Below are 59,754 nucleotides of genomic sequence, written 5' to 3' on the forward strand. Positions count from 1 at the left end.
GGCCACCGTTTGTGCTACTTGACCCAACTTTTGGGAATACGTTTTTCTCTTGATCCAAAATAGTCTTAATTCAGACTGGTCTCTAATTGAATTGACCTAATTATGTTCTAGATAAATTATTATAAACAAGAATAAAAAGTTGTTTGGCATGTCATTGGTTTATCTGATGTTTCGTCCAACCCTTCGACGCATCGTCCTCTCCTTCAGTGTATTACCCAATCGGCATGTTGCATTCTCGCAATATCCTATCTCCTTTGCGTAATGTCTGATCTTCTTAGCCCGATGCTCAAACTCATGGCACGAAGCCCTCTGTCGACATGTCGACCATTCCTCAGGTCTGACGTCCAATCTTCTGATATGTTCAATTCTAGCCTAACTTCTTATTTTTCCTACTTTAATCAATTTGCCTCTCTTAATCGAAGCTAACCCCGCGTCACTTAAAACGTAAATTAGATCATAACATTATTAATTAGTTTCATCATCAAAATCCAAGATTCAACAATCTCTCCCTTTTTTATCATGGTAATCAATTGATGACGGAGTTTAAACTAACCCCTTTCAATATGTCATATTGATATAACTTTTGAATTCATAGAATTATAAGTATTTTACCATTGCATGCAACATAAATATTAAAGGAACCAATCATATTATTGCATGCAACATAAAATCATGTATAATCAAAAAATCTAAGTACATCATTCTATGCATGATTATCATCATAACTTATAAGCGATGGTACCGCCAATCACAAGCAATGGTATCGCTAGGACTCGGGAAACTCGGGATGAGATCTTTTTTGGCTTTAATTTTAAACCCATTTGGGGTCTATAAATACTCCAGCTATTCTTGCATGGCAAAGCAAGAATTTGAGCAAGAAGGGGTTGTTATACTGAGTTGAAAAAGTGCTAAGTGTCCTTCTCCTCTTTAAGTTTCGGGCTTAGTCTAAGAGAGGTGTAAGACTTGTAAGGGTTGTCTCCTAAACCCGTGAAAATGAGAAGGGGTTGTAGGAGGATAGTTGATCTTCACCCATTGAAGGAAGACCGATAGTGGAAGCTGATAGCCTTGAGTGAAGAGAAATCGGGAGTAGATTTAGGTCAAACGATCGAACCACTATAAAAATTTGGTTTGCATTTACTTTAAGCTTTTCACTTTAATTACAAAATGATTTCTTACTTTAATTATGCTTACAAATGTGTTTCAAGTTAACATCTTTCCGATATCGGTTTTCATCGAACTAATGAAGATTTTCAAAACTGACGTTTTTATCATAAGCACTAATTCACCCCCCACCCCTCTTAATGCCAACTTATCCTAACAAGTAACACTTAACAAAAGTCAATTATCTTCGTTAAAGGGTCTACATTATATGTCTCACCTCGAGAAATATAATTTTTATGAAAAATATGGTCATTTTGCCTACAAATGTCTATTTAAAAAATATAATCCACACAAATTAGTTTGGTTCCTAAAGGAACCATAAATCACTCAATGATAAGTAGATCTATTTATGAGGGACCCAAGATTAAATGGCTACATAAAAGAAAACCCTCTTTCTTGTAGATATGTCTATAATCACAAGCTCACTGGCCAAGATGAAGGATTTGTCACTTTCAGAGACAACAACAAAGGAAAAATTATTGGCAAAAGAAATATAGGTAACAAATTAAATCTTTTGAACGAAGATGTGTTATTAGTAGATCGTTTAAAACATAATCTACTAAGTATTAGTTAATTATGTGATAAATGATATATTATCAAATTTGAATCTAATGCTTGTATCATTGAAATACTACACAAAAATATATCTATGGTTGTCTTAAAAACTAATAATGTATATACTATTAATATTGATGATTTTTACGATGAAACGTGTTTTTCGGTTTTAGATAATGATGCATGGCTTTGTCATAGGAGATTAGGTCATGCTAGCATGAAACTAATTTATCAAATTTCAACTAAAGAACTTGTAAGAGGAATGCATAGCATCAAGTTGGTCAAAGACAAAGTTTGTGATGAATATCAATTAGAAAAATAAATAAAAAATAGTTTCAAATCAACAAATCAAATAGAAAAATAAATAAAAAATAGTTTCGAATTAACGAATCAAATAAGCACCTCTAGACCACTACAATTGATCTATATGGATTTATTTGGACCAATTGATACAACAAGCCTAGGAGGTAGTAAATATACATTTATAATTATTGATGCTTTTAGTAGATAAACTTTGACATACTTTTTGGCTCACAAAAGTGATTGTTTTAAATATTTCTCGAAATTTTGTAAACTTGTTCAAAACAAAAAGGGTTTTATGATTTCATCTATTCGTAGTGATCACGGTACTAAATTTTAAAACCATAATTTTTAAAATTTTTGTGAGTCAAATGGGTACAACCATAATTTTTCTACTCCAAGAAATATATAACAAAATGGAGTAGTTGAAAGAAAAAAATAGGAGCTTACAAGAAATGGTAAGAACCATGTTAAATGATCATAGCCTACCTAAATATTTTTGGGTCGAATCAGTTAACACGATATACTATGTCATGAACAAGGTTCTCGTAAGACCATTATTTTCCAAAACTCTCTTTGAATTATGGAATAATAAAAGACCTAATATTTCGTATTTTAAAGTTTTCGGTTATAAATATTTTGTTTTAAATAAAAAAGTTACCTTAGGAAAATTTAATGCTAAATCTGATGAAAGTATTTTTCTTGGTTATTTCTCTATTTCTAAAGTCATTTGTGTCTTTAATAAAAGAACTTTGGTTATAGAGGAATCCATTCATATTATTTTTAATGAGCTTCCCGAATTTAAGAAAAATAATTTTTATGATGATTTTAATTTTGATGCTTTAAATTTGAATGAACACTCTACTCCCCCAAGCAACTTAGATGCATCTTCTCCCGAAAAATTCTTACCTAAGGATTGGAAGTATGTAGATGCTTATCCTAAGGAGCTAATCATTGGAGACACATCAAAAGGTATTCAAACTCATTCTTCTTTGAAAAAAATTTATGCAAATGCAGCTTTTTTATCTCAAATTGAACCTAAATGCATTGGCGAAGTCCTAAAAGATGATTCATGGGGCTTTACAATATATTAAGAATTAAATCAATTTGAGAGAAATGAGGTATAGAAGATTGTTCCTAGACCTAGTGAACATTTGGTAATTGGTACTAAATGGGTCTTTAGAAACAAGAAAAATGAACTTGGTATCGTGGTTAGAAACAAGGCTATACTAGTAGCTAAAAGTTTCAACTAAGAAGAATGTATCGATTATGAAGAAATCTTCGCTCCTGTGGCTAGACTTGAAGTTATAAGGATTTTCCTTATCTATGATAGTTGTAATAATTTTAAATTATTTCAAATAAATATTAAAAGTAATTTTTTTAATGGTTTTATTTTCGAAGAAGTTTATGTTAAACAACCACCTAGATTTTAAAATATAATTTTTTTTGAATCATGTGTTTAAGTTGTCTAAGGCTCTCTATAGATTAAAACAAGCCCCTAGGGCTTGGTATGAGAGGCTTAGTTCTTTCTTTATTCAAAATAATTTTATAAAATGCAAGATTGATACTATATTATTTATTAAATATTTTGAAAATAATTTTTTCATTATCCAAATATATGTTGATGATATCATTTGCGGTTCTTCAAATGAATCTTTGTATGAATCGTTTGCCAAAAGTATTAGTCAAGAGTTTAAAATAAGCTTAATGGGTTAATTAATTTTTTTCTTAGGATTATAAATTAAATAATTAAGTGATGAAATTTTTTTTAGTCAAACTAAGTATAGTTTAGATTTATTAAAATGATTTAATATGGATAGTACTAAAGCTATTAATATACCAATGAGCATTTTTACAAAATTAGATATGGACATTAATGGAGAATGCTTTGATCAAAAGATTTATAGGTGTATAATAAGTAGTTTATTATACCTCACAGCAACTAAACCTGAGATTATGTTTAGTGTTGGACTGTGTGCTAAATTTTAATCTAATCCTAAGCAATATCACTTAAAAGTTGTTAAAAGAATTTTTAGATATCTAAAAGGAACTCCTAATCTATGATTATGGTATCCAAAATTCAAAAACTTTGAGTTACTTGCTTATGTCGATGTTGATTTTGCTAGTTATCAAATAAATAGAAAAAGTACATCTAGAACGTGTTAACTCTTAGATCATGCACTTATCTCTTGGTCTTCCAAGAAACAAAACTCGGTTGCATTATCTACAATCAAAGCTAAATATATAGTAGTAGGTGCATGTTGTACACAAGTGATATGGATGAAAAACACTTTAGAAGATTATAGGATTCACTTGAAAATTATACCTATAAAATATGATAATACTAGTACAATATGTTTAACAAAAAATCTCATTCAATACTCTAGAACTAAACATATTAATATTAGACATCATTTTATTAGAGATCATATTAATAATCATGATATATATTAAGAATTTATTAATACTAAACATCAATTAATAGTTATTTTTATAAAAGGAATACTTTGATTTTATTAGAAGAGAATTAGACATGTTAAATCTTCCAAATGCATGAATTCCTTAATATATTTTTTGGATTTCTCAACTTTTAAAAATTGAGCTATCTCTTTATTGAGATCATTTCGTGTCACTTTCTTGAAGTTTTATGGATTTTTGCTATACTTGATCTTTTATGTGATAATCATTTCCTATGAATCCTTCTTCCTTCTATTTACAAGAAAAGAGATTTGATTGATGAATTTATAGTATGTACATTTGTTAGGATCGAAGCAGCACTAAGAGGGGGGGAGGTGAATTAGTGCAACGGATTAAAACTCGTAAGTTTGAAATCGATTTTGTAAATGTGTAAAGATTTCGATTCGATGAAGGATGACTTAGCTAAAATAGCTCGAGTAAAGGAAGTCATGAGTGGAGAGAAAAAAACCGAACAATTTGCTGCTAAGAAGATAAGTGATTCAGAAAATTAAACACTCACACATTCAAGGAACACCACAATGTAAATCACTTGCGAAGCCTTCTTCGATAAGGCTCGCAACTTCCACTAGCAAATCACTTTGAAGGAGAAGGACCAAATACTCCTCTTACAACTTTTTTACAAATGGTTCACACTCTTACAGATTTTTTAAAGAGAAAGAGGGAGGTGAACACTTAAGCTATTGAAAACAAGACTTTGCTAAAGCTTTTTCTCAATCTCTAACTTCTCAAAAAGGTGTTGTCTCTGCTGAGAATTGAGGGGTATTTATAGGCCCCAAGAGGATTCAAATTTGGGCTCCAAATTTGAATTACTTTTTAGTTCCATATGCTAATGGTGCCACCGCCTGTCAGTGTCTGACACTGACAATGTACTGGCGGTGCCACCACCGGAACTCTCGGGTTCTGGGTGGTGCCACCGCCCAATCCGACCGGGTGCTGGGCGGTGCCACCGCCCAGTCCGACGATACCACTACCCGACCTTTCGGGTTCTAGGCGGTGCCACCGCCTGACCTTACGGGTCATTAGTCGAGCTCCTAATTTGGCCCAAACCAGTTTATATTAGGGCCCAATTGGCCCCTAACCAGGTTATAGGATTAATCCTTAATCCTAATCCTAATTATATGCAAACTACATAATTAAGACATAGTCCTAAGTAGGTTTTTAACTGGCAACGTCGAGTTTCCTTCCGGTGAGCTTTCCAGCGGACTTCCGATACACCCTCGGATTTCTTCCGACGGACTCCCGACAGGCTCCCGGTCTTGTGGCGAGTTCAGCAAATCTTTGGCAAGTAGCCGAACCTTCTCGGTGATCTCCGCGAACCTCCGATGATCTCTTCGATGGACTTTTGAAAACTTCGGCAAGTCCCTGATTCCTTCTCGGTTGGTTCCGGCAACACTTCCGATAATTCTTCGGACTTTCGACGGAGTCTCGAACACCCATCAAACTTGACTATGGTAGACTTGCTTTATGTCTTTAAGCTATCGTAGTTAATCTTACATACTTAACTCTATAATATGGATTAGATCAATTAACCCATCAATTGACTTCATCATCAAAATATAAGATTCAACAATCTTCCCCTTTTTGATAATGACAATCAATTGATGACGGAGTTAAACATAAATCCCCCTATCTATATGCCATATAATGAGAAGATAAAAACACTTGAATTCAATCTCTTTGAATTCAAGCCTAAACTGATAAGTTCTATCTGTTGAACTTATCGTTATTCTCTTTAAGCATGAGCATATATGAAACTTCATATTTCTCATAATTTCAAATGAAAATTATTTTCCAAGTCGAATGATAAAAGACAATTATCATTTCGACAAGAGATATGAAAGTTCAAAATGAATCTCATGATATAAATACAAGGCATGATTTCCTATGATTATGAGATCAAACGACAACCAATCTAAAAACTTTCATATTGCAATATTCTCAAAAAAATTTGCGATGCATATAAGACATTTTTCAATGCATTATACAACATATAGGCTTTTGCAATACATATAAGTCATGCTATCATATTTGCATAAGTCATCAGTCTTTTGCTCATTCTTCTCCCCCTTTGTCATCAACAAAAGAAGATGAGGTTTTAAGTATACAATTTGTGATCATAAAATCATCTCATAAAAAAAAAAATTCAGCATTAAGATCGATCATACAAAATTCAGCATTCATAAGATCATACAAAATTCATCTCATAAGAAAAATTCAGCATTCATACAAAAAGGAGATGATGAAATTGACAAAGATTCAACTTGGCATTAAGATTGAACAATTCATCCAAAATAACATGAAGGTGCCGTCAAAATATTGATAAAATTTTGGATAGAAACATCCAACATCGCATGTCAAGGTAGCATAATAAGAAAACACATTGATTATTCCTTAGGAGGAAATCTATAGTTCCTATACATGGCATCTATCTTTTGGTTCATTTGTCGTAGTTCCCTCAAAATTTCAACTTGCTGTAATTAAATTTGCACTTGCTGTGATTTGAGTTGCTCTTGTTGTGACTTGATCTAATTTAATTCTGCCATAATGGGATCTTCAAAAGATGAAGTAGGAGCTGATTTTGAAGGTGCTGCACCAAAGGGACTAGGAGGAGGAGATTCATTTCTCCTAAAAATGGGTGTTTCAGGGTGTTCTATTGGTGGGAGAACTAGATCAGTCCTTCTAGGTTGCCTAATCTATATATCATTGCTAAAAGTGCACCTAAGTCTTTTGAGTAGGTTTCTGTTGATAGTGTTAAATCGATCGACTTGGATTATTTCTTCATCGGGTGAGACACAAATATTATGGGCAAGTATTAATCGAGTGACTAACCCCACATATGGTAACATTGTGTCTTTAGTTATTATGTCCTGCATATGTTACCGGATTAAGTATCCAAAACAATTATGTTGGTCGGTCATAATCCAATACATAGTACTTAACTTTATTTGACTAATCTCATCATGATGAAATTGTTAGGAAGTATGATGCTTATCATGATGTGATAAAGAAATTTAGAGTTAAAGGGCAACAAGTGCTCGTAACTTTTGGGAATCATGCCTAGGTTCAGATTTGAAAAAATAATTTCTAAGGCTTCGGAGTAAGTTGCTCTGATTGCATTGATATCTCATTTATTTCTAAAATAACAACCCCTATCCTTTTCGGTAATTCCAATTAGCTCACATATAGTGCTATCAAAGATTTGAATTTGTGTTCCTAAGAGGTAGGTAGTTAAGTTATCATTATTCACACATAAGTTTGCATAAAATAACCTAACTAACCTAGGATAAATTGGTTCATTGATTTGTAGGAGAGATAACGTATCTAAATGTGCAAACCATCTAATGGGTTCTAGGTTTCCAAATTCATCTAGATCAACATGTTTACCCTTATGTATTGTTCTTGTTTCGAAATTAGGAAACCTAAGAGCTACTTTATTGGATCTAAAAAGGTTTTGGTCGTAGGAATCTCCTTCCACCCTCTTCTCTTTGGTTCTTGATGATCTCTTAGGAGTCATATCTAATCAAGATGATAAATCAAGAAAGAACTATAAAGAATAGGTCAAATAATGAGAGGAAGAAAGAAAAATTTCAGATCTTACCTTATGAAGATTTCCTTGGGAGGTAGAGAGCTTGATCCAAAAAGAATCCCTCTCTTAGGCTTATAGAGGTTAGAATGAGGGTGATAAATGTTTAGAAGGTTTTGTAGGAGTTCTAGGGAGGGTTCTCACGGGTTGGGGGCAGTTCCATCGTCGACCCTAACTCACCTATTTATATGGGGTTTCTCGGGCGGTGCCACCGCCAATCCGAGCAGTGCCACCGCCTAGGGACCGAGCGCCCAGGTGGTGCTACCGTCGGTTTTGACGGTGCCACCGTTGGCGTGCTAAGAATGATTTTTTCCTTCCTTTTTTTTTTGTTTTAAGAAGTGTTTAATTCAAGATAGGATAGTGTCTTGGATTGCTCTTTAAGATATCATTCAAAATAAAAAAAGGAAGAATTCAATCTTCAATGAAAGCACCAAAGTTAAATCCATGAAAACTGAAAAGAGGATAAAAAATTTTAAAAAATATATTCAATCAAGCTCATTCATAAGGACAATTCAACATGCCTAATTCCCTTCTAATAAAGTCAAATTAATCTTCATTTAAGGTTTTTGTAAAAATATTCACTAATTGATGCTTTGTATCAATAAATTCTAGAATGACATTATTATTAAAGACATGATCGTGTATAAAATGATGCCTAATGTCAATATGCTTAGTTCTAGAGTGTTGAATTAGATTTTTGGTAAGACAAATGACACTTGTATTATCACATTTTATGGGAATGTTCTTCAAGTAAATTTCATAGTCTTCCAATGTATTCTTCAGCCAAACAACTTGTGCACAGCATGCACTTGTAGCTATGTATTCGGCTTCTGCCATAGATAGTGCAACCGAATTTTATTTTTTGGAAGTCCAAGAAACAAGTGCATGTCCTAAAAATTGGCATGTTCTGGATGTGCTTTTTCTATCTATCTTGCATCTGCCAAAATCAGCATCTGCATAAGCTATTAAATCGAATTTATCAGATTTTGGATACCATAATCCTAAATTAGAAGTTCCTTTAAGATATCTAAAGATTCTTTTAATACTTTTAAGATGAGATAATTTAGGATTAGATTGAAACCTTGCGCAAAGTCCTACACTAAACATGATATCCGGTCTAGTTGTGGTGAGGTAAAGTAAACTACCTATCATTCCCCTATATATTTTTTGATCAAAATTTTCACCATTTTCATCCATATCTAACTTAGTGGAAGTACTCATAGGAGTGTTTATCGCTTTTGAACCATCCATGTTAAATCATTTTAACAATTCTAATTTATATTTAGATTGATTAAGAAATATACCATCACTAAGTTGTTTAATTTGTAATCCTAAAAAGAAGGTTAATTCTCCCATTAGTCTCATTTCAAATTCATGACTCATACACTTGGCAAATGATTCACATAGTGATTCATCCGAAGAACCAAAAATAATATCGTCAACATAATTTAAACAATAAGAAAATTATTTTTAAAATGTTTGATAAATAATGTAGTCTCAACCTTGTCTTTTGTAAAATTATTTAAAATAAGAAAGGAACTAAGCCTTTCATACCAAGCTCTAGGAGCTTGTTTTAAGCCATAGAGAGCCTTAGTTAATTTAAATACATGATTAGGAAGAAGAGAATTTTTAAATTCGGGAGGTTGTTCAACATACACTTTTTCGGAAATAAAATCATTCAAGAAAGCACTTTTGACGTCCATTTGAAATAGTTTAAAATTATTACTATTAGCATAGGCAAGGAGTATCCTAATGGCTTCTAATCTTGCCACAGGAGCGAAGGTCTCTTTGTAGTCGATACCTTCTTCTTGGTTGAAACCTTTGGCCACTAGTCTAGCCTTGTTTCTAACCACGATACCGCATTCATCTTGCTTGTTTTTAAGTCACTAGGTCTAAGAACAAGCTTCCATACCTCATTCTTCTTAAATTGATTCAATTCCTCTTACATTGCAAAAACCCATGAATCATCTTTCAAGGCTTTGTCAATGCATTTAGGTTCAATTTGAGAAAGGAATGTGGCGTTAGCACAAAAATTCTTGAAGGAAGAACGAGTTTGAACCCCTTTTGATTTATCTCCTATAATTAGCTCCTTTGGATGAGCATCTACATACTTCCATTCCTTGGGTAAGAAAATTTCGGAAGAAGATGCATCCAAGTTGCTGTTTTGAGGAGGCGGTTCATTTAAATTCAAATTATCAAAACCAAGATCATCATCAAAATCATTTTTCTTTAACTTGAAAATTTCATTAAAAACTACATGAATAGGCTCTTCTATAACTAAGGTTCTTTTGTTAAAAATACGAAAAGCCTTAGAAATGATAGAGTAACCAAGAAAGATGCCTTCATTGGATTTAACATCAAATTTTCCTAAGGCATCATTTTCATTCAAAATAAACCATTTACAACTGAAAACTTTAAAATAAGAAACATTTGATTTTTTGTTATTCCATAATTCATATGGAGTTTTTGATAGAGATGGTCTTATTAGAACCCTATTCATGACATAGCAAGCTGTATTAATAACTTCGACCCAAAAATACTTAGGTAGACTATGTTCATTTAACATGGTTCTTGCTATTTCTTGTAAATTTCTATTTTTTCTTTCAACTACCCCGTTTTGTTGAGGATTTCTCGGAGTGGAGAAGTTGTGATTATATCCATTGGATTCACAAAAACTTTGGAAGTCACGATTTTGAAATTCGCCACCGTGATCACTCCAAATTGATGAAATAATGAAGCCTTTTTTGTTTTGAGTAAGTTTACAAAATTTAGAGAAACATTTGAAACAATCACTTTTGTGAGCCAAGAAATAAGTCTAAGTATATCTACTATAGTCATCTACAATTACGAAAGCATATTTGCTTCCTCCTAGACTCATTGTGTCAATTGATCTGAATAAGTCCAAATGGATCAATTGCAATAGTCTAGTGGTGCTAATTTGATTTTTTTGGTTTGAAACTAGTTTTCATTTGTTTTCCTAATTGACAACCATCGCACACTTTGTCCTTAACAAACTTCATATTGGGAATCCCTCCTACTAACTCTCTAGATGAAATCTTAGATATTAATTTCATACTTGCATGGCCTAATCTCCTATGCCAAAGCCAAACATCATCATTTAAAGCGAAAAAGCATATTTCATTACTAAGTTCATCAAGGTTGATGGTGTAGACATTATTTTGTTTTAAGGCAATCATTGATATGTTATTGTTTGGTTTTTCAATAATGCACACATTAGATTCAAATCTAACAATGTAACCTTTATCGCATAATTGACTAATACTTAAGATATTATGTTTTAATCCATCAACTAGCAACACATCATCAATTGAAAAACTTGATTTGTTACATATGGTTCCTTTGCCAATGATTTTACCTTTGTTGTTGTCTCCGAATATGACATACTCTTCTTCTTTGCTAGTGAGCATAGAGAAATGAGATGGATCTCCGGTCATATGCCTTGAGCATCCACTATCAAGATACCATCTCTTGCTCCTAGCTTGTGAGTTTATCTATAAAAGAGGATGGTTTTTAGGTACCCATTTGATTTTGGGTGCCTCAAAAATTGATCTACTAATTTTGTCATTCATTATTGAATTATTTATAGTTCTTTTAGGAACCCATATCAACTTATGTGGACTAATTTTCTTAAATGGACATTTGTAAATAATATGTCCGGATTTACAACAAAAGTTGCATTTCAAATGAGGTGAAACATGTAATGTGGGTCCTTCAATGAAGGTGGTAGGATTTTGGTGAGATCCTCTCACAAAACCAATTTCACTTCTATTTGCGACGTGACCCTTGTTTGCAAGTATCATGTCCAAGTCTTTGCTACCGATCTTAAACCTGTTTAAGGTCTCTTTAAGTAACAAATTCTCATCTTTTATTACTTCTAAGTGTTCACACTTAGTGCATGGAGGAGTTTGAAGATTATCAAGCTTATTTTATAGTAAGGCATGCTCTTTCTTTAATAGATTGAACTTCTTACTAATAGTTCTACACTCATCAAATAATTCATGAAAAGCGATAAAAAGTTCATCGAAAGATAAATCTTCATTGATTAAATCACATATCTCTCCTCCTAAAGCAATTAGCGCGAAGTTTGTCTCCTCTTTATTGCTAGCTTCTTTATTCTCAGAATCACTTGAGTCGTCCAAAGTCGCTTTTAAAGCTTTCTTCTTCTTCGGTTGCGTCTTCTTGGCTTAGGGGCATTCATTTTTGAAGTGCTCCGGCTTCTTACATTCGTAGTATATTACTTGGTCCTTTTTATGTTCAAGTTTATTTTTGGTGTCATTTTTAAATTTATTCTTTCTTATAAATTTTTAAAATTTTTGAGTTAAAAGTGCAATGTCATCGTCACTGTCCTCATCACTTGATATTTCTTTTAAGTGATCTTCTTGTGTTCTAAGTGTCATATCCTTCTTATTCTTTGGAAGAGGGTTCTCGAGCACTTCATGAGTATGACACGTCATTTCGTAGGTCATAAGAGACCCAATAAGTTCTTCGAGAGGAAATGTTTTAAGGTCCTTGGCCTCTTGAATGGTCATAATTTTTGGATCCCAACTCTTTGGAAGGGATCTTAAAATTTTAGTTACTAATTCAAAGTTTAAAAAACCTTTACCAAGAGCTTTGAGTCCATTGATGACATCCGTGAAACGGGTGTACATATCTCCGATAGACTCACTTGGTTTCATTCGGAAAAGTTTGTAAGAATGCACAAGAATGTTGATTTTGGACTCTTTCACTCGGCTAGTGCCTTCATGAGTGACCTCAAGAGTTCTCCAAATATCAAAAGCCGAATCACAAATCGAAACACGATTAAATTCATTTTTTTCAAGTGCACAAAATAAGGCATTCATAGCCTTTGCGTTTAAAACAAAAACCTTCTTCTTCGATTCATTCCATTCGCTCATTGGAATAGAAGATTTTTGAAATCCATTTTCAGCAATAGTCTAAAGCTCAAAATCTATGGAAATAAGGAAGATCCTCAAACGAGCCTTCCAATACGTGTAATCCGACCCATTAAACATAGGTGGACGTGTAATAGAGTGACCCTCTTGCATACCGGAGTAAGTCATCTCTCTTAGGTATTAAACCAAATATAAGAGTGAGCCTTGCTTTGATACCAATTATTAGGATCGGAGCAACACTAAGAGCGGGGGGGGGGGGGCGGTGAATTAGTGCAGCGGATTAAAACTCGTAAGTTTGAAATCGATTTCGTAAATGTGTAGAGATTTCGATTCGATGAAGGATGACTTAGCTAAAATAGCTCGAGTAAAGGAAGTCAAGAGTGGAGAGAAGAAAACCGAACAATTTGCTGTTAAGAAGATAAGTGGTTCAGAAAATTAAACACTCACACATTCAAGGAACACCACAATGTAAAGCGGTTTGGTCAAATGACCTACATCCACTTGCAAAGCCTTCTTCGATGAGGCTCCCAGCTTCCACTAGCAAATCACTTTGAAGGGGAAGGACCAAATATCCCTCTTTCAACCTTTTTATAAGTGGTTCACACTCTTACAGATTTTTCAAAGAGAAAGAGGGAGGTGAACACTTAAGCTATTGAAAATAAGACTTTGCTAAAGCTTTTTCTCAATCTCTAACTTCTCAAAAAGGTGTTGTCTCTGCTGAGAATTAAGGGGTATTTATAGGCCCCAAGAGAATTCAAATTTAGGCTCCAAATTTGAATTACTTTTGGGTTCCTAGTGCTGGCGGTGCCACCACCTATCAGTGTCTGACACTAACAGTGTACTGACGGTGCCACCGTCGGAACTCTCAAGTTCTGGGTGGTGCCACCGCCTGACCTTATGGGTCACTGGTTGGGCTCCTAATTTGGCCCAAACCAGTCTATATTAGGGCCTAGTTGGCCCCTAACCGGGTTATAGGATTAACCGTTAATCCTAACCCTAATTTCATACAAACTACGCAATTAAGACATAGTCCTAAGTAGGTTTTTAACTGGCAACGTCGAGTTTCCTTTCGGTGAGCTTTCCAGCGGACTTCCTTTACACCCTCGGATTTCTTCCGGCAGACTCCCAACAGGCTCCCGGTCTTGTGGCGAGTTCAATAAATCTTTGACAAGTAGCCGAACCTTCTCGGTGATCTCCGCGAACCTCTGACGATCTCTTCGGCAGACTTTTAAAAACTTCAGCAAGTCCCTGATTCCTTCTCGGTTGGTTCCGGCAACACTTCTGATAATTCTTCGGACTTTCGGCAGACTCTCAAACACCCATCGAACTTGACTCCGGTAGACTTGCTTTATGTCTTCAAGCTATTGTAGTTAATCCTATATACTTAACTCAATAATATGGATTAGATCAATTAACCCATCAATTGACTTCATCATCAAAATCCGAGATTCAAGAACATTTTGATCTTTTATGATGAATCCTTTCTTTTTCAAAAGTAGAAACTTGATTCAATGAAACTTATTTTTTTCATATATTTGGTTCTTGATTTTTCTTGTGGTGAATGAATTCCTCCCTTATTCTTATTTTTATGATAAAAGGAAGAAAGAAACTTGCACATCTCAAGAAGAACCAAAAAAGTGTTTGCACATCTAAAAGCAAAAATGCTAGCTTGTCCATTTCAAGAAGCAAAAGTAGTTATTATCCAATGTTTTTACTTAACTTCTCATTTCATGAATTTGCTAGCTTAGATAAATTAGTGTAAAACTTACTTGAATAATTTAAAATACTTGCATAAATTATTAAATGATTCTCTTTTTTGTTGATAATAAAGGGAGAGAAATGATGAATGTTTAAATTATACCAAAATGATGTTGAATGTGGTATCATGCATGAAGTGATAAATGGTGCTTTAGTATGTTATACCCAAAATGATTGAAAATATAAATGTTTTAGTACCATGAATTTCATGCCAAAATGATATTAATTTTGCTATCATACATGAAGTGATGAATGCTTCAATATCATATAGGTCATGCTATAGTGATGTTGATTTATTATCGTGCATGAAGTGATGAAATTGTGCAATGCTATGATTTGATAACTTAAATTTTTGATTTTGATCACTATGATCAAAATTATTTTACTTGAATTCAAAGGTTATTATTCCTTTTGAAATTTAAGTTTGTCTTATCTCAATATGGCATATAGATAGGGGGAGTTATGATTAACTCCGTCATTAATTGGTTATCATCATAAAAAAGGAGAAGATTATTGAATCTCATATTTTAATGATGAAATCAATTGGTGAATTAATGATCTAATTCAAATGTTGAGATAAGTGATGTAGGATAAATTATGATCGTAAGAAAGGTAAAATGATTAAAGTAGAATAGAAGTTGGGTTAGAGTCAATGATCGGGCATCGGCCCGGATGAATCGAGGGATACACCGAAGGATCATCGATGCAGTGAAAGCTCGCTAGAAGTTCGTTGGGAGTTCGCCGAAAGTTCGCCAAGAGTTCGCTGGAAGATCGTCGGGAGTTCGCCGGAAGTTCATTGAGAGTTCGATAAACAATTGATGTGCCAGACAACTAGGATTGCTTGCATTATAATTGTCTAGCCTTAATTATCGTAGTTAGGGTTTCAATTCGAGTTAGTTTTGGAAGAAATCCTACTAACTCAATTAGAGACCAATTATGCCTTTAATAAGGCTGAATTGGGTTGGTTGGATGACTCATTCAGCCACTTAGAGCCACGTCAGGTGATGGAACCGCTTGGGGCTCAGCCTCCCAAGTGGTCTGGGTAGTGGTACCACCGATAGTTAATGCTACCAAGCAGTGGTACCACCCTATTAGGTGGTGGAACCGTCAAAGCCCGATCTCCGAGGCTTTGTCAGGCAATTGTACCACCTAGGCGATGGTACCACCCAGTGTCAATCTATAAGTCGTGGTACTGCCCAAAAATTATGGTGGTGTTGCTAGTACCCCGAAAACCAAGGATGAGATTTTTTTGGCTCCATTTCTGAAACCATTATGGCCTATAAATACCCCACCCTTTCCTATATGAAAGAGCAACGAAAGTGTGAACAAAAATCCTGTATGAAAGAGCAACGAAAGTGTGATCATTCGAGAGAAGTGTGAGGCTTGTAAGAGTTGTCTCTTAAACCCGTGAAAATGAGAAAGTATTGTAAGAGGGTGGTTGGTTTTTGCCATTGAAGGAAGACCATTAATGGATGCCGGTGGCCTCAACGGAGGAGGAATCAGAAGTGGATGTAGGTCATGATGATCGAACCACTATAAATCCAGTATACTTTCTTTCTATGTCATTTTTTCATGCTTTTCATTCTCATCACTCACTGATTTACTTACTTACTACCCTCAATCACTTATGAACATTTTCAAGTTTAAACACTTTTTCGGATACAAGCTTTATCAAACGAACATTTGAATCAATGTCGGTTTTATCGAAAGCACTAATTCACACCCCTCCCCCCCCCTCTCTTAGTGCCAACTCGATCCTAACATTAAGTTCAGGAGCTATGTGCTTTCCTAATATTTCTTTATGAAAAAAGGGGGTTTATAGTAAAATAAAATCCATAATTAGTAATCACACTAATAAAATAGAATCCATAATTTGTAAGTGAATTTTCAAGAAAAATATTAGGATCGATAGTACAATTAAAAAATACAAGGCTTGTTGCTCAAGGTTTTTGATAAAATGATAACATTCATTATTTTGACATATTACTACCATCCATGTTTTACTTGCTTTTGCTTCCATTTATAAACTTCATAATCATCAAATGGATAAGAAGATTATCTTTTTACGTGGAGAGCTAGAAGAAAGATATACATGAATCAATCTAGGATTTATCGTGCTTAGACAAGAAGAAAAAGTGTGCAATATGATCCAATCCCTATACAAACTCGCAAGCATCTAAGTAGTAGCACAAAAAATTTGATTTTGTGCTTTTATTTTTTTGGATTTCAAATCAATGAATCTGATAATTGTCTATATTATAAAAAGATAGAGAATAAATCTATCCTTCTCTCTCTTATCTGTAAGTTGTTGATGATATCATAATTCTCGCTTTAGATTTAGATATAATCTTAGAGATTAAATCATTCTTATCTTATCACTTTGGTATAAAAGATCTTGGTAAAGCTAATATCATCTTAGGAATAAAAATCAAGAAATCTTCTAATTCTATATCATTATCACAACTTATTATATTAAAAAATTAATTAAAAATTTAGATATTATGATTATTTTCATCTATCTCCCCTCTTTATGATCTAAATATTCATCTTGTTAAATAAAAAAAAAGCTCTCAATTTATTGGATCTCTTCTCTATCTATCAAATAAGACTAGATATAATATTTCTTTGTTGTATCCAAACTTACTAGATATACTAGTAACTTAAGTTTGGCTCACTAGAATGCTCTTGGACAAATTTTTAGATACCTTAAGAATACTTTTGATTATGGACTTAACTTTGTATTATATCCTTCAATTCTTAAATGTTATAGTGATATTAATTAGATTTTTTTATTATTTAGATATTAAATCGACATCTAGATATATATTTCTTTTAGTGAAATGTTATATCTTAGCAATTAACTAAACAAACTATTATTATCAAAAGTACTATGAAAGTTGAGCTTGTAGCACCTAACACCGCTTATATCGATGGAGTTTTGTATTTGATTCTACTCTTTCTATGATCTGAAGCCCTACTTCTCATGTTTATATTCATTGTGATGGTAAAACTATAATAGATTTTTATAAAAAGAAAATTATAAATACTAAAATGAGTAGATAAAAATATGTTAGATGGCTAGAATCTCATTATGCTATTTCTATATTTTATGTTAAAATTGATAATAGTCCAATTGGTTGTCTTACTAAAGACCTAAATAGGAGTAAGGTCCTAGTATCGAGGGAAATAAGTGTTTGCCTAAAATGAGCCTTCCGATGATGGTAACCTAGCCTCTACAATGGAAATTCTATAAAGGAGATACAATGTGGCAATAACAATTGATTGGTTAGCTAATAAGTATAATGGTTAGCACTTTAGTATATATAGATATGAAATTTATCTCAAACCACATCGCTATGGTGATTAGTGTTCCTACATATACATATAGGAATAGTATAGGTTTGAAAGAGACCTGAGATAGTATTTTTTTTTTGTGAAATATGACTCTAGATACATCCCTAATAGGGGACTTTTTTATATGAGAGAATATGAGAGAATTTGTAGATGGTCATGGCCCTAGATGAATTCTCAAATTTTTTTATGAATAATCAAGATACTTGTGTATATCTATTAATGCATTACTTGTGAAAACATATTTCATGGGAGTTTAAGTATGGATTAAAGAAACGTAATTTAAGATCTGATTTACTCAGTTTCTTTTATATGGATGTTTATTTCACTAAAAGAGATTAAATTTTTAAAAAGATATCTGATTGATCGCATAGTACATGCACCAATAATATTCAATTTTTAATGAGTTTATTTAATATAATTATATATTTAAGTTATTGATTTATTTAAAAAGAATTTAAGTTTTTTTATTAGGGATTGTTGGAACTTGAAAAAAAAAAATCCAAATTCCGCTTCATTGTTCAGTGACTTTAGTCGCACAAAGACACAGTTGAATGACTTCTCCCTGAAGTCTTGTTAAAAAAATTAAGAAACAAGGTTGGTCCAAGCCCATTCATATACATATGGGTTTGATGAGTCTGATTTGGATGCAGGTTTGGGAATGGCACATATTTGATTTATTTTCTTAATACATTGAATAATTATGAAATTATCCATTTATCTGTACTACAATAATTAGTTCCACTCACGTCGCACGGGTGTGCGCCATGCGTGAGCATGTCGTTCACCCACGCCCATGCACCGTGTGGGTGTACGCCATGAGCAAGCATGGTGCACACCCGCACCCATGCATGCCCACCTCACACCCACGGGCTATGCGAGTGTGCGCCGCCACATACAAGAGTGAGTGTGTTGTTGCAGTGCTTGCTATTGTGTTTGTACAGTATCACATGACGCTTATCAGTTGGGATTGACTATAAATAAATCACTTCCCAGCTAACATTGTGAGTTAAAAAAAATAAAAGAAAATTTTACTAAAATTGTGAGAAAAAAATAGAGAAAGAAAGGAAGAAAGAAAAAAAAAATCTTCTCAATTTTTTTGTGTAATCGTGCTTATAGGAAAATCATTCCGATTGTCTCGTAGGCGACGCTCAAATGAGAGGAAAGAATCTGCTTAGGATAGTACTTACATGCTTTCAGATTTCTCTTCTAAATTTTTAATTTTAATATATATATATATATATATATAACCTATTTTAATATAATTAAAGATTATTTTAGTATTACTGCTCCAACGTATTGTCTTCTTTGCACCAGACGGCGACACACTGCACTGAGCCGCGCAAATGCTGGTTTCGGTGAGATATGGGCTGACCTGCTTCATGACGAGTTCTGCTACCTCACGGAACTCCTCCTCCATTTGACCCCGATCTGTATGCTTCTTCATCTTAGTTGTCGCAAGAACAACAAATTAAAGAGGCCAACCCGAAGTGCTCGTAGGAATTGTGCCATTACGTTCTTGCTTCACTAGTCAAGCATTATTCTCGCTCACAAATTATCAAAAAATACGTTATTGTGTCATGATCTGATGCACAAGGACTTGGCCATGGCGCGATCCTTGTTAGACGAGTCAATTATCCAATATGGCAAGGCCAAGGTCACACTCTTGTTCTTGCTTCCTTCCACTGTTTTACGCAGGAAACAGCAGCTGAACGCTGGTCAACAAAGAAAGAAGGTTTCTACTGCTTTAAACGTGATATATAACAACGTTAAACGACGCGTACACGTCGATCGAAGCCGTCGTGGGTCGTTTAGTTAGGCCGAGAAAATGCGGTTGGACCCTCCTGGTTGACCATTTTATTCTTTCTTTCTTTTACGTTTCTCCTCCCTCGCCCTTCTAATTGCTCCACCCAACATACGCTTTATATGCCTCCCCTCGCCAAAACCTCGGGTGAAAGAGAGTGGACATCGATCGGCCATGGGGAACTGCCAGGCGTCGGAGTCGGCAGCGGCGGTGATCCAGCACCCCGATGGGAGGCTGGAGACGGCCTACTGGCCCCTCTCCGCCAGCCAGGTCATGGCATCAAACCCCGGCCACTACGTCGCCGTCATCACCACCGTCACCCATTCTAGCTCCTCCTCCTCCTCCTCCTCCACCAGCTCCTCCGACCGTCGTAGCAGCAGCCGTGGCAGCAGCGGCGGTGGCGGGAACTCGGTGAGGTACCTTAAACTACTCCGCCCAGAAGACACCCTCCTCGTCGGCCATTTCTACCGCCTCGTCAGCTTCGAAGGTCGGTGACACCTCTCCGCACCCCTTCAATTTCTCGATCTCTACCTGCTTCTTTTCCTCACACATATATATATACTGCAGACGTTCTGAGAGAGTTCGGATCCAAGAGGCGCGTGAGGCTGAGCAAGTTGCTGGCGAAGAAGAAGGGAGAGGTCAGAAAGCAGTGCGGCGAAGCGAATTCTTCGCCTGTGGTAAGGCTAGTTTGGGCATACGGCTCTTTCCTCCGCGTCTTGTCCTCTGTCATCGCCCGCCACCGTTTTTTTGCAGGCACAAGATAAATCATAAACGTAAAGAAATTGGTTTTCACATGTGGAGACGGCCACTGCAATTTAATTGGCCGATTTACCTTAGAAAAAAATCCCTCTTTTATGTCTTTTCCTCTGCACCTGACACCAACGCGGCACACATCTTCCCCTGTCACATTGCATAGAAAAACTCAAATCTTGGTATCTCCAAATGCCAACTTGAGTACGAATACGTATGTATCCTTTGATGTCAGGTGGCGTCCGAAGAGGGGGAGGCGCAGGAGGAGGTGGTGCGTACCTCTGGAAGTGATAGCGAAAACAGCAACAGGGTGTCGAGGCATGGACACTGGAGACCAACCTTGCAAACCATCGCAGAGGCCGGAAGTTTCAAGTACTAGACTTGGTTCGTCCAGTTTTAGACTGGCAACCATGACTCACGCTCGACCTCGAGTAATAAGTCATCGTTGGCCTGACATCGATCGCCATTTGTAACTGAGCAGCGAAGATCTGGATTCGTTGTTTGTAGTCATTTGGTTCTAAAAGATACAGTCAACACGAAGATTTGCGGTTCGCCAAAATAGCTTATGTTAAGCTGCACTAAGATAGTATTAACAAGTTTTTTTTTTCTTCTTTTATTCTTCTTTTTACATACACAATTTAATTTGGGAATCCTGAGGTTGATAAATTGGATATGGTTTCTTTTAAGCCCTTCTTTTTCTTTTTTTCTTTTAAGCACTTTTTTTTTTAAAGTCCAGAAACTGTAAAGTTGTTAGAAATCCTTATATATATATATATATATATATATATATATATATATATATATATATATATATATATATATATATATATATATATATAATCACTTTTTCTTTACTTACCAATATCAAACTATCCGTATCTTTTTTTGAGACTATGTCAAATCCAATATATATGACCCAACTCCTTCGTTCTTTAATAATATGAGATTATCCTTTTTAATATCTCTCTTTTCATATCACATAAATAAATATTTATAATAATTATTGCAAACAATGCCAATGAATTTTGATAAACCCCTCTTCTTCGAGCCCTTGTTATTTCCAAGAATTCATCACCGTTATGGGATTTCATGAACGAGGTTAACTAAAGTGATTGAGTCAAAATCGACTCAGAGCTATTCTATTACCTTCCTCGTGGCGTGCAAAGCTCAATTCAACTGTTTAGGGTTCGGTTTAATCCAATAAGCGTAATAATCGATGCTCAAAATTTGGTCCCCTATTCAAGTTGAGGTTTCGGATCCCTAAATGTTTAGGAACCATGACATGTTTTGATACAACTATGACAAAGATATGCTTTAAAATCCATCTCCAAGCACACACTACAGGATATCTCCAATTACGATGGATAGATAGATATGAATAATCTTGAAAATTGTTCTTCTTCCTCACCAAATGAAGTAACACTAACCAATAAATGAATAATCTTAATAACAAGAGCCTTATGTCTTTTCGTACTGTGAAATAACTACTCTCGGTCTTTGCTGCTAATATCTACTTGTAATTTCCCAGCTTTGTTATCGAATTCACGATCTGGGCCGTAGGATCGTGCGATCTTACGGTCTAGATCAAGCCTAGCGCGTCTTACGAAACGTAAATCTAATGGACGCGGGATGAGTCGCGAGTTGAATTCGTATTGTCTGTCGATTCGGTTTCCTTTAAAAGAGGGGAACAGAACCAAGTAGCGGAGGCGGCGCGTGCTGGGGAAGCCAAGGGATCAGCGACGACCATGCCCTAGCTTTTTCGCTGCCGCTGCCGCTGCCAACATCGCTGGCCAAGCCACCTCCTCTCGGCCGTTGCCGCAAGCCGCTACCTCCCGCGGCCGCTGTCGTAGGCCAAACCGCCTCCTGTCGCTGGTACCGTTCTTTTCTCGTTCTCTTCTTCTCCCCTCTCTTTCGTCTCTCTTTCCGTCTCCTCCCGTCTCCTCTCTTTCCTTTCTTCTCCTCGCCTCTCCTTCCCTCTCGTCTCTTCTCCTCCCATTGTCTACAATCCAATCATACGATCCTTGGTAGAAAAGCGAGTTAGATGTCCGTTTCTCAATGATAAATTGGATTACTTGGCCGGTTCCAGTCCAACTCAGGCAATCCCTTTGAGTACTGTACACGTAAATGCCGTAGTCTATGTTTGCAATTATTTATTGAAGTTAAATTTTCATGTTTAGCAATTTAAGGATTCTGCTTAATATGTTTTGATATCTTAAAAATATCATATCTTTTCGTTGTACTTTCTATGTGTTTATAGTTCTATCCCTATAGTCTGACTATAATTGCTTAATTTGGTTTCAGAATACCGATGAATACCAACTTGATAATTATTAACTACGATAATTTTCTTTTCTTTTTGTTTTGTTACTCTAGATTGACCTAAATTCTCAAATTCATAATGGGAGCAGCTCCTAAGCCATCTAAACGTGTTGATATTGAGAGTCAACATACTGCAGAAAACGAGAATGATTCTGAAAGTGGGATGCAATTTGTTTCCAAGAGAAAGAGAAAAGATTTTGCTGATGAGGACGATAGTGTATCAGAGGGAGAAAGCCTTCAAGAAAGTGAAATGGTAATCTTGGTTCTAATAATTAAAGGAATGATTTTCGTTTCCTATTTGTTCTAGCTTGATTTTTAAGAATATTTTGAATTATGGCCTAGGAGGAGGATGAGGATGAAATTGAAGGAAGCGATGCTGAGCAAAATGGGAGGCAAATAGATGCAGAGATGGATGAACTTGAGCAACAATACCAAAATCTTCGCAGTGAGGAGCAGTAAGTATAACTTGATTGCTATGTGGGTTATTTAGATAAGTGAGTGGATAGTTTTGCATTACATGCCCATTTAAAGCTTTTTCTTTAGAAAACTTTATCAGCGATTTTGATGGAAAAAGTATTTGCAATGCTTGCTTTGTAAACTAGGCACATTAATCTGTTTTCTACCTTGGATACTGTAAATTGATTATACATGTTCATCAAACTCAATGGATTGTGCCAAATTTTTTGGTATGGTTAGAAATGTTTATTTAAACTGAAGGTTGCTATGCTGCTGCCAAAAATTACAGATTGACAGCAATGATCATGCTTTGTAGATGGGACATATGATGATATTGTTGTAAACAAGTACCAAAATAAGATTGAAATGAATAATATGGTCTAGATGTAGATGCTGATATGTTTACTTAAAAGTTCGATGATAAAACACAAAATATTTCAAGCTGGAGAATAAGGTAGATTCTAGCTTCAGTAAGGGGGAATGAGCAGGATAGAAGTGCTTTTGGGCATGTTTTATTGTCTATTTACTAAGGAAGCAGTTTGATGCATATACTATGGAACCACACACTTTGATGCTTCATGTATTTGTCATTCAATCATGTATAACGAACTTAGATAATTAATCACCGTGATTTTGTTGAAAATTATATTTTAATACTACCTTTTTTTCTTTAATCTTAGTCCTCAAAATTTGTAGTAATTGATAAGTTAGAAAAAAATTAGGAAGAACCGAGTCCCACAATTAGGAAGATCCTTTCTTTACTCATTATGTCTGGATTTTTTTAGATTGTTTGGATGCCTGAAGATGTTTATCTTTTGTGTTAAATGAAAGGACTAAATGACTTTGCACAGTGATTGTAATACTTTGCTAGAGAAATGCTAGTTTGTAATGTAAAATATAGGTTTCTAACACTGCACAGGTATATGTGATATGCTGATGAGACCGAGTCAGCAAATTCATTTGAGCATTAGTATTACAATGTTATATGCTAAGATTAGAATATAGTGTGTGAAAATCATTTTGAACAATGAAAACATGAGTTTGTTTCAGATTTTCAATGAATTGTAAGAGTGACATGACAATGGTGATATTCGAGTTGAAATGTATTAAGGAGGCCTCTTGGATGTGCTAGGAATGTAAGGCTGCTTAGTTACATAAATGAAACTAGTATGAATGCCCATGTCCTGAAATTGCCTTCTGATTTGGGAATGAGTTCCATGTTTATTGTTGAATAGCCACCATGATTGACCACTTCTAGTTTACTTATTTCTTCTATTTTCCAAAGAAAAAAAGACAATAGAACATATTTGGATGATTGCATTGTCTTGATCAAAAGGATGTTAGTGAGCTACTTGGGCAGAGTTATAACATCCCCATCTTGGAGTTTATATGAGCACCACATTGACATTCATTTGCTGAGCTTGAATTTCTCCAAGCCATATATAGTTAAGAAGATGATTTTTGGACACCCTTGAGTACAATCATCTCTTAACAGGTGATTGTTGCAAAAAAGAACCAATTTCTTTCTATTACATTAAACTGTGTATAACATGCTCTTAGACAAACTCACACCTGATACCTATCAACCACAACAATTTGGTAACCACCAAGATGTGTCAATGGAAACTTTTGATAGGTAACTTAGTCATAATTCTAACTTGACTATTTTTTGAGTAGTAGAAGTTATTGTTATGTTGGTTTTACCTTTCTCTTGGATTAGACATCAACTTAATTTTTAGTTGTAAATTGCTTGTAATACGCATGTAGTGATAGATCATGGTGAATAGTGGATGGAAGATGTTATGATGCAGAAAGTGAACCATTTATTTAAAATCACAATTTATAATATGAAAATATGTCAAATAATTTTTTTTTTCAAACATCTGTTATTTAATTGGAGTTGTCTAAATTTTCATGAAAACTATGCATTATCAAGATATCACAATATAATATGGTCATTGAGACTCCATAATATTTTGAAGTATCAAAATATGAAAGCATAGCATAATCTTTCACAATCTACTACAACATCAATAGTGAACTGTGATGTATAATAATGGAATTAATACATTGTCTAGACAAAAACAAAAGAGTGATATATGAGAATCAAATAGTGATGCTCTCATTTGTCCTATTATCCAATAAGATAGTTGTTGATTGGCCTTTTTATAGGTTTCCTCTTAGTTTTTGACAATTAGTCCTATTATTATACATGTCCAGTTATTTTGAAATCTGATAAGTTTGCCAGCAAGGTGATTTTCTCTTTTAAACATGGAAATTTATAATCACTGAAGTAATGCCAGTTTATAAGGCGGAAGTTAGTTTTTTTCTGACTTCTTGTTTTCTCTGTGTCGCTAATATTGTAGTTCTTAGAATTTCTTATAGGTGTCTCCTTAGTTTACAATTTTATTTGATACCCATTTTGTTTTTCTTTGATATTTTTGTTTGTCTACAAGTATATTTTATTCTTTGTCCAATCTTCTTATTTGGATGATACAATATATCTCGTCTCAACCAAACAATGGTGCTGATCTGCTTTGTTTCTATATAATTGTTCTCTCTCTCTCATCATAATGTAGGAATCTTTTGAATAATTTGAAGCATCAAAAAGATGAAAATGCTGTAAAGGGTCGAGCAGTAAAGAACCAGAAGGTACTAATTGACTACTGGAATGTATCTCCTTCGGTCCTGCTTCACAGTATCATGTTTGTCTGAACATGGAAAGGAATACCTTTTTTTATTCAATTTATTCTATTGGACTATGCTCTACTTAATAAAAGATTTTTAAATACATTAGATTTGTTTCTTAATATTGATTTTAGATCATTCTTATAATCATCTGGAAGTTAAATATGACTTTGCAACCAATGCAGTTGTTTTAGCTATTTTCTTTATGATTATTTGTAAGAGTCTAAAGAACTCATAATTGTTTTCTTAGAATCAGTAGAGCTCATAAGTGCTATATAAGTTTCACTGGTTCTCAGATTATTGGTGGAAAGATCATCTTGTTTGGTTTTCTCATGATTTATTACATATTTCAATTGACATTTTTTGAATCAACATTTCTGTCGATTTTGTGATAAATTTGATAAGTTAATTCTCTCCATGATTTTCATCTGAAGGTGCTTTGGGACAAGACTTTGGAGTTGAGATTCTTACTACAAAAGACATTCTCAGCCGCAAACAAACTTCCACAGGTATGCCACCTTAAAGGAACATATTTGATAATTGATAATTGATAATTGGTCAGTTGACATTCAAATATATGTAATGAGCTACAAATTTATAATATGCTTGTAATTACAATGTGATGCACCCATCAGGAACCTGTAAGGTCCTTATTTTGCAATTCAGATGAAGATGTTGATCAAGCATACACAGACCTTATAGATTCTTCTAAGCGGACATTAGGTAGTATATTGGAGTTGCAGGAGGTATAGTGGTGCTTTTCATGAAAGTTTTTTTATTATATTTTGTTGTGACTTTTGTACCTTGTATTTCATTCTTTATTTGTTGTCTATTGTATTTTCAGGCTTTACTTGAGAAGAACCCTTATATTCTTCAGGGTTTAACTGGTATGGTTTGTAATACAATGTAGATAGATACTTATGCTTCTTGTTGGATCTTGTCATGTAACACACCCTTCATTAAGATTGCATCAATAGCAACTTTTCCACTTCTTCACAATTTTTTTTTGAGTAAAGTCATATAGAAATTGGAAACATTATCTTCTGCATAGAAAATGTTGTAATGCATATCTGAACTGCTGATTATGTCTTTATGACATTTATCAGTGATTTTTCTTTAATTAGTCACATATTACTTGCTTTAGCTGTACTGTGGTAGCTGCATATGGGCCATTCACGGGAAGTTGAGGACTTATGTGGTAGCATAACTAAAAATTAAAGGTGAATGAGAGCTATGCCAGGTACATATATACCATGGCCTGAAAACATTAATCTGCTCTTTATCTAGAAGGTATTGAACATGGTATTGATAGCAGAATTAGGTAAAATCTGCCATTCCTGTAAATGTCTAGCAGTAAAACAATAAGTGTTCAAGACAACCTTAGCTGACATGGGCCTATTTGGAGGCCTCAGTGAATTTCAAAGCCTGACGATCTCCATCATTCCTATGGACTATGTGCTAGTAGTTCAAGAGTAGACAATCTCTCAGAGTCCTTTAATTGCCTTTTCAACTTAAACTCATGGTTTGAATTCTGGGTTCTTTTGTGCCAATCACAATATTCAAGACCACCTATTGCAATTAATTTATGAAATCTACGTATTACATTTTACCATTGCTGTGTTGAGAAGATTTGATGCCTTTCATAGGTCCTTTATATTTTGGACTAAAACCACAATTATAGAAAACATTAGTTATCTATTTCATCATGGTATCCTTGTAATCTATGGTTGTCTGACAAACTGTAGCTTGAACTCTCGTCTTCTATTCCCATTTATGACATTTCATTTTTGTAGTTAGTCTTTGAATATTTTATCCTTTTTCTGCATTTCCATTCACATGTGTGCTCCTGTCTTTGTTTGCATGCTTCTCATGACTAGTAGTTTGAAATTTTCAGAATTGTTACACCATTACTTGATGTTGATATGCTTTAATTAATGAAGGAAACAACAAAGAGTCTTCTAAGAGTGAGGATTCCTTTGGCAAGGTGAAGGAAGATAATGATGACGAGTGGCTGCAAATAATTGATATGCATTCTAGGTATGTTGTTAAAATGTCATTTAACAGGACATATTTTACAATTGACCTAGTCTTGCTCTTAAGTAGCAAAAAAATTACTTGCTAGATTCAGTGTAATTTTCTGCAGATAATTTTTTAGCTTAGATGAAAGACTTTTGGATTTAGGTGTGGTTTGGGAAAGAAATTTGAAATATTAGTGATGAGTACTCAGATGATATTAGTGAGTATTCAGATTGGTGTAGAAGTTTTTATAGTTTGGTTGTGTCGAGTCATTAAGTATACAATATAAAATGACTTTTAACTTTTGCTAATTTGAATGTGACATGTTTAACAAAGAAGTGCTTGGTTTGGGACCTTGTGTATATATATTAAAATGTTTATCCTTGGAATGAGCTGGAAACCATCAAGGCTTCAATCAAGGATTGTCGATTCAGGTACCGGACCTGTTTCAATGATTCGGTTGGATCGGTATATGCCAATCAGTGCTAGTGTACCATGTGTTGGTACATCGGTATATACCGGTGTTTTGGGAAGGTATTAAAAGACGGAGAACAGGAAGGGGCGGTGGACGGATAGGAAGGGGGAGGATAACCAAGGAGGCTAAGGGGCAACGGATTTAAAATGTTAGAATATAATCCTTGTATAATAGAATGGATAACTAAGGAGGCGAACTTAAAGGCAACCATATTAATATGAGGTACACTCTGATAACCACTTAGATTAATATAGTGGCAAGTATGGTTCTCGAAGAAACAAAATATAAGATTGTTGCATTAAGGGAGACTTGGTGGCTTGTAGTAAAGTTCGAAAAGAAATTACTACAATGGGGCACAACAACAAATTGTAATGCCCACAACTATTTAGGGTTGATTATATTATGAGAAGCAATATCTTTATTTAAATTAGAAGCATTTAGATCTATATTTATAGTTATTTGTAAGGTCTTAGGTTTCAACATCTCATACCACTAATACTAATTGCCTCACCTCTTCAAATCATGACCTTCTTAGCTCATGTTCATATTATCTTAAATAATTTTTTGTTATTTTATTTTTTAATGAAGGTACACCCAAGTCTTTTACAGGAATGTAAATATTTTTTTAATTTTTTATAGTATCTCCACACATTCATCTTAATATTCTCATATTGTCGATAACTTGTATATGTATTTTCTCTTAATTGTCCAACATTCAAATTCCTAAACATTATTGAACTAACAATTATCTCGTAAGATTTTTCTTTTAATCTAAAGGTGTTCAGTGATCATACAAAATTCATGACGCTCCTCTTCACTTTAATCATCGAGTTTTTACTTTACAAGAAACATCTTTATCAATATCTTCATCTTGTTAAATAATGGATTCATCCAACTTAAATATATCCTCATTTCTACTCACAGTGTTAAAACCTTTAATTTTCAAGTATTATTTCTATAATTTAAATTAAGAAATAATTTTATTTATATTCTTATCAACTAAAATAATATCTATATGTAACTAATAAGTTTGTTTATTACCGAATGCATATGGATAAGGATTGTCTCCATAGTTAAAGTTTATAATTAATTCCACTTAGACTCTCATCAAGTAAGACCAGTGATTTAAATAGGCGCTCGGGCGAGGTGAGGCCCACCTCGCCCGAGCGCCTCGTTTGTGGACCAAGTGGCACGCTTCAATGAGCTCGCCCGAGCGCCTCGTTTGTGTGGACCAGGTGGCAAGCTTCAATGAGACGTCGCCTGGGCGCTTGCCTGAACCGAGGCACCGGGTGCTTCGGGCGAGCGCTTGGTTCAAATAAGTGAATCGAATTGAACTTTTAAGTCTAGTTTGGTTTAATAACGTAGTTTCTTACCCTCAAAAGCCACTCTTCATGCTTGCACGATCCCGAGCCAACCCTAGCAGTGCTTTTGCCTCCATCGTCGATGCTTTCTTCCGTTGCCTCCGCCACAAACACGGCGAACTGAGCCTTCATTTGTCGTCGACGAACGAGTTCGACGACCTAGCAAGAGCTCGTAGCTTTCTTCCATTGTCGCTCCGTGTGCAGTTCCTTCCACTATCGAGGGAGAGGGCCGCAGGTTCCTTCACCACCGATGGACGCCCTTTGGAGCTTCCGTTGCTATCGCTGCCACTGCTACTGTTTGCAGCTTCTGTCGTTGTTGCTGCTGCTGTCTGCTGCTTTCGCCGCTACCATTGCTGTTGTCCGCAGCTTCCGTCATTGTTGCTTCTGTTGTTTGTAGCTTCCACCGCTACTGTTGCTGCCGTTCGCAGTGCTGCTGCAGCTGTCTTACTGTTGCTGTTGCCAGCTTCTCACTGTTGTTGTTGCCACTTTCCGTTGGTTTCTACTGTCAGTGACTCTTTAATCCCTCTCTGTTATTGTTAACATTCTTTTCTCCCTTTGTTAACAATAAGTAATATACTGTTAATAGTATATTTTTATTTTAATATCATATTTTTATTTCAATAGTTATATATTTAAATTATGTTATATATTTTTTATATTTTAATATTTCAGAGCGTCTTGCTTTGCTTGGGCGAGTGCTTAGCTCTTTGGGTGTTTTGGGACCTTAATGTCTTTTGGCACCTAGCGCTTTTTAAATCATCGAGTAAGATAATATAACCAACAAATAACATACACAAATGAGATATTTAATGATGCTCAAGTCATGGGGCAATTAAGCTAATAAGTTGTAGTATGAAATTTTGAAAGTGGGTATAGTGAAGATTGAGATATAAGACGATTATTTTAAAAAAATTGTTTGGCTTTATGCATGATCGACCATTATGCTATTTCTGTATTAAGACAACGGAAATATAAATAAGAAAGAGGAAAGACTTGCATATGGTTCATGTTCACTTACCACAAGTTCATTAGAGTTCATGAGATATAATATGACTGACCTTATAAAAGATATGTATGGAGTTGTTACTGTGTTAGAGTAATTGGTATGTCCAATGAGTTTCCTTTCATTAGCATGAATGACCAACTTTAAGTTCGTATCTTTCTATTATTAGTAAAGGGTGGATTTTACTAAGCACAATTAAGATTGATTTCATAGTGCATCTAATAATATTTTTTTCACTGATAAAAATCTAGTTAGGATTCATTATAAATCTATGTAATGGTGACAGAAATTTTAGAAAAGGAAGTTTCCAATTAAGAAGGATTAGTATTTAGTATCGAGCAGGTTAAGTGTTGCTTTGGCAATATCTGAGACAAATCTAAATTACAGTTAGTGTAATAGTGCAAATAATATTTTTTTTCACTGATAAAAATCTAGTTAGGATTCATTATAAATCTATGTTATGGTGACAGAAATTTTAGAAAAGAAAGTTTCCAATTAAGTAGGATTGGTATTTAGTATCGAGTAGGTTAAGTGTTGCTTTGGCAATATCTGAGACAAATCTAAATTACAGTTAGTGTAATGGTGCAAATAATCCCAAGAGGTGAAGGTCTTTGTTATTTTGGCCTTCTTTGGTTGAACATAAGAAAATGATTAATGAATTGTTCATTTAGTTGAATCATAATGATTGAAGTGGAGAAGAGCATTAGAGGCATTTAGTGATTGTATTGTGTGCCATAAATCAAAAGAAATTTTTTGAGATAGTTAGATTATCTGAATCTTGCATAATGTTTGGTATTCAAGGAAAGAATATAAAAAGCTAACTTTGGAGACATTAAAATGTTGAAGTGAAATGTGGGGTTTAACATAAAAGATGCATGCGAAATATTTATATTGGTGAACAGTTGGGGATATTTTTGGTCAAGGATGAAATGTGGTAAAATCATTTAAGATGGTACAGGCATGTTCAAAAAGGACCTATAAATATATATCAACAAAGTGTAAGAAGTCAATTAGACTTGGTAGCAGGAGGAGAGGACACAGATAGAGAGAGGAAGCTATAAGAGAACTTCATTAGTGGTAGTTGAAAGATTTGGTGGCTCTTAGTATGATTACTATTTCCCTTGTCAGCTACCAGTAGTGGGAAAAGATCAATATATTGGATTATGGACCCACATAGTGCGATCTTATGGTAGAACATTCATTGATTAGATTCCGAACAACGTCCCTGATTTGCAAGTCTAGACTGGCAGCTGTATATGGATTATTTAAGATAACTGTTTGTTCTGGATACCCAGAAATGACAAATGGATTTCAACAAATTATGGGGTTTAAGAAGTTGCACTCTTTTCTCAGTTTTACGGAACCATTGTCTGGTTAGTGCTGGAAAACTGTTGTTATTGAGTCTTATCTAGTCGGATACTTGTTTTCTTAATTTTAGGATGTTCCTAATTTTTGTGTGTGGGAAGTATCTTTAGCATTTGGTTTTGCTGATGTAAATGTTTTGTGATCTTGTGAATGCCACAGTTTATAGTGTGATGTGTGTTTTAGAAACAAATTATTGCATTTAAGTCCAATAGAATATATTTTCTGTCTAATTATCATAGTTACAGTATCATGCTTCCGTTGTTCATAACTTTGTGTTAATTTGACCTTGCATTTGTATAAAGTTTACTGAATTCACTATTATTTTTGTTTCAGAATAGCACCATTTAGAAATGGCTCAATAGACAAATGGCATCGAAAGACACAAGTCACAAGTGGTGCTGCTGCATTTAGAGGCAAATTGCAGGCATTTAATCAGGTGATGTTGAGACACTAGGAACGTTTTTGACTTTCTTTAAAGAACATTTTCTTTGAATTTAAGTTCACTTTTTCTCTTTCCTCACTATGTTCTTTTGCCATCTGTGACTGCAGAACATTAGTGAACAAGTAGCTGGTTACATGAGAGATCCAAGCAGAATGATTAGGAGGATGCAATTAAGTAGATCTTCTGTTGGCATATTTGGAAAAGTAAGTTTCTACATCTAACAAAGTGGGCTGGGACAAGTCTGTATATTCAATATGGGAAATTATAAAAATGGTTCTAATCTGGATGCTCTGTTATTCAGGTACCTGAGGTGTCTGAATCTGAGACAATAAAGGAAGAGGTTTTAAACTTATCCTATCTATGTCAATGCATTCGTTTTGTTGTTCAGACTTAGATGACATCTTGATTTGTTGATTTCCTTGTTCATTGAATCTGTCGGGTATGTTACCAGTAACAGAAAAGAACTGTTCTAGGATTGATGCACCTAAAATGGAACATAAATAAACAAAGTTAATTGACTTCAGTAGGCCCTTGATTCGCTTAGGTTTTTATGCTGGAAAATTGCAATCTGTAATTTTCAAGATTTACTGTTCATGATATCTTTTGTTTCAGATATTTAGCAATTTATTTAAACTACAAATAGGATTTGCTTTGCCAAAATTCTTGAATGTTTGCGGAATCCACACCTCATCATGCTAATGTGTTAAATTATTTACTTAGGGCAACGTTCAAGATGGAAGCATGGATGGCGATCCAGAACTACTTGATGACTCTGAATTCTATTCACAACTTCTGAAAGAATTTTTGGAGTCTAATCTTACATCATCTGGTTAGTAGTTCTGTATTTAATATGTCAACTGATACCTATTTATAGACCATTCTCTTCACCTGTGAAATGTATATTCTTTGTATTTAGATTTAGACCTTTGGAAAGCATTTTTATGCTAGGATAGTATTGACTCTTTTTTGTCACACCCTTCTTTTTCCCAAATCATTTCCAGAGACGGCTTTTTATGCTATGAGAAAGTTACAGCCTAAGAAACGAAAGGTCGTTGACCGTCGTGCTTCTAAGAGTCGGAAAATAAGGTAACTAGTAATCTTGGTTTTCTTAGATATCTTTCTTGTTAGTTTCTGCTGATGATTTCTATTTCAGGTATCATGTACATGAAAAGATTGTCAATTTCATGGCTCCGGTGCCAATGCTTCTTCCGTCCATGGCCCCAAAGTTATTTGACAATTTGTTTGGCATGACAAATCAGCAATCAACCTCTGCTGTGTAATCCGGGATGACTCCAATTCCAAAGTTTGTCGATTGTAACGCAAAATTTTTTATATTCCATGTTTGTGTTAATTTACGACAGCTTTTTGTTATTAGAAACCTGTAACTCTTGTACAAATCAATTGGTATACCTGATCTTAATGAGCAAGACGTAGTAGTATTTTCCTTCACAACTACCAGGAAAGAATTTACTGTCCACTTTATGAATTGATTTCTAACCCTATATTTAAAATTAATATAACTTAAAAATAATTCATAAAAATGCATTCTAAACTTCATACAAACATATAGAAAGAATTTTTAGGCTCGAAATCCATGGAATGAGGGGCTAAACCAAAAAAGGTCAAATTTAATATAATTTTAACTTTTCATGCTGTGTAATTAGTGAAAAATACAATCATAAGCTTCAAAAGAACATAAAACTCCTTCATTCGGCATTTTAACGCCACTTCTCGGACACCTCTCAAATTCAAATAAACATGAAGAAACGCCTTGCGGAATATACAAAACGATTGAATATATATTAGTGTTTGATTGCACCAAAGGTTCCTCTTCTCGGCAACTTCCAAAAGTGAATTAATCTTAAATTAATTATAAATTAAATTTAATATAATATTATTTGACTTTACTTTTTTTTTTTAACAATATATAGATTATTTTTCAGTTAAAAAAAAAACAAATGTAACCCGAGTCGATACCCCAGTCATCCTATACTCGTATAGTACCAATATTTATCTTAGCTGATAAGAAAATCTTGATAGTTTATCATAAGTTTCTGAACTCGAATTCTAATTCGTCACTTGCCTTTAAAAGAATAAAAAATAAAAAAATAAAAAAATTCGGTTAAGGATGATTTATAATTGTCGGAGCCCACTTGCCAATGCTAGAGTGTTGTCCGCCTTCATGATTCCATCAATTTTGGATGGAGTTGGGCTGGCTGACTAGTTGGCCGACCCAAACATTCACATATTGCTTTGAGCCTTCGTTATGTTCTCACTCGTGATCATCTCCATCGTGATGTCACGAATAAAGCTATAAATAAGATATTTGATGTAATGCTCATGTATGTTTATATCTTTCAGTTTTGTTCATGCTGTGCACAACATGTAAAGGGCTTATAGTAGGTTTATCATCTTCAGTTTGGTTGGCTTTTATGGTCGTTTCAGGCTTGTAAACACATGTTGTATGTAGTCACCGTGTAGATGCAAAACTACCTAAAAACAAGCCATCTAGATAGGCCATTTTGGGGTTTTCGAACTTCGTAGAATAATGCAGAGTGTCAGCTAGTATAACACTCAAGAGCTACTCGGGTGGCATATGACTATATGAGCATTTAGGATAATATCTAGGACTAGTTCATTATCTTATTCTGCAACAATGTCATGTGGGCATTTGTGAGGATTTTTTACCGTGGTAGATCACCTTGGACCCTTTATTGCATAAACGTTCAGAGCTTGTGAAGTTTATGTTTGTAACTTGCATTTGTCGATCATGACCATGTTGGACCCTTTGGGGGTATTGTACCATCATTTTGCCCAATGAAGCTATTTCATCCACTCCTTTGGTTTATCACTGGTAAAACATTTGAGATAGTTTTCTAGACATCTATTTACTACTTCAATCTACCCATCTGTTTGTGGGTGATAAGCAAAACTCATATTGAACTGGGTACCCTACAAGTGAAAGAGATCTTTCGCTAGTAAAAACTTTATCTCGATCACTAACAATGGAACGTGAAATTCTATGCAACTTCGTTATATTCTCAACAAAAAAGCGAGAAACACTTGCAACATATGTCGTCTAGCATAAAAATGAGCATATTTTGTAAGGCGATCTACAATCATAAAGTGATAGTTTTTGTTGGGAAATCTAGGGTAACATCACATGCGCAGTAAAAGAACACAAAACAAAATCCTAGAATTCCTACAGAAAAAAAATGTTTTATCGCCGTGCAAAGATTGGTGCATAAAAACCCGCAAAACCAAAAAACTACGTGTATAAGAAAGATGCATTACATAGGGAGATCGTATGTCCCTGAAAACCTGTAGATTGGTGAGAAAGGATGAATGAGGTCAATTGTCATCCTCTCTAGCGGTGATCCATATGACAGGGGTTGCGAAGACGCTACTCATATTGCTACCCAAATATCTTCCTCGTGCGCACCACATAATCAAGAAGGGGCTGCCCCTTCTTGCTATGTATACGGCCCAAATAGGGGCTGTAGTATGAGGAGAGGGAGAGAAGAGAATAGGAGGAGGCAGCCAAAAAGAACCTAGCCCATGATCCTTTGGTTCACTCCTATTTATAGAGGCCCCATATCAACTTACCTTAATGGATCCTACCATATTGGATACTAGATCCCTATCTAACTACATATGCTACTAAGATTAGTGGATCTCTACCTAATGATCTCTCATTGGCTCTTATTGGATCTCATCCATATGATCTAATAATTCAGGGGTTTATTGGATATCCAGTAAGATAGGGGCTCCAATGGATATCTCATATCTAAACCTTTACTTGTCGCCACACCTACCATATGTGTGTGACCCTCTAGGCCCAATATCAAGCTGACTATGAGTTATAGTTATAAAAAATTCTTCTATCTCAATGAATTATTATATCTATAATAATTCACTCGACTCATTGATTGCGGGCGAACCTGGCCACTACGACATAGTTCATAGACGATATAGAGGAATCCAATCCATTGGACCTATCTGTCCTTAGTTACTATATATCTATAGTCCCTTATCTATCTAATACCCCAAAGACCGTATACCAGGCATGATGCTATCAGGCCCATACGGTTTCTAGTCGAGTCTCGCTCCAATTAGATTCTCCCGAAGAACTTTTTCTCTCTCAATCTGAATGACCCTGGCCAGGGATTTGTCTAAGCGAGAACATATGAGATATTCCTCTCATGATACTAAGAGTGGATGATCCTCTATCAACATTCAATAGCTTTCGTAAGGTTGGCTACCACTCCCGATGACCGACTGTATTAGATCTGAAACTTCTAGGCTTATAAGTCCAGTATCAAAGAGTGGAGTACTTATACAAAACATCCTTGGTGTCTCAAGTCTAAGGATCAGATACACCATTGAGATAACAGAATCGTTATCTAATAATAAGGGATCATCAATCATCCAATGTTCCGTGAGCGGCTCAATTAGTGAACTCATTCTCCAATGAGCACCTACATTGTATCCCTAGTGTCTCTACACGAGTAGCTATGAGACTAGCTACCTCCATTATATGGATGGGTATATAGTACACTAGTCTATCCGGTTATCTCTGTTAGGATCGAAATCGACACTCAGAGGGGGGGTGAATTAGTGCTTACATAAAAATTTTGTGTATTTAGAAAAATCGTTTCGATAAAATCATATCAGAAATGCATTTGAACTTAAAAAAAGTGTGAAGTAAAGTGAGCAACCAAATCAGTAAGCAATATAAAGGAAAAAGGCAAAAAATAGAAGACACACCAATTTTATAGTGGTTCGGTCATCGTGACCTACGTCCACTCCTGATTCCTCCTTCATTGAGGCCACCGACGTCTACTAATGGTCTTCCTTCAATGGGCGAAGACCAACTATCTTCTTACAACTCTTTCTCATTTTCACAGGTTTAGGAGACAACCTTTACAAGTCTAACATCCCTCTCAGAATGATCACAAAGATAAAGAAGGACGAGGAGCACACTTAGCACTTTTTCAACACTTCTATAACTCAAAATCTTAAGGCTTTTGTTCATACTTTTTGTACTCTTTCATATGGGAAAGAATGGAGTATTTATAGGTCCCAATGACTTCAAAAATGGAGTCAAAAGTATCTCATCCCTAATTTTCGGGGTACTAGTGGTACCACCACCATTATTGGATGGTACCATCGCTTGTAGACTAACATTGGATGGTACCACCGCTCAGTTTGGGTGGTAGGTATGAACGCCTAGCAAAGCCTCGAAAATTGGGCTCTAGCGGTACCACCACCTAGTAGTATTAACTACTAGTGGTACCACCACCCAATCTAGGTGGTACCACTACCTAGACTTCTTGGGAGGTCTAGCCTCAAGCGGTTCCACCGCCTAGTCTCGACGATGCCACCACTTGATGTGGCTCTAAGTGGTTGAATAGGCCATTTAAACGGCCCAATTCAGTCCTATTTTGGCCCAAGTTGGCCCATAATTGAGTGAGTAGAATTTCTCCCAAAACTAACTCAAATGAAAGTCCTAACTATGATAGTTAAGGCTAAAACAATTACGATACAAGCAATCTAAGTTGTCCAGCATGTCAACTATTCAAATGAACTTTTGGTGAACTTTTGGTGAATTCCCAACGATATTCCGGTGAGCTTTCGGTGAACTTCCGACGAGCTTTCACTACATCATCTGATCCTTTGGTGTATCCCCCGATTCATCTGGCCCAATACCCGATCATTGACTCTAGCCCAACATTCGATTATTCTTTAATTGTTTTACCTTTTTCATGATCGTAGTTAGTCTTGCATCACTTATCTCAATACATGAATTAGATCATTAATTCACCAATTGATTTCATCATCAAAATCCAAGATCTAACAATCTTGATGTCCCTCTCGAGTAACCTATTTATTTAAGGTTTATATTTAAAGATGAGTGTATCTCATTTTCGTGATCTCATCATAATTTGATTCCCATTGCACAAATCCATTAACATCACAATATATATATATATATATATATATATATATATATATATATATATATATATATATATTCATGCAACAAACAATATAAAGTGATAAAATATCAAATTATGTAATAAGAAAAAAGAATGTGTATTATGTCACATGTGTCATCACTCACGTGATTGGCTTGCAGGGCTCCTATGACCAGCAATCTCTCACTTGACATAAAGCTAATCACCTATGTGTTTGATCCCCATCAGACCCCTATGACGCTCAAAGGTAATATGAGACAATGACTTTGTTAGTGGATTTGTGATATTATCTTCGAATGAAACTCTTTCCATTGCTACATCTCCTTGGGCCATGATCTCCTTAATAAGTTGGAACTTCCTTAGAACACTTATGTTGAGACCCGGGTTCCCTCATTTGAACGATTGCCCCATTGTTGTCGTAATATAAGGGAATCAACTCCTCGCTGCCCAACATGACTCACACATATGTGATGAACTTCTTTATCTAGACCACTTGCTTTGCTACATTTGCTGCAGCAATGTACTCTACCTCTATGGTCAAGTCAATAGTAGTATCCTGCTAGGAAATCTTCTAGCATATTACTCTTCCATTCAGGGTGTACACATACCCTGAATTTGACTTACTATAATTAACATCGGAGTGAAAACTCGAGTCCATATAGCCCTCAACCCTAAGGCTACTACCTCCATATATCAATAAAAGATCCTTATTTCTTTTAAAGTACTTAAGGATATACTTTATTGCTTTCTAGTGCTTTAAGCCTGGATCTGCTTGATACCAGCTCATGGCACTCAGAGCATGCACTATATCAGGCCTGGTATATAGCATGACATACATGATAGACCCTATTACTAAGGCATAGGGTATCTTATCCATATTCGCTCTTTCTTTAGGAGCCTTTGGGGATATATTCTTTGAAAGCGATATCCCATGTCTCATCAGTATGAGACATCTCTTAGAATTTTTCTGTCAAACATTTTGATAATAATGTCTATGTACTTGGATTGGGACAAGCCAAGTATCCTCTTAGATCTATCTCTATAGATCCGAATCCCCAAGATGTAGGATGCTTCCTCTAAGTCCTTCATGGAGAAGTGTCTAGATAACCAAGTCTTTATTATGGAGAGTATTCCTACATCATTCCCAATGAATAGAATGTTATCCACATATAACACCAAGAAGGTGATAGCGCTCCCACTTACCTTCATGTACACACAAGGTTAATATTCATTTTTAACGAAGTCATAAGATTTGATTACCTCATCAAATCTTATGTTCCAACTTCGGGAAGCTTGCTTCAGTCTATAAATGGACCTAAACAATCTACTCACCTTATCTAGGATATCCTTCGACATGAATCTCTCAGGCTTTATTGATACAAAGCATCAATTAGCAAATATTTTTACAAAACCATTGATTGAGGAACAGTTTGATTTCATTAGAAGAGAATTAGGCATGCTAAATCTTCCAAATGCATGAATTCCTTTTTCAGATTTCTCAACTTTTCATAACTTAAATTTTCTTTTTAAATCGAGATCGTCTTTATATTTACAAAAGAAGAGCCTTGATTCATGGATTTTTGGATTAATGACTTAATTAATTCCTTTGAATTCTTCTTCCTTCTATTTACAAGAAAAGGGATTTGATTTATGAAGTTTTATTCATGGATTTTTGATCCTTTATTTGATGCTCCTTTCTCATGAATTCTTCCTCACTCTTCTAAGAATTTTTATTCATGGACTTTTAGTATGTGATGATCATTTGCAAGAATAGGGATTTGATTTTATATGGATATTTTGATCCTTTTAATGAATCCTTTCTCTTTACTAAACTAGAAGCTTGATTCAATGAAACTCATTTATTATGAATTTCACTTGGTTCAAATCATTTCATGAATTTGGTTCTTGATTTTTTTTGTGGAGAATGAATTCCTCCCTTACTTTTCTTCCTCTTCTTCTTATCTTTTTATGACAAAGGAAGAAAGAAACTTGCACATCTTAATAAGAACCAAAAAGCTCCTAAGCAAAAATGCTAGCTTCTCATTTTTCATGCAAAGTTTTTACTTAACTTCTCATTTTTGCTAGCTTGGATAAATTAGTGTAAAACTTACTTGACATGCTTTTAAACACTTGCATTGTTGAATGATTCTCCTTTTTGTTGATGACAAAGGGGGAGAAATGGTATCAGAGCAAAATGATGAATGTTTGGTATCATGATCAAAATGTTGATTTAATGCATGAAGTGATAAATGCTTAAAAATTTTAATGTCTTAACATCATGAATGTTATGCCCAAAATGATGTATGCTTGAGTATCATGTATAACATGCCCATAGTGATGATTGATTTATTTTTGGTATCATGTATGAAGTAAGGATGAAATGCAAGGTTTTGAAATTATTCTTGTTTTAATTTGAAACTATAATGATGCACAAACATATTAAAATTTTGATATGATATATTACAATTTGATCACTATGATCGAAAGTGTTTAACTTGAATTCAAAGGTTACGATTCTTTTCGAATTCAAGTTTGCTTTCTTCTCAATGTGGTATATAGATAGGGGGAGTTAAGGGTAACTCCGTCATCAATTGGTTATCATCATAAAAAAGGGGGTGATTGTTGAATCTTGAATTTTGATGATGAAATCAATTGATAAATGATATAATCCATATGTTGAGATAAGTGTTGCAGGATTAACTACGATATTGGATAAGGCATAAAGTATATATTGTGTCGGAGTCAAAGATCGGATGATGTCAAAAATTCGAACAATGTGCCGGAAGCTCACCGAGAGTTCGTCGGGAGTTCGCTGAGAGCTCGTCGGGAGTTCGTCAAAAGCTCACCGAGAGTTTATCGGATGTTCGTTGAGAGTTCGATTGGAGCTCGCCAAGAGTTCGTTGGGAGTTCGGCAAAAGCATGCCGAAAAGTTCACCAAAAATTTGTTGAGACTTCGCCGGAAGAATGATTGACATACTGGATAAAGATTGCTTAGTTAATGTCTTAATTATCATAGTTTGAATCAAGATTGAGTTAAGATTGAGAGGTAATCCCACTAACTTAGTTAGGGGCCAACTTGACCTAAAATAGGACTGAGTTGGGTCGGATGGAAGGCCCACTCGGCCACTTGGAGCCTTGCCAAGCGGTGGCACCACCCAAGGTAGGCGGTGGAACCGCTTGAGGCTCAGCCTTCCAAGTGGTCTAGGCGGTGGGACCACCTAGACTAAGTGGTGGTATCGCCGATAGTTAATGTTGTAAGGCGATGGTACCACCATGTCAGGTGGTGGTATCACTAAAGTACAGTCTCCGAGGCTTTGTCAAGCTATAGTACCACCAGACTAGGTGGTGGTACCACCCAATGTCAGAGTACCTGGCGGTGGTACCACCCAATAATAGCGGTGGTACCACCCAATAATAGCGGTGGTACTGCCAGTACCCTGAAAATCCAAGAAGAGATACTTTTTGGCTCCAATTATGAAACCTTTGGAGCCTATAAATACCTAACTCATTTCTATATGAAAGGAGAACAAAGGCTATAACAAAGTGTGAAAAAATCTTTGAGTATTGGTGTGTAAAAGTATTGTAAAAAGAGCTAAGAGTCCACTTTCTTCAGCTTTCTAATCATTAGAGAAGAGGTGTGAGAGTTGTCTCCTAAGCCCATGAAAAAGAGAAATCTTTGTAAGAAGGTGGTTAGTCTTCGCTTATTGAAGGAAGACTATTAGTAGATGCTGGTGACCTTAACGGAGGAGGAATAAGAAGTAGATGTAGGTCACAATGATCGAACCACTATAAATCTAGTGTATTCTTTCCTTACTTCTTTCTTTCACTACTTAGCTATATTCTACACTTTGCATTTACTTTAAATCATTATTTTCATTACTCTCTAATACAGGCTATGTCGAAATGATTGTATCGAAAGAAATTTTTCGAATCAACGAAATTTTTATGGCTGTACTAATTTACCCCTCCTCTTAGTGCTGTATTGATCCTAACAATAAGCACTATCGGTATCTAACACCTATGTGTTATCATAAGAATATGACAAATGAAGACTGATCATGAATGTACTTGAAGCTTCTCCAGGCTTCTACTTTTCCTTCTCTATAAGATACTCTTTGTAGTTCCTCTTCTAGTGCCCATTTTTATCGTAGTGGAAGCACTGACCTTTGTACTTCATCGGGTCCTTTTTAGCAGCCTTTGCTTTACCTAGCTACCCTTGCCCTTTCCCTTCTTAAGGGACTTTTTTGCCTTCATTTTCTTTCTGATCTCACTAGTATAGAGAACATGCTTTTCTTTCTTGATAGTGCTCTCTACCTCTCTCAATATATTGAGGAGCTTAGGGAGAATCACCTCAAGCTTATTCATATTAAAATTTAGTAAAGGAATATGGTAGGGACTAAAGCACAAGATCCACACTGGTTATCCTTTAGGACCATTCCTGGATCTATTAGTTTATCAATCCACTCAATCATCCTTAGAAAATGGTTCAGTGTCTCTTTAGTCATCCTAGCATGAAAGAGGCTCTTCGATATCTCATATCAGTGAGTCCTTCCTTGTTCCTTAAATAGTTTGCAGACATGTAGGAGAATGGATCTAACATCTATGTTAGGCAGTGGTACCACCTAGACTTAGTCTCTGAGACTATCAAGCGATCGTACCACCCAGACTCAGTCTCCGAGACTGTCAGTGTTAGGATCAAGAGTCGACACTAAGAGGGGTTTTACCGTCGGTTTAAATAACTTCGTACGATAAAAACCGTTTCCGACAAAAACCAATCTTGGAAATATCTCAACTTGAAACACGTTCGTAAATGAATTGAAGGAAGTAAAGCACTTAAAGAGGTTTGCAGTAAGGTAATAGCAAGAATAAAATGCAAACCAGAGAACATGACAGTTTTAGAATGGTTCGATCAAAATGACCTACATCTACTTTCAGCTTCCTCCTCCGACGAGGTCACCGACGTCCACTAGAGGCCTTCCTTTAATAGGCGAAGGCCAACCACCCTTTTATAGCTTTTCTCCTTTTGCCAGGCTTAGGAGACAACCCTTACAAGAACTCACTCTCATCTCTAAATAGAATTCTTACATTTAGACTAGAGGAGGATTCTCACAAGAGATTTCTATAGTGATTCTTTACTTTTTAAACTCTCTATGCTTGTGTGATTTAACCAGGGATGAGAGGGGTATTTATAGGCTTCAAGTTGATTCAAACTTGGAGCCTAAAACTTTCCCATCCCGGGTTCCCTAGGCACGGGTGGTACCGCCGCCTAGTGTCAGTCTGACACTGACACTGCCCTAGGCGGTACCACCGCCCAGGTTTGGCGGTACCACTGCTTGGGGTTTAGTGCTGGGCAGTACCAATGCCCAGACTGGCGGTACCACTCCCTGGCATCCTGCTAGGGGTGGTACAACTACCTAGATTGGCGGTACTACCGCATGACATAGTCTCGAAGAATGTGCCATGACGGTGAGACTTCTTGGGGCACTGTTTGGGCCTCTTATTAGGCCCAACACAGTCCTTACATGGGCCTAGTTGGCCTCTAATTGGGTTGGCCTAAATCCAAACCTAATTACATGCCAACTACAAAATCTAAGACATAATTTGAGCTAAACAAGTTTGTAAGTCTATTCTTCCGGCGAGCTTCCGGCGAACTTCCGACGATCTCTCGACAATGTTCCGGCGGACTCCCGGCAAGCTCTTGGACTTCATGATGATCTTCTTGGAGAGTTCCAACGAGCTTCTCTGGCAAGCTCTGAGACTTCTCGGCTGGTTTCGCTAGAACTTTCGACGAACGTCCGGACTTCCAACGAACTCTCGAACTCCCAACGAAATCACGTCCTTGACTCCGGGACTTCATTTTGCTATATGCATTGCTATCATAGTTAATCCTACACATATAAAACATACTTTTATCTAGATAATTAATACTAAGCATTAATCAAGTTGTCCGGCATGTCATTGGTCCCTTGACGCTTCGTCCGATTCTTCGGCGCATTGTCCTCTCTTGCAACCTATTGCCCAATCGACCATTGACTCCGCAACTCTGATATCCTTGGCACAATATCCGCTCTTCTTGGCCCGATGCTCGAATCCATGGCCCGAAGACTTCTGTCGATACATCGACCGATCCATCGGTCCGACGTCCAATCTTCTGACATGTTTTCCTCCAACACAACATGATTCTTCCTGCTTTAATTGTCTCATCTTGATCGAAGCATCCCGTGTCATTGAAAATGCAGATTAAAATATAAACACTTATCGATTGGTTTCATCATCAAAATCCAAGATTCAACAATCTCCCCATTTTTTATGATGATAACCAATCGACGACGGAGTTAACCTTAACTCCCGGATTTTAAACAAACTCCCCCTATCAATATGCCATATTGATAGAAACTCTTGGATTCAAAAATCCAAGCAATATGTCATGATTAAATCATGCATAACATCAATATACTTCTCCCCCTTCATTATCAACAAAACGGAGAAGTTCCAACTATCAAAGGTTTGAGATATCTAAGTTCAATACATTGCATAAAAAACATAATATCCATTTTTATCATCATGCAAGCTAGCAAAAATTTAGAGTTTTGCAAGTTTATAAATTTTACTAGATGTGTAAGTTTAGCATTTTTGCTTCTTGAGATAGACAAGATAACACTTTTTTGTAGTGTTCAAGATAGCAAGTTCTACATCATACAAGCTAGCAAATTAGAGATGTTCAAGAAAGCAACACTTGCTTCGTGAAATATGCAAGTTTTACAACATACAAGCTAGCAAATTTAAAGATATGCAAGTTGGCATATTTGCTTTTCTTTCCAATGTGCAAGATAGCATATTTTGCATCTTCTTGAGATTTCAAGCTAGCAATTCATGGTGATGTTCAAGATAGCAATTTATTCTCTTTTGAGAAGTGTAATTTTTGCTTTCTTCTTGAATTGTGCGAGCTAGCAAATTTGCTTTCTAGCACATTTTGCTCCCCCTTTATCATTGTCAAAAAGAAAGGAAGACCCTTAAATCAATTTTCAAATTATGACAAAGATAAATAGAATAGATGAAAATTCAAGTCATGAATTTCAAAACAATTATTTTATCATGAATATTTCATCATTACATGCATTATTATCATAAGTTAAAGTATTGCATGCATAACACCAAATCATCATGTATATAAAATATAAAATCATCATTACATGCATGATTCCAAATCATATTTCAGAAAATGATAATTATTAATTTTCATATTATTTCAAAAATCATAGTGTTGCATGCATTTTTACCTAAGGGAAAAATCATAGTGTTGCATGCATTATTCCAAAACATTTCAAGCCATACAAGCCATAAATACAAAGAAATCATGTCATGAAGGATAAAACCAATTAAATACCAAAAGACATGATTCATATAGTAAATCTCTTCTTTAAATAAAATATCAAGAAAAAATTATAGGAGTACAAAAAAGAGATCTTGAAAAAAATTTCAAGTAATTTCAAGAAATCAAGATCATGATTTTGATAAAACTCATTCAAATTTAAATCATCAAAATCATCAACAAATCTTTTCAAGAAAACTTAATGAAGACAAATGTAAATAGATTCTCATGAGAACTCGATTCATGCATAATGTCTCAATTTTTCATGAATGTCATAAGACATGATTTATTTCAATAAATCTCTTTTTATAAGTGGATAAAAGAAACATAGGAGATCTTGATTCGTGCATAAGAAATCTCAAGTTATAAATTTTAAAAAATCAAGATAAAGCTTATTTAAATTTAAATCATTAAATTAAGATCATTTTCAAGAGATTCACAAAAGTATACAAATAGATTCATAATCTCCTTTTTGGAAATCTCGATAAAGAAATCTTTCAAGGAGAAACCTATCCTCTTTTTAGTCATTTCAATTCATGTGATTTATTTCATTTAAGCATACTCAAGTTTTTCATATGAAAACCATACATCATAGTTTAAAATCGAAAGAGTAAATATCATCATGGAAATCATCAAGATCAAATAATCATAAAAATCATCATGTATAACTTTAAAATCTTATGCATAAAATCGTCAATCATGGAATCAAAACATTTAATATTTTCATTACATCTTCATGCATCATTAAGTATACAATCGTTATGACACTTACACTATTTCATATAAGCATGCCTATTTCATTTATGCCAAATCAAAATATGCATCTTTTTTTAAACCGAAAAAGCCACTTTTATTACCGTGAAAATCGATAATCCATAAATCATAAAAATCATTATGCATCATTTCGAAAGAAAAACTCATTAAGCATAATCGGTATGCATTACATTAAATCAAACATGATTTCATTTATTTTCAAAATATTCATCATCATAGGATATACAAGCCAAAGAAATCATTAAATATAAAGCATATTCATCGATCATGGTTTCATTGAGCATAAGATATTTTCAACCAAAATTATTTTGTTATTTGTTATAGTCATGCATTTTTCTTTTTAGGTGAATCTATCTTTTCATGCTTAGTTTTCCATACAAAAGCCATGCATCATCATTAAGTATGATATTAAACTTCTTAATATTTTTATTAAGACATCAAGTATGGTTTCAATCAAAATAAAAAATCATCAAGATACACATTATTTCTTCTTGAAAAAAATTCATAGAATCATCATTAGATTTAAATCTAACATTTTATTCCATTAACATAAAACATATAATTTTCGTTATCATTTTCAAAATTACTAGCATGATCATAATTTTTACATTTTCATTTTTAAACATGTAATTTTTAAGAATTTTTTTTTTCTAAACTAATAAATAAAAAAGAAAATACATCATGAAAAACATCATGTAATTTTGAAATAAATTAAGGGAGTTACAATTACCTCATCGTTGAAAGCCGTTAAGGCATAGTTTGCCACCTCGCCTTTATTGATTTTCTCCTCATCTTTGGAGGAGCTCGATTCATCCCAATTTATGTTCTTCTTCTTGCATTCAAAGCAAGTAGTTGCATTCTTTTTATTTTTATTCTTTAATTTTAATTTCATTAACTTTTTAAATTTCATGAATAGTTCAAGTTCACCATCACTTGAGCTTATGCTCGAGTGGTCTTCAATTGTTCTATGTCCTAAATCATTTCTGTTCTTTGGAAGGTGGTTTTGTTCATCATATGCATTGTGTACCATTTCATATGTCATCAATGAACCAATTAGTTCTTCAAGTGGTAGGTTGTTTAGGTTTTTAGCCTCTTGTATCACAGTTACTTTTGAATCCCAATCTTTAGAAAGAGAACGTAAAATCTTGTTTACAAGTTTAAAATCCGAAAAACTTCTACCAAGTGCTTTTAAATCATTGACGACATTTGTAAAACGGGTGTACATGTCAACAACGGTTTCGCTCGGTTTCATATAAAAAAGTTCAAAATCATGCATTAAAAAGTTGATTTTCGAATCTTTTAATCTACTTATGCCTTCGTAAGTGGTTTCAAGAGTATGCTAAATGTCAAAAGCCGTTTCGCACATAGAAACTCGATTAAACTCATTTTTATCTAAGGCACAAAATAGAGCATTCATAGCTCTAGCATTTAAAGAAAATGTCTTCTTCTCCAAATTATTCCAATTGTTCATTGGAAGAGAAGACATTCAAAAACCATTCTTGATAATATTTCATAAATTTAAATCCAATGAAAGCAAGAAAACTCTCATTTGAGTTTTCCAATAAGTGTAGTCCGTCCCATTGAAAAAAGGACGATGAATGAGAGAGTGACCCTCTTGAAAGTCGAAAAGAGCCATTTCTATTTGGGTGTTAAACCAAATTAAAAAACGAGACTCTGATATCAATTGTTAAGATTAAGAGTCGGCACTAAGAGGGGGGGGGGTGTATTAGTGCAGTAATAAAATAACGTTGGTTTAAACAACTTCGTACGATAAAAACCATTTCTAATGAAAACAAATCTTGGAAATATCTTAACTTGAAACACGTTCGTAAATAAATTGAAGGCAGTAAGCACTTAAAGAGGTTTGCAGTAAGATAATAGCAAGAATAAAATGCAAACCAGAGAACACGATAATTTTAGAGTGTTTCGGTCAACGTGACCTACATCCACTTTCGGCTTCTTCCTCCGATAAGGTCACCGGCGTCCACTAGAGGCCTTCCTTCAATAGACGAAGGGAAACCACCCTTTTATAGCTTTTCTCCTTTTGCCGAGCTTAGGAGATAACCCTTACAAGCACTCACTCTTCTCTCTAAATAGAATTCTAACACTTAGACTAGAGGAGGATTCTCATAAGAGATTTCTACAGCGATTCTTTACTTTTTAAACTCTGTATGCTTGTGTGCTTTAACCAGGGATGAGAGAGGAATTTATAGGCTTTAAGTTGATTCAAACTTGGAGCCTAAAACTTTCCCATCTCGGGTTTCCCAGGCACGGGCGGTACCACCGCTTGCATTGGGCGGTACCACCGCCTAGTGTCAATCTGACACTGACACTACCCTTGGTGGTACCACAGCCTGGGGTGCAGTGCTGGGTGGTACCATCGCCTGGCACCCTGCCAAGGGCGGTACTACTACCCAGAGTGGCGGTACCACCGCCTAACACAGTTTCTTAGACCGTGCCACGACGATGAGACTTCTTGGGGCACTGTTTGGGCCTCTTATTGTGCCCAACATAGTCCTTACATGGGCTTAGCTGGTCTCTAATTGGGTTGGCCCAAATCCAAACCTAATTACGTACTAACTACGAAATCTAAGACATAATATGAGGTAAACAAGTCTATAAGTCTATTCTTCCAGCGAGCTTTCGACGATCTTCCGACGAACTTCCGACAATCTCTCGGTAATGTTCCGGCGGACTCCCGGCAAGCTCCTAGACTTCATGACGATCTTCTTGGCGAGTTCCAACGAGCTTCTCTAGCAAGCTCCAAGACTTCTCAGCTGGTTCTACCAGAATTTTCGATGAACGTCCGGACTTTCGACAAACTCTCGAACTCCCAACAAAATTGTGTCATTGACTCCGGGACTTCATTTTGCTACATGCCTTGCTATCATAGTTAATCCTACACATGTAAAACATACTTCAATCTAGATAATTAATACTAAGCATTAATCAAGTTGTCCGGCATGTTATTAGTCCCTCGACGCTTCGTCCGATTCTTCGGCCCATCGTCCTCTCTTGTAGCCTATTACCCAATCGACTAGTTGACTCCGCAACTCCGATATCCTTGGCGCAATATCTGCTCTTCTTGGCCTGATGCCCGAATCCATGACTCGAAGCCTTCTGTCGATATGCCGACCGATCTACCGGTCCGATGTCCAATCTTCTAACATGTTTGCCTCCAACACAACATGATTCTTCCTACTTTAATTGTCTCATCTTAATCGAAGTATCCTGCGTCACACAAAACATAAATTAAAATATAAACACTTATCGATTGGTTTCATCATCAAAATATGAGATTCAATAGTCAGGTGGTACATAGTCTCTTAAGTAGTGGTACCGCTAGATTGGACGGTGTTACCGCCTAGTGTCAATGCTACAAGCGGTGGTACCACCCAACATAGGAGGCAATACCACCAGTACCCAAAAAATCAGGGATGAGACACTTTTAGGCTCCAAGTTTGAATCCACTTGAGGCCTATAAATACCCCTCTCATCTCTGGTTAACATACATAAGAATTGAGAGTAAAAAAGAAATCAAAGGCTGTTGTAATCTTATTAGAACTCCTCTCAAACTCTAAGTGTTAGTAAAGTTTAAGAGAGAAGATAGTGGGGGGTGTAAATGTTCTCTCCTGAGCTTGTTAAAAGGAGAATATAGTTGTAAAAAGGTGGTTGGTCTTCGCCTATTAAAGGAAGATTGCTAGTGGATGCTGGTGGCCTCGACGGAAGTGGAATTGGGAGTGGATGTAGATCATGATGACCGAACCACTATAAAAATCTAATTTGCATTTACTTCTTGCTATTTACCTTTATTGCAAATTGAATTGTAGCTTTCACTACGCTTCTGCATGCTTTCAAGTTAAGTATTTTCGATATCAATTTTCATTAAATGAAAATATTTTCAAAATCGACGTTTTTATCTACTGCACTAATTCACCCCTTGCTGCACTAATTCACCCCCCTTCTTAGTGCCGATTCAATCCTAACAGTTGGTATCAGAGCCACGTTTTTTTTCATTTGGTTTAACAATAAAGAGAAATGACTCTTTTTGGCTTTTAAGAAGGTCACTCTATCATTCATCCTCCTATGTTCAATGAGACGAACTACAAATATTGGAAAACTCGAATGAGAGTTTTCTTATTTTCTTTGGATTTAAATTTATGAAACATTGTGGAAAACGATTTTCAAAAGTCTTCTCTTCCAATGAACGATTGGAATGAGTTAGAGATGTTAGAATCAAGAGCACTAAGAGGGGGGGGGGGGGGCTGCTTGAATTAGTGCAGCGGAAAACCTTCGACGATTAAAACTGCGTTCGTATGATAAAATCATTTTCGACGTAAAACCGTTTTTGGAAACTTAACTTGAAAGCGAGTTCATAAAGGAGTGCAACAAAAGTAATGAAGAAGTAAAGCACATATGGAGGCAGTTTGCAGTTAAGATAAATAGCAATAAGGAAATGCAAACCAGATTTTAGAGTAGTTCGGTCAAACGTGACCTACATCCACTTTTGGCTTTCTCCTCCGATGAGGTCACCGGCGTTCATTGGAGGCCTTCCTTCAATAGGCGAAGGCCAATCACCCTTTTGCAGTTTCACTCCTTTTGACAGGCTTAGGAGACAACCCTTACAACGCTTTTGAGCTCTAAAAATCACAAAGTAAGATTAGATTTTCGGTGCCTTTTTTGGGTTACCCTTTCATTGCTGAAAGGGTGGGGTATTTATAGGCCCCAAACCAGTTTGAATTCTGAGCTCAAAACTGTCATCTCCCGGAATTTCGGGGTCTGGCGGTTGCACCGCCTGACTAGGGCGGTTGCACCGCCTGGCAGAGCTCAGAGACTAAGCCTCTGGGCGGTGCCACGTCCTGTCAGGGGTGGTTGCACCACTTGAAAGAGCTCGGAGATTGAGCCTCTAGGCGGTGCCACCGCCTGACAAGGGCGGTTGCACCGCTTGGCAAAGCTCGGAGACCAAGCTCAGGCTGTTCCACCGCTTGTCAGGGGTGGTTGCACTGCCCAGTCTCGCTAGGAGACTGAGCCCAGGCGGTGCCACCACCTGACTGGGGCGGTTGCACCGCCTAGTCTTGCTCGGAGACTGAGCCAGGCGGTGCCACCGCCTGACCTGGGCGGTTGCACCGCCCAGCTTTCCTGGGAGACCATCTCTTGGGCGGTGCCACCACCTAGCAGGAATTCTGGTCTGAATGAGTTAATCCATTCGGCCCAATTTGGGTCTATCAAGGGCCCAATTGCCCCTAGATTAAGTTAATGGGATCACCTCCCATTTCTAACTTAATCTACATGTTAACTACGATATTTCTTAAGACATTTACTACAACTTGCTCCGGTGCGTCAATTGCTTTTTCCAACGAGCTTCCGGCAAACTTCCGACGAACATCCGACGAACCTTTGGCGATGCTCTGGTGGACTTCCGGCAAACTCCTGGACTTGCAATGATCCACTTGGCGAGTTCCGACGAGCTTCTTTGGCAAGCTCCTGGACTTCTCGGATTTGTTCCCATAGAATCTCTGATGACCGTCTAGACTTCCGTCGAACTCTCAAACTCCCAACGTGATCATGGTCTTGACTCCGGCGTAACTCCTACTGTATGTCTTATTTGCATTGTAGTTAATCCTGCACACTTAAAACAAAACTTCGATCGTAACAATTAATCTTAAGTAATTAACCAAGTTGTTCGGCCTGTCATTGGTCCCTCGATGCTTCGTCAAATTATTCAGCACATCGTCCTCTCCTATGGCCTATTGCCCAATTGGCTAGTTGACTCCGCAACTCCGATATCCTTGGCACAAAACCCACTCTTCTTGGCCCGATGCCTGAGTACACGGCCCGAAGCCTTCTGTCGATACATCGACCGATCCACCGGCTCGACGTCCAATCTTCTAACATGTTCCTCCGGCATAATATGATTTTTCCTGCTTTAATTATCTCATCCTGATCGAAGCATCCTGCGTCACTCAAAACACAGATTAAATCATAAACATATATCAAGTGGTTTCATTATCAAAATACGAGATTCAACAATCTCCCCCTTTTTAATGATGATAACCACTTGATGACGGAGTTAATCTTAACTCCCGGAATTTAAACAAACTCCGCCTATCAATATGGCTTATTGATAGAAACTCTTGGATTCAAGAATCCAAGCAATATGTCATCATAAACTTATGCATAACATGTCATGTCATCATACTTCTCCCCCTTTGTCATCAACAAAAAGGAGAAGTTCCTATTCTTATGTGTTTAGAGATAAAAAGTTCAAATCATTGCATGATAAACATAGTATCAAATTTTATCATCATGCAACCTAGCAATTAAAGATGTGCAAGTTTTAGTATATACAAGCTAGCAAAAATTTCTAAAGCAAATGCAAGATAGCTTTCTTGTGTAGGCTCATGATTCTTGCTTCCTATTTCAATGTGCAAGTTGCAAGTTTTGCTTCTTGATATAGGCAAGATAGTACTTTTACAATTTTTGTTTCTTAAGATAGGTAAGCTTGTGATGTTCAAGATAACAAGCTCTTTCTTCTCTTTTGAGAAGTGCCATTTTTGCTTTCTTTGCAAAGTGCAAGCTAGAAAATGCCAAACTAGCAAGAGATAATGTTTTACATGAGGTAAGCAAACAATTTGGCAAGTGTTACATTTGCATCTTCTCTTTTGAGAAGTATAATTTTTGCTTTCATCTTGAATTGTGTAAGCTAGCTAGTTTGCCTCTTTTCATGATGTCCATGCTAGAAATTCTTGCTCCCCTTTTGTCATTGTCAAAAAGAAGGGAAGACCCTTATATCAATTTTCAGATTATGACAAAGGTAAGTATCAATCTTATTTGTGCATCATTACATATTCAAATTAAAACATACATAATTTCAAAAACCTTATTTTTCATTCACGATACCGAAAAATAGATCAATCATCATTTATGAGCATATCATACATGATACTCAAACATTCATCATTTAAAGCATTCATGATACATATCATATGCAATACATCATGTACATCATTATTATAAGTATTGCATATATCATTTCAAATTCATGATTATTTCATCATTGCATGCATCATACCAAATCATAAAATATAAATCATTATTACATGCATGATTCCAAATCATCATTCTATCATAAAATGATAATTATTGATTTTCACATTATTTCAAAAAAAAATCAAAGTGTTGCATGCATTTTTATCTAAGGGAAAAATCATAGTGTTGTATGCATCATTCCAAAACATTTCAAGCCATGCAAGCCATAAATACAAAGAAATCATGTCATGAAGGATAAAATCATTTTAATACAAAAAGACATGATTGATATAGTAAATATCTTCTTTAAATAAAATCTCAAAATCATAGGGGTACAAAGAAGAGATCTTGTTTTAAAAGAGAATCAAGTAATAAATCCAAGAACTCACAAGGAAAAATCATGATTCATTTTCAACTCATTCAATTTGTCAAATCAACATTTGTTGGGTATGCATGATATCAAAACATGGTTTCAAATCTTCAATATATAACATACATAAATTCAAAAATTGAAAGGAGAAGGGAAGAATTCAAAGGTATAAAGATTTCAACCATCTCATAAACAAATGAGAGATCAAGTCATGAATCCAAAATTCTATAAATCATTTCGACAAATCTCCTTTTAAATAATCGAAAAGATCATCAAAGGAAATCTCATATTATTCCAAGAAATCAAGATCATGATTTTGATAGAACTCATCTCAAATTCAAATCATCAAAATCATTTTTATGGTTCACAAAATTCATAACATAAGTAGATTCATGATTTCATTGATAATATATTTTCCTTTTTTTAAGTATTTCATTTTAAGTAATTGATTTCATGTTAGCATGCCTTTTCATTTATGTTAAAAAAAAAATGCATCAACGTTGAGGATCGAAAAATGAATTTCGTCATAAAACCATCAAGATCAATAGATTTTAAAAAATAAATCAAGAAAATCCAAAAATAAAATTTAACACTTTCATGTATTCGGACATAGTTTTGCTATAGATTTTCAAATTCAAACATGAAGATAAAACATGCTCATGATCATGGAAATTTTTTATCCAAAATACATAATTACCAACATGTTATTAAGGCATGTAATAGTGTAAAATTATCATGGCAATTAAGTGATTTGATCATTGAATCAAGAAAGTCCGAAAAATAATCTTAGCAAGTTCATGCATTCGGGCACATTTTTACCATATGTTTTTCAAATACACTCATGAAAATAACACATGCTTATCATCATGTATAACTTAAAATCTCATGCATAAAATTGTCAATCATGGTTTCAAAATATTTAATATTACATCATTATGCATTTCTTCAAATCAAACATGATTTTATTTAATCAAAATCGAGAAATAACAATGGAAATCAACGTGATACACATTATTACTTCTTAACCACATATAGCATGATTTCATATTTTCAATCAAAATCATTTTGTTTGTTTATCATAAAATATGTATTTTTCATGATTATTTTCAAAACTACTAGCATGATCATAATTTTTGTATTTTTATTTTTTTTAACATGCAATTTTCAAGAAAATTAATTCTATACTAAAAAAGAAAATGCATTATGAAAAGCATCATGTAATTTTGAAATAAATTAAGGGGGTTTTGATTACCTTATCGTTGAATGTCTTTAAGGCGTAGTTTGCCACCTCGCCTTTCTTGATTTTCTCCTTGTCTTTGGAGGAGCTCGATTCATCCCACTTTATGTTCTTCTTCTTGTGTTTAAAGCAAGTAGTTCCATTCTTTTTGTTCTTAAATTTTTGTTTCTTTAATTTTTTAAATTTCTTAGTGAGTAGTTCTTGTTCACCATCGCTTGAGCTTATGCTCGAGTGGTCTTCAAATATTCTATGTCCCAAATTCTTTTTGTTCTTTGGAAGGTGATTTTGTTCATCATGTTCATCATGTGCATTGTGCACCATTTCATATGTCAACAATGAACCGATAAGTTCTTCAAGTGAAAAAATATTTAAATCTTTTGTTTTTGTATTGCTGTTACTTTTGATTCCCAAGCTTTAGAAAGTGATCGTAAAACTTTAATAACAAGTTCAAAATTTGAGAAACATTTGCCAAGAGCTTTTAACCATTGACGATATCCGTAAAACGAGTGTACATGTCAACAATGGTTTCGCTCGGCTTCATTCGAAAAAGCTCGAAATCATGCATTAAAAGGTTGATTTTCGAATCTTTAACTCTAGAAGTGCCTTCGTGTGTGATTTCAAGAGTATGCCAAATATCAAAAGCCATTTCGCACGTAGAAATCCGATTGAACTCATTTTTGTCCAAAGCGCAAAATAAGGCATTCATAGCCTTTGCGTTTAAAGAAAAATACTTCTTCTCCAAATTTGACCATTCGTTCATCGGTTTAGAGGGAAGTTAAAAACCATTTTCAATAATATTCCATAAATCCAAATTCATAGAAATAAAAAAAACTCTCATTCGAGTTTTAAGTGTAGTCCAATCCGTTAAACAACGGTGGACGAACAACCGATAAGCCCTCTTGAAAGCCATGAAGAGCTATTTCTCTCAGGCGTAAATCGGAAATGAGAAATACTGGGCTCTGATACCAATTGTTATGATCAAGAGCACTAAGAGGGGGGCAGTGAATTAGTGCAGCGGAAAACCTTCGACGATTAAAACTGCGTTCGTACAATAAAATTGTTTCCGACGTAAAATCGTTTTTGGAAACTTAACTTGAAAGCGAGTTCGTAAAGGAGTGTAACAAAAGTAATAAGGAAGTAAAGCACATATGGAGGTAGTTTGAAGTTAAGATAAATAGCAAGAAGGAATTGCAAACAAGATTTTAGAGTGATTCGGTCAAATGTGACCTACATCCACTTTCGGCTTCCTCCTCCGACGAGGTCACTGGTGTCTACTTGAGGCCTTCCTTCAATAGGCAAAGGCCAATCACCCTTTAACAGTTTCACTTCTTTTGACGGGCTTAGGAGACAACCCTTACAGAATTTTCTCTCCTCTCTTGAAAGATCAAAACATGGAAGAAAAGAGAGAGGAAAACTTCTAGCCTTTACAACACTTTTGAGCTCTAAAAATCACAGAGTAAGATTGGATTTTCAGTGCCTTTTTTGGGTTACCCTTTCATTGCTGAAAGTGTGGGGTATTTATAGGCCCCAAACCAGTTTGAATTTCAAGCTCAAAACTATCATCTCCCGGAATTCCGGGGTTTGGCGGTTGCACCGCCTGGTAGAGCTCGGAGACTGAGCCTCTGGGCGGTGCCACCTCCTGTTAGGGGCAATTGCACCGCTTGGCAGAGCTCGGAGACTGAGCCTCTGGGTGGTGCCACTACCTGACAGGGGCGATTGCACTGCTTAGCAGAGGTCGGAGACCGAGCTCAGGCGGTTCCACCGCCTGTTAGGGGCGGTTTCACTGCCTAGTCTCGCTCGGAGACTGAGCCTAGGCGGTGCCACCGCTTGACTGGGGCGGTTGCATTACCCACTCTCGCTTGGAGACTAAGCCCAAGCAGTGCCACCGCCTAGCTTTCCTTGGAGACCATCTCCTGGGCGGTGCCACCGCCTAACAGGAATTCTGGTCCGAATGGGTTGATCCATTTAGCCCAATTTGGGTCTATCAAGGGCCCAATTGCCCCCAGATTAAGTTAATGGGATCACCTCCCATTCCTAACTTAATCTACATGCTAACTACAATATTTCTTAAGACATTTACTGCAACTTGCTCCGATGCGTCAATCGCTTCTTCTGGCGAGCTTCCGGCGAACTTCCGGCGAACATCCGACAAACCTTCGGTGATACTCCGGCAGACTTTCGGCAAACTCCTAGACTTGCGACGATCCACTTGGCGAGTTCCGACGAGCTTCTTTGGCAAGCTCCTGGACTTCTCAGATTTGTTCCCGCAGAACCTCCAATGACCGTCCGGACTTTCGTCGAACTCTCGAACTCCTAACGTGATCATGGTCTTGACTCCGGCGCAACTCCTGCTGCATGTCTTATTTGCATCGTAGTTAATCCCGCACACTTAAAATAGAACTTCGATCAAGACAATTAATCCTAAGTAATTAACCAAGTTGTCCGACATGTCATTGGTCCCTCGACGCTTCGTCCGATTATTCGGCACATCGTCCTCTCCTACGACCTATTGCCCAATTGGCTAGTTGACTCCGCAACTCAGATATCCTTGGCACAATACCTGCTCTTCTTGGCCCGATGCCCGATTCCACGGACCGAAGCCTTCTGTCGATACGTCGACCGATCCACCGGCCCAACGTCCAATCTTCTAACATGTTCCTCCGGCACAACATGATTTTTCCTGCTTTAATTGTCTCATCCTGATCGAAGCATCCTGCATCACTCAAAATGCAGATTAAATCATAAACATATATCAAGTGGTTTCATCATCAAAATACGAGATTCAACAAGAGAAGAATACTTTCTCTTTAAATGCCAAGGCTATGAATGTCTTGTTTTGCGCTTTAGAGAAAAATGAGTTCATTTGAGTGTCTATTTATGAAACAACTTTCGATATTTGGTACACACTTGAAATCACTCACGAAGGTACTAGTAGAGTTAAAGATTTGAAGATTAATCTTCTGATGTATGATTTTAAATTATTTCATATGAAACCAAGTGAAACCATTGGAGACATGTACACTTGTTTTTCGGATGTCATCAATAGTTTAAAAGCTCTTGGAAAATATTTTTTGAATTTTAAACTTTTTAATAAAGTTTTACGTTTTCTTCCTAAAAACTAGAATTCCAAAATAACAGCAATACAAGAAGCAAAGGACCTAAACAACCTTGCTCTTGAAGAACTTATTGGGTCATTAATGACCTATGAAATGATGTGTAAGGCACATGATGAACTTGATGAATATGAGAATAACCTTTTAAAGAGCAGGAAGGATTTGACACATAGAACTTAAGAAGACCACTTGAGTGAAAGCTCAAGTTCATTTTGATGACTTTGAACTCTTAATAATAAAGCTTAAAAAGTTAATGAAACAAGAATTAAAGAATAAAAATAAACTTAAAAAAAACACAACTACTTGCTATAAATGCAAGATGCCGGGTTACTCCAAAGATGACTATATAAAACTGAAAAAGAAGTTGTCAAAAGGATGAATCGAATGCATCTGAAGATGAAGAGCAAACCGATAAAGACGAAATGATGAACTTCGTTTTGATGACTCTCGACAATGAGGTAAACAACTCAAACGAAACTCCTTTACTTTATTTTAAAATTACTTGATGCTTTTCATAAGTTATTTTTAAATTAGTTAGTAAAAAATAAAAAAAATTATCATGCTTCTCTTTCTAGTAATTTTAAAATAATAATAATTAAATTTTGTGCATGACAATTGAATGTTAACTCCTAGCACTAAGCATGATAAGTTAGATTCATTTAAAAAGAAAAATGCATTACAAACAAAATGATTTTGATTGAAAATGCTTTATGTTTAATGAAATCATACTTGATGTTTTAAAGTAATAATGATTTCCATATTACTTATTGATTTTGATTGAAAATACTTTATGTTTAATGAAATTATGTTTGATGATTTAATAATGGATAATGATGTAAGACATAATAAAATGTTAAAAGTTTTGGTACCATGCTTAATGATTTAATTATGCATGATGATTTGAAGTCTTGGTGATTTTTGTGATGAATCTTGTCTTTGTCTTTCGGTTTTTAATGATGATACATATTTTTGTTTGACATAAAAGACAAAGGTATGCTTGTATGAAATCAAATCACTTAAATTGAAACTAAAAGGAGAGAATGCATGTTTTTTGAAAAATTCTCTATTTTATCGATCTTTCGTCTTAGAGATCCTTAGTGATG

General features: G+C 35.5%; 2 protein-coding genes across 2 annotated transcripts; both read left to right on the forward strand.

The window, feature by feature from the left end:
• The first annotated feature begins 20,010 nt into the window (after window positions 1-20,010).
• On the forward strand, window positions 20,011-21,212 carry LOC135594316 (uncharacterized). The gene is made up of 3 exons (XM_065084712.1): window positions 20,011-20,390; window positions 20,471-20,580; window positions 20,889-21,212. The coding sequence occupies exons 1-3, from the start codon at window positions 20,078-20,080 to the stop codon at window positions 21,030-21,032; spliced, it is 567 nt and encodes a 188-aa protein (XP_064940784.1). The 5' UTR covers window positions 20,011-20,077; the 3' UTR covers window positions 21,033-21,212.
• Window positions 21,213-22,383: 1,171 nt separating this feature from the next.
• Window positions 22,384-34,230, forward strand: LOC135593449 (uncharacterized). The gene is made up of 14 exons (XM_065083505.1): window positions 22,384-22,525; window positions 23,027-23,225; window positions 23,315-23,427; window positions 26,008-26,080; window positions 26,551-26,625; window positions 26,752-26,862; window positions 26,961-27,003; window positions 28,057-28,153; window positions 32,670-32,772; window positions 32,886-32,981; window positions 33,080-33,118; window positions 33,499-33,607; window positions 33,780-33,864; window positions 33,932-34,230. Exons 2-14 carry the CDS (start codon window positions 23,052-23,054, stop codon window positions 34,056-34,058), a joined length of 1,245 nt encoding a protein of 414 aa, XP_064939577.1. The 5' UTR covers window positions 22,384-22,525; window positions 23,027-23,051; the 3' UTR covers window positions 34,059-34,230.
• Window positions 34,231-59,754: the final 25,524 nt, after the last annotated feature.

The sequence above is a fragment of the Musa acuminata genome, chromosome BXJ1-9 (genome assembly GCF_036884655.1).
Source record: "Musa acuminata AAA Group cultivar baxijiao chromosome BXJ1-9, Cavendish_Baxijiao_AAA, whole genome shotgun sequence".
In the NCBI taxonomy this organism is placed as follows: domain Eukaryota; kingdom Viridiplantae; phylum Streptophyta; class Magnoliopsida; order Zingiberales; family Musaceae; genus Musa; species Musa acuminata.

Bases quoted from the DNA above. Each gene is read 5' to 3' on its own strand.
- LOC135594316 (XM_065084712.1), top strand. From the start codon at position 20,078: ATGGGGAACTGCCAGGCGTCGGAGTCGGCAGCGGCGGTGATCCAGCAC. The intron at 20,391-20,470 runs GTCGGTGACACC...TATATACTGCAG, and splicing joins CCGCCTCGTCAGCTTCGAAG to ACGTTCTGAGAGAGTTCGGA. The intron at 20,581-20,888 runs GTAAGGCTAGTT...CTTTGATGTCAG, and splicing joins AAGCGAATTCTTCGCCTGTG to GTGGCGTCCGAAGAGGGGGA.
- LOC135593449 (XM_065083505.1), top strand. From the start codon at position 23,052: ATGGGAGCAGCTCCTAAGCCATCTAAACGTGTTGATATTGAGAGTCAA. The intron at 26,863-26,960 runs GTATAGTGGTGC...TTGTATTTTCAG, and splicing joins GTATATTGGAGTTGCAGGAG to GCTTTACTTGAGAAGAACCC. The intron at 32,982-33,079 runs GTAAGTTTCTAC...TCTGTTATTCAG, and splicing joins CTGTTGGCATATTTGGAAAA to GTACCTGAGGTGTCTGAATC.